At 39.9% G+C, this 62,400-nt stretch overlaps 4 protein-coding genes across 4 annotated transcripts; all 4 read right to left on the bottom strand.

The window, feature by feature from the left end:
* Positions 1 to 4,229: 4,229 nt before the first annotated feature.
* Positions 4,230 to 7,666, bottom strand: LOC121956903 (lymphocyte antigen 75-like). Its single transcript, XM_042505337.1, has 4 exons — positions 7,455 to 7,666; positions 6,439 to 6,737; positions 5,523 to 5,815; positions 4,230 to 4,587 (listed from the first exon to the last, which is right to left on the bottom strand). The coding sequence occupies exons 2-4, from the start codon at positions 6,719 to 6,721 to the stop codon at positions 4,399 to 4,401; spliced, it is 765 nt and encodes a 254-aa protein (XP_042361271.1). The 5' UTR covers positions 6,722 to 6,737; positions 7,455 to 7,666; the 3' UTR covers positions 4,230 to 4,398.
* Positions 7,667 to 11,001: 3,335 nt separating this feature from the next.
* Positions 11,002 to 13,316, bottom strand: LOC121956913 (cytochrome c oxidase assembly factor 3 homolog, mitochondrial). Its single transcript, XM_042505352.1, has 2 exons — positions 13,104 to 13,316; positions 11,002 to 11,283 (listed from the first exon to the last, which is right to left on the bottom strand). Exons 1-2 carry the CDS (start codon positions 13,270 to 13,272, stop codon positions 11,177 to 11,179), a joined length of 276 nt encoding a protein of 91 aa, XP_042361286.1. The 5' UTR covers positions 13,273 to 13,316; the 3' UTR covers positions 11,002 to 11,176.
* A 639-nt stretch (positions 13,317 to 13,955) lies between these two features.
* LOC121956884 (beta-1,4 N-acetylgalactosaminyltransferase 1-like) lies at positions 13,956 to 26,569 on the bottom strand. The gene is made up of 12 exons (XM_042505315.1): positions 26,462 to 26,569; positions 22,333 to 22,469; positions 21,682 to 21,825; positions 20,831 to 20,937; positions 20,519 to 20,556; positions 19,598 to 19,664; positions 18,368 to 18,481; positions 17,862 to 17,948; positions 17,497 to 17,678; positions 16,379 to 16,522; positions 15,063 to 15,291; positions 13,956 to 14,198 (listed from the first exon to the last, which is right to left on the bottom strand). Exons 1-12 carry the CDS (start codon positions 26,513 to 26,515, stop codon positions 14,002 to 14,004), a joined length of 1,500 nt encoding a protein of 499 aa, XP_042361249.1. The 5' UTR covers positions 26,516 to 26,569; the 3' UTR covers positions 13,956 to 14,001.
* A 1,341-nt stretch (positions 26,570 to 27,910) lies between these two features.
* nags (N-acetylglutamate synthase) lies at positions 27,911 to 36,451 on the bottom strand. Its single transcript, XM_042505312.1, has 8 exons — positions 35,827 to 36,451; positions 33,978 to 34,258; positions 33,165 to 33,378; positions 32,380 to 32,560; positions 32,182 to 32,221; positions 31,938 to 32,069; positions 31,591 to 31,773; positions 27,911 to 28,951 (listed from the first exon to the last, which is right to left on the bottom strand). The coding sequence occupies exons 1-8, from the start codon at positions 36,196 to 36,198 to the stop codon at positions 28,798 to 28,800; spliced, it is 1,557 nt and encodes a 518-aa protein (XP_042361246.1). The 5' UTR covers positions 36,199 to 36,451; the 3' UTR covers positions 27,911 to 28,797.
* Between the last annotated feature and the right edge of the window lie 25,949 nt (positions 36,452 to 62,400).

Consider the following 62,400-nt stretch of genomic DNA (forward strand, 5'->3'; position numbering starts at 1 on the left):
AATGTCGGCTAGTGCGGCGGCTGCAATAGAAATAAAGCTGCTAATGTTTTGAACATCCGTTGCCATGGTTACTGGGATGTTATCGCCAGAGGAGAAGTCACATGACATCACTCAGTGGAAACACAGTCAGCTCCATATTGTGTTTTCTCTTCAGTTTTCAGCAAATGTGTAACAGAAACCTGCCTAATCTATCATCTGACTTTGGGTTTTGAGTGTTTGTATTTTCGTACATTAAGTGAGCTCATTTTTTCTGTGCTTCTGTTCCAGGACGTCAACAAACACACATGCCGGCACGGATGGTCGGATAAGGGGGAAGGAGGCATGATAAAGTGGAGGAAAAAAAAGATCATGTTCTGACGGGACGCAAACATCCGACTCCTGCATGAAAGTCCAGGGTTTCAACCTGATGCTGACTGTCCATGTATGTGCCGTCCAGCCGCCTGTTAGCGTTTAAAAACACCAAGAACGGTTCTGTCCGACCCCGCTGATGACATCCAGTGTGTCATCATGCAGATGTGAACAGCGGCTTTTGGTGTCGGGATCTTAACACTGAAATCACTGCAAAAACGGCGATATTTGATGACTTCGGAATGATGCTGGTTCCAGTGTCAATATTAAGAGAATGCGTTGGTATATGACGCTTTTTCTAAAATCTCAATTAATTCATTCATTTACTTACATGCTTTAAGTGTGTCTGTTTATGTGTTTGTAAAGCACTTTGTAACTCTTATGCTATATAAATAAAGCTTTATTTACTTTCTTTTTTATTTGGTCACAAATAATTTAGCATTATTATCCGGAGGACTAATGAGGGTCCTTTAAGATAACGGTCCTGTTTGTGAGATATGAGACTCCTCAGATCAGATTATCTGGAACTGTCCTGCCTTCTGTTCCTGTTTTGGAGCTTCGTGTATTTTTTCTCGTCTGCATCTGCGGAGCAAATATTCGGCGAACTTTTCTTTACAGGAAGTCTGAAACCTTTTGTTCTTTAACGTTGTAATTTCTTCATCTTAATTTCATGTTCCTGCTTCGTGTGAATGTCACAAACTGATTTCTTTTGTAAGCGTGTTAAATTTGTCTCGCTTGTGAACTGCGCTCTATAAATACACTTCATGCTGTACTGACCGACGTGATTACAGGCCTCGTATTGTTTCACGGTTGCGTTTTCTATTGTCCGTGTGCAGTTGTTTGGACCTTGAAAGAGAGGGTGTATCTGCAGCTGGATCTCACTCTGTCAGCGTCAGTGTAAAGCTCCCTCTGCTGGATAATCACTCGGACACACCGAATATACACGTGTCCTCTTTTCTCCGGTCCTGAAACAGAAAGCAGAAGACTTGGCATACTAGCCGTGCATTATGGGAGCTCTTTGCATGGCGTGGGCAACACTCTGACCAATCAGGTCACTCAGCTGCAGCACGACAATGTTTTAACTGGATGTGTTGTTGACCTCAGCTATGAAAACCCGTCCAGCAGCAGACCAGCCTGCTGTAATTCTATGTTGCAGTAATGACACACACGGGGAAGTCTACTTTCAGGACCGTGGTTTTCCGCACATGGCTGAGTTTTAACTCTTAACTTTCGAGCTTTCTTCTACGTCCAAACCAAAGCAGGGAAGTGAAACACACACAAACAGGCTGGGCGTTATTTCTGACTTCTTTTTACAGGATCTCTGTCTTTTCTCTGCGTTTTTCTTGTGCAGTCTTCCCAGTCCTCATCCAGTGTCCTAAAACTTATGTTCAGCATCTTGGTCAAAAATGAAAAACTACTTTGTGATTGCTAGTATTACTGTGTGTGTGTGAGTGACACGCGAAACAACCACAAAGAGAAACAAAACGATGGAAAAGAGTCACCAAACAACTACCAAGGGATGCAAAACAACCACAAAGAGATACTGAATGTCTACAAAAGGATGCAAAATGACTACAAAGAGACTCAAAATGAACAGAGAGAGAAACAAAATGACTATGAAAAGATGCAGAACAGCCACACAGATGTAAATGACTACAGAGATGTGCAAAACGACTTCAAATGGATGCAAAATCACTCCAAAGTGACACCAAACAATCACAAAAAGATGACAAATGACTACAAAGAGACGCAAAATTACTTCAAAGAGAAACAACACAACTACAGAGAGATGCCAAACTACATGCAGAAGTAAAACTACCACAAGGATACACAAAACCACCACAGAGACTACAGTTAGAAAGAAAACCATTACAAGGGGATGTCAAAAGGATGCAAAACAGCCACAAAAATATTTATAATATCTACAAAGGGAACCAAAACCACTGAAAAGAGACACCAAAAAACCACAAAGGGATGCAAAATGACTACAAAAAGACAACAAACAACTAAAAAGAACACAAAATGACATAGGAGACACAAAAACACTACAAAGAGACGCAAAATGACTACAAATGCAACAATGCAAAAAAAACAATGCAAAACCATAAAAAAGAGAGATTAAGTGGCAACAAAGAGACAACAAATGACAACCAAAGGATGCAAAACAAACACAAAAAGATGCAAAATGACTATAAACAGAAACAAAACTTACAGAGACACAGAATGAAGACAAATAGACAGAAAACAACTACAACGGATGCCAAACATCCCCCCAAAAAAGGCAAAACAACCACAAAGAGATGCATAATTAGTACAAAATGAGACAAAACCACTAAAAAGAGACCTCAAACAATCACAAAGGGACAACAAACCACCAAAAGGAGACGCAAAGTGGCTACAAGGAGATGATAAATGACAACAAAAAGACACAATGGAACAATAAATAGAAGCAAAATTACCACAAAGAGACATGAAACCATTAAAAAGAAATGCAAAATTATTAAATATAGGAAGAAAACAACTGCAATGGATGCCAAATGTCTCCAAAAGGACGCAAAACAATCACAAAGAGATGCAAAATAAATACAAAGGAAACTAAAACCAGCAAAAGAATGCAAGACTATCACAAAGAGAAACAAGATCTCTGCAAAGGGACACAAAATGATCAGAAAGAGAAACAAAACAACTACAAAAGGATGCAAAATAACCACAGAGATGCAAAATGGCCTGAAAGAGAATCAAAGAGCAGGAGGATGCCAAATCACTCTGAAAGGAAACAACAGAACTTTGACTACAAAGATGTGCAAAACAACTACATAAAGATGTAAAACTAAAAAAGATGCAAAACAACTACAAAGAGATGTTTTGCATGTCTCTCAGCCTGATTGTCTCGTTCCTGTGAAGAAGGAGCGCGCGGTTCGCTGTCTCCAAATGTCTCCATAGCTGTAGACACTTTGGACTTACAAATACAATATTTATTGGCATGATTTCATATTAGAATAATTAAGCTGTGTTTTTTTTTGGTTTGTTTATTATAAATAAGCAACGGTACTATTAACCCTTTAGGGCCCACTTTAGTATTACACACTCTTACATCGTTCTGCACACAAAATGCACTTTTTCAAAATCAGGCAATAAAAATATTACGGAATAATATGATTTTCTGCTTTTATTGAGCTTATCTTTTAACCAACATCAGTCCTAATCATTACTATCAAATATTCAATAATTTTCAGAATTTTAACCCTTTAAATGCCAGGTTTTTGTCTTGAATGGGTTTCAATGGAGCATTTTTGGACCTGAACAGTCTGAATGTAACTATTTAGTTTCCACAGTGTATTTTAGACTTATTGTAGGAGCTGAGCTGCAAATTCACTGATTACACTCAAATACACAATCTGGACTACATTTAGACCATGAAAAACACCAGACAGTCCTTAACAGATTAACAACTTTGGTTCAGTGTTCATCGGCTTTAAACGTTTACCAAAGGCTCCCCGGCTTTTTAACGGTGCCTCATTCAGGAAACCCGGACCTGCACACACAGAAGACACACACCTCCGTCCACGCGGTGAACAACACACGCTGGTTTAAAGGGAATTCTGCTGTTTTCTGCAGTGATCTGAGAGGATTTTTTTAACCCTGCAGGCACACAGAGAGGAAGAGTGTCCGCGCTGCAGCTGATGAAATCTCCACAGAGGAGACGACTCTGAAGCAGAAGAGTGTCTCGTCCCTCTGATGGACGACTTCCTGCAGCATCATAGCGCCCTCTGGTGGTCAAAAAGTCTTCACACAATGACGCAACGTCAATGCTTTGAGCAGTTATTCTAGTTTATTGACAGCCATAACCTTTCAGCTCACGCTGTACAGATTTTTGGGATATGAGGCATTTGAAGATACTCAGTAATCAAAAGATGTAGACACTGCAGGACCTTTCCTTTTGCAGAGTTCGAAGGGTTACAAAGGTCAAACTACTTTTTGGGAAGCTGACAGTGACCAGAGAACTGAAACATGAGAAGATTTTGTGAAGAATAAGATTCATTGATGTGTTCAAGGTTTCCTGGAGCAGAGGAAGTTTCTTTTATACTTGCAGGCTCGTATGTTGAATAGTTTGGTGCCGTCTCTCTTCAAGTTGCCACAAACCCTTTGAGACGGACAATTTTTAATATCGACGTATTCCACCTCTCCTCCGCCCACCCACACCCACTCACCGGCCAGGTAACGCAGGCCCGTCCACACCTGCACACATTTAACAGAGATGCGTTAACCAGGGGCGTCATTAGGGCTGAGTGTCCGAGGTTCAGCCCAAAATGTTTTAAAATTTGAAAAATCCAACGATAATTTCTGTGTTTACAGTTTCTGGATATAATCAATTTTGTAATTTTGGCTATTTTTATTTTGTAGGCCCACTTGTTTGGAAGGCATATTTTATTCGCCTAAAACATGAAAGAAACAAGCAAACAAACAAAAAAAAACCTGTGAAAATGTTTAGAGAAAAACAAAAACGTTTATTACAGAAAAATCACCAAAAATTTTTTTTACAAAAAAAAAAAAGAAAATCAGCAGAAAAAAACTCACCCAAATTTTTTAAAGAAAAACAAATTGCAGAGAATTGTATGAGAAAAAAATTAGAAAAAAAAATCACCAAAATATTTTAAAAATCACTCCCACCAAACCCCAAACTTTAACAGAAAAAACATTCACAAAAATTGCCTTCCAACCCCACATTTTCTTAAAAAGACTAAAAAAGCGTTTTTTCTTTAAAAATCTGCAGTGAAAATAAACACAAGACACAGCCACTTTAAGCTGTATGCCCCCCCATAAGCCAAAATAAAAAGCATAATACCATCCTCAGAGCTTCAAAATAAATTTGACATGCCTGCCCCTTTTTGCACCACCCCCTCTCCTCTCATAAATGACAAACAGTCCCTAATTATGATTAAAAAAAATCCCTCATCTATTAATCTGTCCATACTTACACTCGGCTAAATGTCCTTTGTTAGATACCTTCGCTTTTAAGAAAAACACAGACTTTTTTTCCAACTCTAGTTTTAACATCACTGTTTAGAGTTAATTCCCCCTGGACCCCCTTACAGAGGACCACGCAGCCCCAAATGTCCTCAAATCCTAGAAACGCCCCCGGTTATGACACAAACAGTGAAAAACGGCCCTACCTCATTCGTGGTGGCGTACTGGGCCTTTTCTTGTGCGTAGACGTGGTCATCTGGAGTGCTCAGGGTGGCGAGGTCAAAGCGGTGGTTCTGGTAATCAGTGGCCGGCCTACTGGAGTCCACGGCCTCCAGAGCCCTGCAGTGCTGTAAGGCCTGCTCCCACGACTTGTTCTCCTTCACCAGAACCAGCCTCTCCTCGAAACACATGAACGAGTGGCCTGCTTCACAGCGATCAGTCTCCCATCTGTCCGTACCTGAATGCTTAAACGCACAGTTCTCACCGTCTGTCGGATCACCTGCAAGAAAGAAGAGAAAGATCTTTTTTATGTCTAATCAGAGTATTTGTACATACATTTCTGTACATTTTAACTTCATTTGGATAGACAGTTTGGCAATGATACGTAACTTACTGCCAAATCTGGCCCCTGATAGGGTGCCGGGTGGCCCCCCCAACCATTTTCTAATTCGTGATAAAAATAAAGTACTTGTCCTTTGAATATCCATGAGGTGTCAGAGAGCATCAAACAGCATCAAAATAGAGCTTGTTGATCAAACAAAGTGCCAGAGGAGGATCCCCCACACCCCCGACAGAGGTCCTAGATAAGACCCTAATGTCCTAAAACCTGGAAATGTCCCAAAATCCTAAAACTGTTGTGGAAACTTCTTATAATCCAAGAAACGTGCTACAATTGAGAAGCATGTTAAAATCCTAGATATGTGCCAAAATCCTAGAAAACAGATAAAAACCTAGACATGCTAAAATGATAGCAACACCCTAAAATCCTAGAAATGTGCTAAAATTTTAGAGAAGATCTAAACTCAAGAAATCAAAGACTTATTAATTGCATAAGCTAAAAATCACGTATAGATTATCTTTAAAATCATTTCTGCCCTTAAAGCAGCGATGTGCTCGGCTCACCGCTCTTCCAGATGGTGAAGTTGGTGATCTCGTCTCTCTTGGACCATTTCCACTCAGAGGCTGAATTCTCTCGGTGCAAACCGATCCACCCTCGGCCGTTCACAAACTCCTGATTCTCTTTTTCACCGGCGATGGTGACCAGGTCGGCGTTGCGATTCCTGCAGTAGGTCTGAGCCCATCCCCACGACCCCGTGATTGCATAATGCTGAAAAGTTTTCGCTCTCAGTTCGTCCCCAAACACTGCAGCAAGCAGCAGCAGGACCAGAGTGCACGTTTTACACATCCTGTTTTAAAGACACCTGCAGTCACATGCACAGCTATAGTCAGCATTTATTTTTAGTTTAAACTGGTTTAATTTCTCAAAAAAAAAAAACATTAGAAAAAAAGCAACTTGACAAGAATTGTCCCACAAATTGCAAGAAATTAGTTTACATAGATTTTTTTTAAAGCTAGGGGAAAATATCCACAGAACTCTATTCAGAATGATAATAAGATATTTGGAGTTATTTTACAGAATTTCTACAATTTTTAGAAGGTTTGTTAGATTATTTCCTTCTTCTTTTTTTTTGCATATTCTCAGGTATTTGAGCAACCTGGTAATACATGTTCTGCAAATTGCAGAAAATTAGTAGATTTAGAAAATTACTTTTAAAACAATATTCATAGTTTCTCCTCATTGCCTTCTTCCTGTGTTTGTGAAAGAAAACAATCTAATAAACCCAGGTTTCAAAGGGTCAACATTTTGAATGCCAGATTTTTACTGGTAAATAAGAAGTTGAACACAGTGCAGTGTACAGTGTTCTTCTATAAATGACAAGTAAAAACAAGTTTCCGGACTGCAGATTGATTTTCTCGCGTCACTGAAATGACCTGAAACCAACCGCTGCCTGGAGGGCAGGAATCCTGCCAAATCTGCGCTTTGGAAAATGATTGGCAGCTATTTAAAGTACAGGGATTATATGTTGTTAACTATAAAAACTGTATTAAGGTTCTTTAGTTTCCGCAGCATCACTCACCTCAGGCGACGGCGGCAGGAAGCAGCTTTGAATCTCCGGGTTTGCATGTGATGTTTCACTGTGAGGTAGTCCTTTCACCGACCGACCGCACCAATCACAGCTCAGACTGACCTACTACACCAATCACAGCTCAGACTGACCTACCGCACCAATCACAGCTCAGACTGACCTACCGCACCAATCACAGCTCAGACTGACCTACTGCACCAATCACAGCTCAGACTGACCTACGCACCAATCACAGCTCAGACTGATGGGCCGCACCAATCACAGCTCAGACGGACCAACCGCACCAATCACAGCTCAGACGGACCAACCGCACCAATCACAGCTCAGACTGACCTACCGCACCAATCACAGCTCAGGACTGATGGGCCGCACCAATCACAGCTCAGACGGACCAACCGCACCAATCACAGCTCAGACGGACCAACCGCACCAATCACAGCTCAGACTGATGGCCGCACCAATCACAGCTCAGACGGACCAACCGCACCAATCACAGCTCAGACGGACCAACCGCACCAATCACAGCTCAGACTGATGGGCCGCACCAATCACAGCTCAGACGGACCAACCGCACCAATCACAGCTCAGACTGACCTACCGCACCAATCACAGCTCAGACTGATGGGCCGCACCAATCACAGCTCAGACGGACCAACCGCACCAATCACAGCTCAGACGGACCAACCGCACCAATCACAGCTCAGACGGACCAACCGCACCAATCACAGCTCAGACGGACCAACCGCACCAATCACAGCTCAGACTGATGGGCCGCACCAATCACAGCTCAGACGGGACCGACTGCAACAATCGCAACTCAGCTTTTTTTGTCTTCGTGTATCTTTTATCTCTGTGAAGCACTTTTAACTGCATTCCATGTATGAAAGGAAGGTGTTATATTATTAAAAATGTTATATAATAATAATAATAATAAATAATAACCTTTACCAAGAATAGGAAGAAAAATTGAAATAATATCCCCCACAATGCCAAGAAAATTGGGTCTTCAATATTGTGAAGCGAATATTAAATCAATGTAACATAATTTTAAGTATATAAGAATTACAAATATAGTTTTCTGGACGTTAGTCTTGATATTAATCAAATAATCCTCCCTAATTTTCAGGATATTGTCCCTTTTTACTAGTTTTGTGCAATTTGCTGGACATTTCTTGCCAGGATGCTTATTGCTTTTTTTTCCATGTTTTTGAAAGCAAACCAACCAATAAAAGAACAATAATAATAATAATAATAACAATGATAATAATCTGATGTTTCAGAGGTTTAAATTCTCGTGTAAAGTGTCTGAATGCAGCGTGAGAAGACTGACGTTGATCCAGGTGTTTAAAAGGTTAAATTTCTTCAGGTTAAATCACAGATTCAGCAGCTTTGAGAACCAGATCGGATCATGACATTGACTCGGCCGGGAGGACATCGGTCCGCCTCTCCGTCTGCGTCTCTTCCTGTCTCCTAAATCATTTTAATCTCTTTGCTGGTGAATCTCAGCAGCCATGCAAAGCAGACTTTACCGTCCCGGTGCTCAGTCCCGAGTCCTTGTCCTTTCAGAGTCCTAAGTCTCCTGAGGTTTCCGTTAACCCTTAAACTGAAGCTGTAAATACGCCTGATGGAAACACGCAGGCTGCTGCTCTGGTTCGGCTGAGTTCACCTCGGCTCAGACGTTAAAGATTAAAGATCGGCCGTCTTTATGTGTAAAGCTTTATTTATTAAAGGCTTTTTCAATTTTTTAATCGAGATCGCTTTAAGATCTTTGAGATGTGTCTGCACACAACACACACACACACACACACACACATTCAAATCCCTCCGCGCCTCAGGAAGAGACAAAACTCTGGATTTGATAAACAAATGTGTGTGTGTGTGTGTGTGTGTGTGTGTGTGTGTGTGTGTGTGAGTGGTGTGAGTGTGTGTGTGAGAGAGAGATCTGTGTGTATGTGTGTGTGTGTGTGTGTGTGTGTGTGATCTGTGTGTGTGTGTGTGTGTGTGTGTATGATCTGTGTGTGGGTGTGTGTGTGTGTGTGTAGAGAGTATGTGTGTGTGTGTGTGTGTGTGCATACACAACAAAGACAACAATAAAGTCATTAACAGTAAATACTAAGTAAGATAAAACTGAATTCACAGGATTAAGGGAGCCTTCTTTAAAAGGTATACTTTGCTTTGGCAAGTATTATTTCTGTAATATTTATTATCACAAAAAATGTTGATATATTGCGAGCAATAAAGTTTACATACCCATTTTTAAAGATTCAAATGAAGTTTTAGTGAAAAAGAAGCACTCAATAGGTGAGAGAACCAGGATAAACCAGTTTGACTGCAGTATATGGATGTCCCCTCTTTGATAGGCAGACGTCGCTCAAGGCTTCAGGTCCCCTCTGGCAATTTCTTTAAAAATTTATAAAAATCACATTTGCAGTAAAATGGGAAAGAAAAGTAAATTTCTCAAAAGTAAATTTTCAATTCTAGTTTTTGTATTTTTTAAAATGACTGCTAATAAAGGTTCCCTCTTTGATAGTAAAGCCAGATAGTCCCCTATTATTCATGTTTGCATGTGTGTGTGTGTGTGTGTGTTTGTGTGTGTGTGTGAGCGTCGCTGAGGAGGCAGAATATTCACAGGATGGTTATTTTTGGTTTGGTTATTGGTGAATTTATAAACTTTTAGGACATGATGTTTTAACCCTTTAGGGGCCCGCTTTAACATCACACACACAAAACGCACTTTTTCAAAATCGAGCTTTAAAAAAATATATTACATTAAGGTGAATTTCTAATTTCATTGAATTTTCAGAATTTGAAAAATATTATACCTTAATATGGTTTTCAAAGCAAAAACTGTGAATACTTGAGTCATTGTGATATTTCAGTTTGGTCTTTTTAATGCATTTAAAGCTGCAACATAAAAACTGAAGGTGTATGAATACTTTAAAAAATAAACTGCAGATTAGGGCGATTAGTGATTATCAGGGCCAATAATATTTGGCATTTTGCTGATTATCTCTGATAGTGTTTTATTCTAATGATCGCCGATAAAATGAATTGGAAAAAAGTGCGTATTAAATTCAAACTAACAGCAGGGAAGGCAGTCTGCAATACATGCAAATAAAGTGTCACCGCGAGAGGAACTTTTACTTCGTGAAACTCAGGGAGCTTTTTTTATTTAATTAATTTTTTAATAAATTTTCACCAAACTGTTTGAAAAAAGTTGCTGTGAACTTGCTGTATATATCGGTGAACAATTCAGTTTTGATTAAATATTTCTTAAAGACATTTAAACAAAGTTTTGCATTGGAGTTTGTTATTTTTTCAAATTCTTAATTTCGACAGAAATATTTTCATTTTTATTGTAAATGCGTATCGGTTCCAAATATGGCTTATCGGTCTCACTGAGTACTAATAATCGGCGTCGTATCGGCCCTGAAAAAACAATGTTGGTCGACCCCGACTGCAGATCTGTAGATTTTGGAAATTTCAGACATGTAAATGTCTTTTTGTAATTTTATATTAATGCAGAAAATAAAAAATCTAAAATTTTAACACCATTTTTAATTTATTTCCAAGCAGAAAAAGTGCAAACAAAAGTTCTGTCCGGATGCAGCGGCAGCTCGTGTGTCACAGCTGTGATGTCACCGTACAGTCTGCAGATGCCGCCCCGCCCCGTGGCGAGGTCTCGGGGGACAGCGCGTCCGGGACGTTCGTGGTCAGGAGTTGGCCCCGGTGCGTGGCCCTCTGATGATGTGGATCTTTGCTTCATCGTCCAGCTCCTCCAGGATCCGCTCCTGTTTGACGGACAGGATGGTGTAACTGACTGGACGCTGCAGGTCAAAGGAAACCACGAGGACACTCAGAGGACATCGTGTCCACCTCGCTGGGTGTTTATGTGTTAATCATCTTTTTTATTTCATGCTTTTAATTATTTTGGGAAACTACTGTTGGTGGCTAGCGTTCGGGATAATACTAAATTACATACTGAATAAAAATCCACGGCCATATAGATTTTCACCAAAACATTTTTCATGTTTTGGCCTTTTTTTCCTGTAATAAATTTTGGCAATAACAAAAAGACAATTTAATTTTATCTTAAAAAATCTTTGGTGATTTTTTTTTTCTTTAAAAATAAAAAAAATATTAGTGATATCTCAAGAAAACATTTTGGCAAAACATTTTTGTGATTTTTTTTTCTTTAAAAATTATTCGAGTTTTTTTTTTTCTTTAAATATTTTGGCCATATTTACAGAAATCTTGGCGATTTATTGTTTTATTTTTTCTTTAAAAAATAATTTTTCTGGGGTCTGCATGGTGGAAGATGTTCTGTGCTGTGCGCTATTATCGTCATTAGCTGTACTTTGGCGCCCTCTAGTGAAACAAAAAAAAGGAAAAGTAAAAAAATATATAAATAAATAACAAGAAAATGACCTCACACTTTTCTGGACATCTTTCCCTCGTTTCTGAAAATATCTAATTGTCCCCCTCAGCTATTTTTTAAAATATTTCCCTGAAAACTTTTTCTAATTTTACCTTTTTTTTTCGTTTTTGCTTATTATGGTTTTCATTTTTGTTTGTTTTGTTTTTTTTTTTTAGTTTTCGGAGGTTTCGGAGTTAAGTGAAATGCAGCCTGAGAAGACTGATGTCGGTCCAGGTGTTAAAGTTAATGTGTAACTGCACCAACTCACACACACACACCAAACACACACACACACACACACACACACACACACACACACAACACACACACACACACACACACACACACTAGAGCCCGGCTGATATTATCAGCTGATCTGAGCCTTTCTACAGACATATCAGAGCATGCCAGCAAAGCATCAGCAGTATTCAGCAGTATAGTACCAGTACTGATCAGCAGTATAGTATCAGCCCTGAGCAGTATTCAGCAGTATAGTATCAAAAGTATTCAGCAGTATAGTATCAGCTCTGATCAGCAGTATTCAGCAGTATAGTATCAGCAGTATCCATCAGTATTGATCAGCAGTATTCATCACTTTTGTAGCAGTACTGCTCAGCATTATTCAGCAGTATAGTATCAGCAGTACAGCAGCAGTATCTATCAGTGTAGCATCAGCAGTATAGTACCAGTACTGATCAGAAGTATAGTATCAGCAGTATTCAGCAGCAGTATTCAGCAGTATAGTATCAGTATAGTATCAGCAGTATCCATCAGTATAGTACCAGTACTGATCAGCAGTATAGTATCAGCCCTGAGCAGTATTCAGCAGTATAGTATCAACAGTATTCAGCAGTATAGTATCAGCTCTGATCAGCAGTATTCGGCAGTATAGTATCAGCAGTATCCATCAGTATAGTAGCAGTACTGATCAGCAGTATAGTATCAGCAGTATTCAGCAGCAGTAGTCAGCAGTATAGTATCAGTATTGATCAGCAGTATCAATCAGTATAGTACCAGTACTGCTCAGCATTATCAGCAGTATAGTATCAGCATACTGATCAGCAATATTGGACGTCAGTGTATCAGTGTAGTATCAGCAGTACTGCAGCAGTATCTATCAGTGTAGTATCAGCAGTACTGCAGCAGTACTGCAGCAGTATCTATCAGTGTAGTATCAGCAGTACTGCAGTACTGCAGCCGTGTGGATCAGGCTCAGAGGATACACATGCAGAGGACGAAGGCTCCGATGCTCAGGCCGGTCAGCAGGTTCCTGCCGCGGAGCCTCGCTGCGTTTCTCCGCCACTGATCGAGCTCCTGCCGGCGGCGCAGCAGCTGCTTCTCCGCCGCTGTCAGAGCAGCTTTCCCGGATCCTTCGGCTCCTTTCTCCGCCATCGCTGTTTGGATAACCGGCTGGCTGAAGGAGCAGGAACCGGAAAGACTTCTCCTCCTCTTCTTCTTCTTTTATTGTTTAATGGCAGTTAACGGCTGACGGCGCATTACCGCCACCTTCTGAGCTGGAGTGGATCCGCTCATGTTCCACTGCAGAGACACGTCCTGTCCCACAAATGTCCTAAAATCTTAGAAATGTTAGAACATCCAACAAATTCCCCAAAATCCAACAAATGCCCTAAAATCTGACAAACATCCTAAAATCTTAGACATGTTATAAAATCCTAGAAACATCCTGAAATCCTAGAAAAAGGTGTAAAATTACTAAATGCACATGATAATATTGTTTGGTTGGTCCAACAAACCCAGACTTTCACCCAGGAACCCAGCGTTTGCTGCCCACATGAATGTATAGACAAACCATGATGTTTTTTCCAAAATCTAACCACCTTCTCCTGTTGCCTAAACCTAACCGGCATGCCCTTGTAGCCTAATCTTACTCTAATTTGGTTGACTATCAGCTAGTTACAGCGTCCCAGAACGTCCCCGGAGCACGCAGGTGGATACCCGGATCAGCACCCTACTTACACTAAAAACTAACTAACAAACAAACAAAGACCCAACAATAACAATAAAAAACAGCAATGAAGAAAGAGAAATATAAAAAACATTTATTTGAACTTGTGCAAGAAAATCTGTGACTCCTCTCCGCCAGTGTCCTCTGGTGGTCTTCTATCCGTACCGGACACACTTGAGGTTGTTTTTGAAGAAGTGAAGCTGCAGTTTGAACTCACTCTCGCTCTTCGCAGGGTGTCTGAAGTGGCTGTAGCGAGACGCGTTCTTGTCGTGGCCTGTTTTCGGCTGATGGCCGATGGACACGTGGCCACATGAGGCGACCAGCAGGGAGCCCAGGCCGTCCATGAAGAACTCTGGAGACGGAGACAAACATTCACCATTTTAACGGACGCCTTTATGAATCCAAAGCTGCGCTAACGTGTGTGAGGTTACTGTGAGGCATTAGTGTTGCAGTTAATCTGGGGCAGTCATACTCTATTTACGGCCCCCAGTGGGGTGCCGCGTGGCCCCTCAGCTATTTTCTAATTCACAGTAAAAATAAAGTGATTCACACTGTGAATTGTTTTTGTCCTTTTAGTATCCATAAGGTGTCAGAGACATAAAACAGCTTCAAAATAGAGCTTGTTGATCAAAAAAAGAGCCAGAGGAGGATCCCCCACACCGCTCAACAGAGGTCCTAGCTAAGACACTAATGTCCTAAAATCATAGAAATGTCCTAAAGTCCTAGAAATGTCTTAAAATCCTATAACATCCTAAAATTGTCCTGAAGTCCTAGCAATGTCCTGAAATTCTCAATTTGCCCAAAATCTTAGAAATGTGCAATGTACATCCTAAAATTCTAAAAATGTCCTAAAATTATAGGAATGTCTTTTATCTGCTAGAAACGTCCTCAAATCCTTGAAATGTCCTCAAATCTGAGAAACATCTTGAAATCTTAGAAATGTACTAAAATCATTGAAACGTCCTGGGAGGAAATTTAAACGAGGTCAACATGTTTGTGCAGCAACATCACCATGGTTACCAACAATAATTGAGAAGCGCCAGCAGCCAGGTTCCCGCTGACCTTCGCGGTACGCGGTGCAGAGTGGCCTTCTGGCGGTAAATCAATCGTTGGGCGCTGCAGCAGCAGCAGCTCGCTCGTGTCGCGAACAACAAAAAACTGAGAGTCAGAACTTTCTGCCGTTCGGGATCCAAACTCTGTCTACGTCTGGACCCACCTGAGTGCGCCACCCTCTGGAGCTTCGGGTCAAATCCCACGCTCCGCACAGCATCTGTACGAGCCAGGAAGAAGTTCACCACGCCATCCGTCAGAGAGCATTGTGGGTAACCGGGTAGGGAGTGGAACTTCCCTTTGGACTTCCTGTACAGGCAGCCGCCGTCCGTTTCCTCTCCTTCCTCATAGAGGAGAGAGAAATGAAACCGGTTTCCTCCGACTGCCCCCCCCACCTGATGAGGACAGACCAGAGGACTGGTTATAAACTGGACGCCGGTCCACTGTGGACCTGCCTGTTTCCCAATGCATGCTGGGTTAGCTTCCAGCTGATAAAGTGCGACCATTGACCGTATATAAAGATGGACGACATGACAGCTCCCCCAAAGTCAGGTTATTCAGTCGGTATCGCCCCCTGGTGTCTGACTGCAGCACCGGCCATAAAGCCCGCCCACCATGTTTGAGTATGGTCATAGGCCGAGCTAAAAACTCGCCAAATACACGTTTCCAAAGACGGTTTCTGACGTCGAAGGTCGTTCTCATCACCCTGATGTTTGTTCAAGTGTTTGTTATCATGATAAGTTCAGTTTCAGTGAGAAATTAACTTATACGAAAGGGGGCTTTTCCGTCATGATTGACAGCTGTGACAGCCAACCCGTGCACTCGCATTCAACGGAGCTGCTCACGATTGGTCGTACGGGTGCTTTGGCGAGAACTCCCCCACCACGGATATCGTTACTGTGCAGATGCGGCTCCCAGTGACATCACCATCTCATGTCCCGGATATTTTAACCAAACTTCAGCATAGCAGGGGGAAGGGGGGGCGTGTCGTCCATCTTTATATATTGTCTATTTTTGAAAGCAAATCCCAAAAAGTTGTGACGCTGTGTGAGACGGAAATAAAAACAGAAAGTGATGATCTGTAAAGACAAAATATTAAGTGAGAAAAATGAAAAACTTTTTTTTTTCTGATTCTGACGGAACAAAGTTTTATTGTATTTGGCTCCGAAACAGTAAAAGTGCAGTAACAAAAAAGAAACACTGCATATAAAAGAAACACTGTATATAAATATAGAATAAGAAATGAAATAGGTGGAAATAGCACATTTTTAAAAAATTGCACATAAATTTATTGCACAGTGGTGAATTCACAGTTTTGAATATGTGCAGCTCCGCAGGAAAAATAAAAAAAAAAATTAAATAATAATAAAGCTGCGGGACTGTCGGTCCTGATGTGGACTTTTGTCCTGAATCAAAAGAAGCACAAAAAATCTAAAAGTCAACGGGAGCAGAAACCTAAAACTCGAGCCGTTTGATTCTCACCACGTCCAGCTCGGGGACGGCCTCCATCACCTCCACCAGCTGCTCGATCTTCGTCTTCTCCGTGAACTCAAAGTCGTCGTCCACCCACAGGAAGTACTTGGTGGTTACCTGGGAGACGGCCAGATTCCTGCCAGCGAACCAGCCCTGTGGGAGGAAACATCGTCCACGTTTGGATGTTTTTTAACCCTTTAAACCTGGAGCAACATCACTTTACTTGTGCTGCTTTCAGACGCCATTCACAAATATTCAAATCTTTAAAATCTGAAGAAAAAAAAGGTTTGTTTTCTTCCAAAAACACGAGGGAAAAGGTCAAGAGCAATTTGATAGAAAATGTATGAATTTTAAGAAATTAGTTAATTTAGGTTTAGTTTGTTTTAAAAGGGGACAGTGCAAACAAATAAATACTCAAGGTATAAAAATGAGCCAGGGGGCTATTTGTTAACTGTAGTCCCTCAGCCGAGGTGTTAAACTAGGCTGCCTAAAAAATAAATAAAAATTTAAAATAAAAAAAGCAAGAAGAAGCAAAGAACTTCTTTAAAAACATCCGCAAGAAAAAGAAAAACAAAACAAAACAAAAAAACAAAATAAAAAAGATTAAAAAAAAGAACAAGGCATGGAATTTAAGTAGGAGTTTTCTTTTAAAAACTGCGAAAACTGTATTTATAGTTATGATTATTACATATTTATTTTTCATTTATAGTCCCTCAGCCGAGGTTGGCTGCCTAAAAGACAACAGAGCAAAAAAAACCCTAAGAAATAAGACATACAGTTTAAAAAACAATTGCTCAAGTTACAAATAATTTGTGTTAATTTCCGGTGATCAAAGTAATGCAACAAAGATTAGTTAAATTTATGAGAGAATAATCTGCAAAGAAGTTTATATGATACCTGCAGCATTTGGATTTTAGCTGTTTCTGAAAGCTGCTCTACTGATTTACAGATTTTCAACACAAATCAAGTCTCTAACGATGATTCACGAGCACAGTTTAACTCCACGCCGCGTTTCTTTTTAAGCTGTATTGTGCTAAAGCAAAAAAAGGGGGTAACATCTGATATTATGATGCGTGCACATGTGTGTGTGTGTGTGTGTGTGTGTGTGTGTGTGTGTGTGTGTTTACCTGTGCCGGAGGCATGAAGTACTGCCGGACGTGTTCTCCGGTGACGTGCTCCGGTTCAAAGCTGTCATCTGCAATGATGACCTCTATGTTGCTATAGAAACGGCGGATGCTACTCAGCAACACCTTGAGCTGAGCGTAGCGCAGGAACGTCTTTGTGACCACGGTGACCTGAGAGCTGATGTCTGAGTTATTTTTTCAAGGAAACAGACAAGAAGATAAAATGTTATAGCTGCATTTTTTTTAGATTACTGAAGATTTTGGAGGAAATATTTGGGAACAGTTTACTTTAATGTTCACAGTACTGGGCAGCACTTTTCTACTGTGGCTTTGATTTTGAGCCTCCGTCATGCTGACCGCTCTCCTACCTGTCCCCATGTCGTACAGGACGGGCAGCTGCGGCCGTCTGATGGAAACAGGAAACACGGCTTCATGGTTCTCAAACTGGAAGGACACTGAATAAAGAAAAGGACAGCAAAGACTTGTGTTACTGGTAATACACAAATTTTGGAAACAACTTGGGCTAAAATTAAGAGTAATTTGCAAACTTTCCGCAGTGATGACGGGTTTAGAGAGCACGATATGTTTGTCCGACCGTCCCTTTGTCAGATCAGGCGATTAAGGCTGCATAAAATCTTTCAGAGATTCGACCAACAGGCCAGATTATACATTCAGACAGGAAGCAAACACTGGACTGTCACATGAAAGTCCACGGTTTGTTAGATTTGCACATTAAACACCCAAAGAAACGGACATTTACACACACATACCTGTTCACAGAACGCATGTCATTCTGTACATTCAGTTCTGCAACAACAGATTTTTTAACATGAATATTCAGTATTTTCACTAAATCCCAGTTTTGGACACATACCGAGGTCTCCGGTGTGTATGTGGTAGACGATGCTGTTGTAGGACACTTTAGCCAGCAGGTTATTGAGGATCGGCAGGCTGCTGGACTCTACAGTCAGTCTGCTCCCACCATCACCTGTCAGGTTTTACCAGAACATAAAAAAGGAGAATTATATGTTATTTTAAGAAATCATGAACATTTGTATGCTTTGTTATGTTTTACAGTGCACGATGTGTGTGTTGCATGTTTCTTTTTGCTTTGCAAAAATGAAAAATAAATCCTGATTATTAAAGCTTGTCTGCGATAATTTCTTGAAGGATTATTTATTATTATCAGTCACACTGTAGTGGTGTACATGCAGGTTGGTGCAGGTCAAAGTGTTGGGGAAAGGGTAAACAGGACGGTGTTCTGGTCCGGTGTTATGGGCGCATTAATAGCCACCTCCGTGCGTATTGGTCGCGTGCAGTGACAGGTGTTTTGTTGGAAATCCTTGCAGGAGTGAGACAGTTTGTTAAACTTCTCCAATCGGAGCGGGCTGTCTGATATTTTGGCGCACTGGAGCGGGCTATTGAACATGTCCATACTGGAGCGCACTGTCGGACATTTCCGTGCTGGAGTGGGCTGTCGGACATGTCCGCAAGCTCGAGCGGACAGTCTGGGATACGTCAGTGTCTGAGTGTAGCTGCTGACAGTCTGGGATATGTCAGTGATCAGCAGCTACATTGACTGTGACAGGTCACCTAGTGGAAATAGCATGTATTTCCTCCAGATGCCAAATATGGTCAAAATGACCTCATCAGGTGGAAAATAGTCAAAATGACAAATTCAGAGTCAAAAGCCCAGAATGACACCCAGAAATAATACAAGTCCTGTTTTTCTGCTCTGATGGCTGTGGGATCAAAAATGTCAGTTTGAATGGGTTTCAATGGAGCATTTTTGGACCTGAACAGTCTGAATGTAACTATTTAGTTTCACAGTGTATTTTAGACTTATTGTAGGAGCTGAGCTGCAAATTCACTGATTACACTCAAATACACAATCTGGACTACATTTAGGACACATGCATCAACAACACACACACAGTTATCACAACAGGAAGAATGAAAAGCACCTTAAAATGCACTAAATGGTTACTAAAGGTTAAGGACAACATCAGTTCTTATTGATGTTTGTTGGCGTATTTGCTCGATTAAATCAGGTTTAGTCACATCTTTATTTTCAGTAACTGTGTGAAGTTAATTCTGATCTTACCTTGGACCTTAACGCCTTCAGTTTCAGTCTCTGTGGTGAGGACGCCCTTGGACACTTTCAGGGACACCTGGAGTGGACACACCTGAGTGAACTACAGAGCTCTCACACAACCTAATTTACTAGTTTTACTGTTTACTATGGAGGTGAGGCTTTGTTTGTTTTTATAAAGTATTTCTTTGTTTCTTTGTTAGCTGAGAAAAGGACGCCCCCACACCACACCCCCACCTCAGCTTAGAGAATCAGAGAGAGGAAGGACAGGCCCTGCTGCCTGCGCAGAAAAGAGCAAATGGGTCACTGATACGTGCAGCGAGCAGCAGCTGCAGAGCGGCGGCGAGCAGCTGCACCATCACCTCCACCTGCAAAAAACTGCCGCCGCTGTGAACAAGCCAACGCTGCCTGTGTAGCTGTATTTTGATTTTATAGGAAAAAAATGTGTCTGCCTGATGTAAAGAATATATATATACAATTATTAGGGAAAACTGTTATTATTGGGGAAAAAATTTAATATTTTTTTCTTTCCAAATTCAAAATTCACAAAGCGGCTCTTAAAATCAAACCCAGGTGCATCTTTGCAGCAGATTCAGGGCCTGAACTCCAAACTTTCAGTGAGATTTCTGCCCCGACACCAAAGTTAACACCAAGATGGCTGCTGCACAATGAAAACAAATTTGCCATTTTTTTCTTTTAAAAAAATATAAAATTTTCCATGGAATAAAATTGCCAAAAGATATGGAAAACTAAATCAACTACAAGAAAAGAAAAAAGTACCGACTTTTTTTTTTCCAAAAGACATTTTGATTACTTTTATATTTCCAATATGATGTATCATCAATTTTCAAACACTTCGTCAGCCATCCTGTGACACCCAGCTTTTCCTCAAGAGTGACGCGAGAGCGGATCGTCTGCCGAGATCTCACCAACCTTGTAGCTGCTTCTGCGTCCTGCATGCAGCGCTAAACCTGAAATCAAAACCACGCCACGCGTTTATGCTCTCACACACACTCATATCGGGATTTTTTTCAAAGCGGGAAACGTTTTCCTGAGATGTGTCTGAACTTTGGTCACCGTACCTGGATCTCGCCGCCAGCAGGAACACGCTGTTCAAACCGCCGTCTCGCAGGCGCCATTTACAGCTCATAATATTCTCATCTATTGTACTTTTTTATTGCAAGATAAACTTTTGCAGAGTGTGTTTGCCGAGCTTAAAAAAACTGCTCACTGAGCGGAGCATACCTGGGATGAGAGTGGAGGTCAAAGGTCGCACTGTGAACCCCTGGATGGGATACTGCAGGGGAGAGTTGGACGGAGCAAACAGCAGTTTGGACAACACGGACGTCGTCCTGTTGAAGACGAGAGAGAATCCGAACAGGATTCACTGACAAGGAATTAGCTTTGGTTTTTGGTGCAAGCATTTAATAAATAAATAAATTAATAATAATAATAATGGTTATAATAATAATTATAATTATTATAATATTATATTATTATTTATTATTATTATTATTATTATTATTATTCCAAAAATAATACTAAACATAAGGAATATAGACCAATATAGACCAGAAAAAATGTGTCACTGTGCAGTTGAGAGGAGTTAACCCTTTGAAAACTGAGATGACGTTTTTTTGTTTTTTTTTTGCTGTGTTTAAGTGTGTAATCATTTGAAACCTGAGCAAATGTTTTGATTTCTTCTTTGAAATTATGACGGGAAAAAAAAAAATGAGTATCGACAAAAAAAAAAAAATTTGCAGCATTTTTTTTTTTTTGTAGATTTAGATTTAAAAAAAAAAAAAAAAGCTAGGATAAAATATGTAGGGGAAAGAAGTCCTGCTCTCTGGTTTGTTTGGTTTTGTTTTGCTTATTTCAGGTCGTTTTTGTCATTTCTTCTTTCCTTGCTCATTGCCTCCCTTCCAGTTTCTGACAGAAATTAAACTTGGTGTTTCAGTTTCAAAAGGTTAACCCTTTCAAAAACCTGGAGCGACATCACTTTTCTTGTGCTGTTTTCAGATGTCTTTCACAAGTGTTTAACCCTTTAACTGTGAGCACATCGGTGGGACTTTCTCCTAAAACATGAGGAAATCTACCTGTTTTTGTGGTTTTGGAGCTCCTTCGCTCGGCGTTTCACCAGCTCCTCATACTGATCCTTGGGGATGTGGTCTTTGAGAGTGTACGAGCCGCTGGGACAGGTGCATGGACCCGGAGAAGGGGGAGGACTCGGGGCCGCCAACCTGGAGGCGCGTGTGTGTGTGTTGGGGGGGGGGGGGTTACATGTAAGAGCACACAATCACTGAAAGACTTTTATACTGTAAAGCTCCTTTTAGGTTGCAGTACAGCTGTGATACTCAACTGACGGCCCGCGGGCCAATTCTGGCCTCTAATAGGGCCCCTAGTGGCCCCTCAACCATTTTCTAATTCACAATAAAAACACAGTGACTCACACTGGGAATTATTCCATAAGGTGCCAGAGTGCATACTATATATACAGTACTATATATATGTGTTTGTTTGTTTGTTTTTAAATTATTGTTTATTTATTTTCATACTATTATTGTTTGGTTAATTTAGTAATGAGCCCCAAACTTAACATTTTGTCAGGAGTGCTGTACAAGTTTTCAAGATTTCAGACAATTCAATGGAAATAGCATGTAAGAGCGCACACACACACACACACACACACACACACACACACACACACACACACACACACACACACGCACACACAGAGTCAGCGTTACCTCTGTTTTTGTGGCGTGGGAGCCTCATGGGTCAGCGGTCCAGCAGTGTTATGGAAAATCATTAAATATAATGAGAGCAGAACGATCACACACACAACAGCAGCCATCTGACGAAGTGCTCTGCTAAACACAGCCATCTGTAAACACACACACAGACTTTAATGTTTAGGCAGCAGACAACATGCTGACGTGAAAAACAGATGAACGATCAGATGCTTTTTGTTTGTTTTTTTTTTGTAGTTGTTGTGTGTTTGCCAAGTTCAAGAAGTTCAAGGTCATTGCATTCGTGTCCCTTCGAAGAAAATTGTCTTCAAAAAGGGAAACTGTAACAGAGGACTGTCTGTCTGCTGAGTCTCTCCTGAGGCAGTGAGGCATTTTCAGATCCTAAAGCAACATTTATTCTGCTGTTAGTAGCCCTGCAGCTGTTATTTAGTGTTAAATTATGTAGTTGGATTAATTTTCATTTATTTGATGAATTTGTTAATAACACTTTGTATTCATCCATATTTACACTGTATATTTATTACACTTTAAACAGTTAACTACACTGTAACAATTTTAAGTTTAAATTTGCCTTTGCAAAAAAAAAAAAAAAAAGAAGTATTGTTTTAGCCGAAATGATTTCCAACCCTATTGCGCAGTGTGTTTGTGCTGGCTGAGTTTGAGTTGCTGTGACTGGAAAACATGAAAAAACAAAACTTCCCAGACATTTGTTTGAAGGGTTTGCTTGTGCTGTTCGCTCGGATGACTGAACCAGCGAGGGCTGATGACATCTGACTGCCAGCCAAAGCAACAGGTGGAATTATATTTTATTGCTGAGAGCTTCTAATAACCATAAAATATGATTAGAAACTAATTTTGTTAGATAATTTTGACACAACGTGCATGTAGAACAATGCTGTGGAGGTAATTTGAATGTCTGCTATCTCCCCTTCAAGAATATCAGATGGTTGATTATTGGCATTTCTGCAACGTGGTATTAGCTCACCAATGAGCTGTGTGAGTGAGATGCTAAATTAGTACATTAAACTGAATCTTTTATCTTTAGCAATGTAAACTTGTTGAGTGGTCATGCATGAAGGAGGGGTTTTGTGGGGCTGCAGCACCAGCTGTCGAGCATGTAAGTGCTGTAACGGATGTTCACAGAGAAACTGACACCATATTTTCTAAAAGAATTAAAATTTGATGCATTTTTTTACATGTATCAACTCAAAGGAACAAATACTATGAAGAGAATCAGTCTGCCCGCCCACATCAAGCTGCACAGAGCACCAGCCGAAGATCCCCCACCGGTCAACTGCCACCGCAAATAAAACCGAAATGAGTGGTTTTAGTACGTTTTCAGTATGATTGTTTCGACCACAGATATCAGCACCGGGCTACCCCACGATTGTTAGCTCCGGTGGCTGTAGGGCTTTTTTTTTGGATAACTACTAATAACTACAATAACTACAACCAACTGTAACTTTTACCTTTAACTTGTGGGTCATTTCTTATTGAGGGTTAAACTTAACATTAAATAATGTTAATAATCTGATGACATTAAAAATATAAGATGGAAATACTACAGCTCTCACCATGTGCAGTGGTGAGGGCTCTTGTCCTGTTCATGCAACAAAAATCGATAATCCTCTGACGAGACGCGAAATGTGACCAGCTCTGAGAATACTGACTTGTCCAAAAACGAAGGGTGAGGCGGGCATCGCTTCCAAGGATGCAGTGTTGTCTTTGCCTCACCCAAAAGGCAAACAGTCCTAAATAATCAGCATGGAGCGAAGAAAATGTTGATCAAAAAAAGAGACAGTGGAGGATCCCCCACACCCCCGGCAGAGGTCCTAGATAAGACACTAATGTCCTAAAATCCAAGAAATGTCCTAAAATCCAATAATGTCCTGTAAACCAAGAAACATCCTGAAATACTACAGATGTCCTAAAATCCAAGGATTTGTTAAATCCCCAAATTGTCCTTAAATCCTAAAAACATCCTAAGAACCAAGACATGTCCTAAAATCCTAAAATTGTCCTGAAATCCAAGAAATGGCTTAAAATCAAAGAATCATGCTCATGTCCTAAAATCCTAGAAATGATGTAAAGTACTAGAAATGTTGTGAAATCTTGTCCGAAAATCTTAGAAATGTCCTAAAATCCCGAAAACGCCCTAAAATTATAGACATGTCCTAAAATTCTACAAATACATACGGGGCTGCTGTGACGGGCCCCTGTCCTCCTGTCACTTTAAACAAGTGTCCACCAAACGAAGCGCGTCGAGTGTCCCTGCATTACAGCAGCATTTTCAGAGCTGCAGTTTACTGTAAATGTACGTTTGTGGTCATGTGACGGCGTTAAATGATTAACAGTTTAACAACAGAGGAAAGACGCGCGTCTGAGTCACTCTCTTTGTTTAAGCCTTTCCTCAACATGCTTCACCGAGCTGACAGTTTTAATTCCACATTTCCCTTTGTGACATCCTGCCTGTTTTAAATGTGTTAACTCTGATCACAAAACACTTAAAGTGTGATCATAATGACGATAATAATAATTATTAATGTTATTATTATTAACATGGGAGGATATAAATAGACATTTGACATTTTTAAGCCACAAACTGTTGTTTAACCCTTTGAAACCAGAGCTTGATTTCATTGAAAGAGACTATGAGTAATTTAAAAGAAAATGACTCGCAGAGAATTACCTGAAAATTACACAAACAAGCACAAACAAATCAAAAGGCGAGGCATAAGAAATAAATACAACCAAGAAAAGAAAAGAAAAAAGAAAAAAAAAACTGAAAAAAAAACCCACATAATTTTACATATAGTTCTCTGGATTTGTTCCAAGCTTTTTATAAGGATATTTTTTAAAATATATACATTTTACTATATAAATCTATAACAGAATAACATTTTAAACATAACAGCCTTAACTTTTAACATTTGTATTTCCAAAACCTCGTGACTCAGAGTTATTGCCATTTATTATATGAGACAGCCAGTTAAAGAGTGCAAGGGTCATTAAGATTTTCGAGTATGCACAGGTTTAAATATTAATCTGCGAGCGTGCAGGAGGTATAATTCAGGATTGTTTTTCTGCAGGAGGAGATGGACAATAAAGAGCATCTGAACCTCCACAGACTTAAAAAACCAGCTGAACATTTCTCCTCGTCCAGAAAAACTTTACATTAAGATGCAAAAACTATAATAAAAAGGCTGGGACAACAGACTGCAGAGGAAATGGAGATAAAAAAGGAGATAAATAAAATCATAAAGTCATAAACACAGGTGAGTCCAAACCAAAACACACACTCTGAATGTGTGTACAGCTTCATTTTGCTGTTTTAGGACAGAAGAACCCAAACGTCTCTGCACAGACACATCACCAGGTTTAACCCTTTAAGGTCCCCTTTAATATCAAACACACATTCGTATCACTCTGTGCAAACAATGAGCTTTTCAAAATCAGGCTTTAAAAAAAATATACATTAATATTACTTTCTACTTTCATTGACTTTGTTTTTTAACCAAAATCAGTCCTAATCATAACTATAAAATATTCATTAGTTTCCTGAATTTTAGCCCTTTAAATGCCAGGTTTTTGTCATGATGCCACTGTGTTTTTAGATGAAAAAAAGATTTTTTTTTTTTATAATAAACTACATGCTGAGTATATTATTTTGCTGCTGACAGTCTGGGATCTGTCAGTGATCAGCAGCTACATTGACTGTGACAGGTCACCTAGTGGAAATAGCATGTATTTCCTCCATATGCCAAATATGGTCAAAATGACCTCATCAGGTGGAAAATAGTCAAATTCAGAGTCAAAAGCCCAGAATGACACCCAGAAATAATACAAGTCCTGTTTTTCTGCTCTGATGGCTGTGGGATCAAAAATGTCAGTTTGAATGGGTTTCAATGGAGCATTTTTGGACCTGAACAGTCTGAATGTAACTATTTAGTTTCCACAGTGTATTTTAGACTTATTGTAGGAGCTGAGCTGCAAATTCACTGATTACACTCAGATACACAATCTGGACTACATTTAGGACACATGCATCAACACACACACAGTTATCACAACATGGAGAGTGAAACAAAAATGAGACAAACAGTCCTTAAGGGTTAATGTCACCTACCTTTGAGTCCATGGCCGAAAATCTGACACCACCTCGGAGACCCAAACGCTGCATGTTGGAGCTCCAGAGACCCAAAGGAAGCCTCACACAAACACACACACACACAGCTAACACACAGCTGGAGCCCATCAGCAGGTGATCACCTGCACAGGTGTCCCAGCAGGCAGCAGCGACCTGACAGCCAACCAGAGTTAAAGAGACACAGCAGACAGCCGACAGCAGGAGGCTTCACATCAACGAGGCAGGACGTCACATTTTATACAACAGAGCGAATCAAAGTGCTTTACTGAGCAACACAACATAAAAACATCACAAAGACACGGATTTACAATAAAAGAGAAAAGAGATATAAAGAGTAACATTAATAACCAAACAGTTAATAAACAATGATAAAATAATATAAAATTTTAAAAAATCACTTTTTAAAAATACAATAAACTAGTAAAGAAACAAGACAAAAAAAACCTCAAATTAATTTAATTTTAAAAAAACCCTAGACATTCACACAAATTCAACTTTGTTCATGTTCCTCCCGAAAATCCATGTTCACTGACTTCTCCCCATGAAACAAACTTGTGTTGTTTTATTTCAATAATCTCTGTGACACGTTTCCTGTCTGTAAAAAAAATTATTAATACAAATTGCTTTCTTCTGAAATGTGGGAAAATTAAAAAATGTCTTCAATACATCTTTCAAAATTCTTAAAAATGCCAAGACATAGAAAATATTAAAATTCTAATTATTAATAAAGATATGCATGTTTTGATGTGCAGTTAAAACTTTAACTTTATTGGGCTTTTATTTGAAGTTTTACGCTGCGTAGGAAGAGACAAGAAGTCCTGCCGAGTCTGTGACAACCCGTCTTTTCTCCATCACTGGACACCAGAGGTCAAACATCGTGACCTGGAGGCCTCTTTCAGGCCGGCTGCTGACCTGCAGCATACCTGTGTCACATTACCACGCACACACACTCACACACACACACTCACACACACACAGAGACGTGGAGCGTTTGGTCTGAAGTGCTTTAATGACGGCAGAATATCACACACAAATATCCTGTTTAATAAGTGCATAGAAAGCAGCGCTTCGCTTTCTGCCACCAGAGCTGCAGGATTCGAACCTCTAAAGGGAACGCCACCAAAAGTCAGATTAACATGTTTCTCCTGTGCCCTAAAATTTAGTCAGTGTTCGTGAACACGAGCTACTCTCTCTCTAAAAACCAGAAAACAGAGAATCAAGTCACAAACGTGGGAACCTGATGCTCTCGAACCACCGAATAAAGTTACAGACCAAGAAAAAAAAGCCTCCCAAACCTAAAATCATTTTTTCTTTGAAAGATTTTGGCCTTTTTTTTTCTTTAAAAATCTTTGGCAATTTTTGAAGTAAACATTTTGGAATTTTTTTCTTCAAAAATGTTGATTTTTAAGAAAGCATGCATTTGTTTGTTTTTTTTAATGATGATGATAATGTTTTTTAAGGAAAAACATCACTTCACTCACTCAAAATCACTTTATTCTGCATCTCTTCTAAAACTGGTCAGAAAAATAACCATCTGCATGAACTAACCAGCATTTAAAAATTTTGGCAGTTTTATTTTTCTCTATTTTTTTACCACTTTAAAGAAAACAGGTAGCTTTGAATGGCATGTTTTTCTTATTTGTTTTTCCTTCAAATGTCACCCAAAAAAAAGACAATACTTCATCACAGCCACACACTGTATAATATAGCTTATCGTTGGATTTCCAGATTTCGGAAAGTCCTTGAAGACATCCTGTGTTATTATTAAAGTTGAACCACATTTCTGTGACTCTTCCAAATCTTTCAGGGTTTATTTAGTTTCCCAAAACTTTTGCAGGCCTGGAACTTGTTATTTGCAAATGCCAAGACTTTTCAGGGTTTTTCAAGATTGTACAAACCCTGTGGTCAAACGTTACGGGGGCGCGTTGGTTATTGTGACAGTTTTGACAGCATTTTTGGTGCAGATTCAGCGGGCTGCTTATCCCCTGCAAATGCACCAAAAACCAGACGCATAGGTCCCCCGTTTATACTGGTCCTCTGTGAATACGTGTGAGCGGGCCTAAAGACCGGAGGTTTTGGGATTCATCCTGTTGGAAAGAATAAAAAACTTTTGCCTCAGAAATAGAGAGAAAATATTCAAGTTTCAACTTTAGCACCCTCGGCGTAAACAAAGTGGAATCACTGCAACACGTATGAAATTCACACTGCAGCTTTCAAGCTTCCCTGAAGAGAAAAAACGTCCAGTCAGATAAAAAAAAAAAAAACTAGATCCACGGCAGAGTGAGGGAGTTTCGCCGGGAGGTGGCGGCGGCGGCTCAGGATGCCGAGGAGGAGGAGGAGGCGTGGAAAGAGTCGGGGAGGTTCTTGGCGTACTCCACCAGCTCGTAGGAATCTCTGATGTCCGTCAGACCGAACCAGAAGACGGTCCAGGCGCCGTTAACAAAGCTGCCGTCACAGTGTTTAAAGTACCTGCACAGACAGACACAGGAAATCAGGTTTTACTGTTTATTTTGATTTATTTTTGTAAGTTTAATATCAAACGACGAATGCAAAGCGTTGGCTTGTGGTGTGGAGCGTCCTCGAGTGCACGTGAGACACAGGTAGTGGTGGAGGCGGATGTAGATCGGAGGGTGTGGTGAGGCTGTCACATATCGATGCTCTGTTCGCTCGAAAACAGCTGAGCCAATCACAGGGAAGCATGACGTCATCAGTCAGTTACACAGCAAACCTGTTAATACGCCGACAACGGAGCTCAACAATAAAATGTTTGGTGGAGTCATTTTTTAATATTCCCTCTTAACTGCAGCGTGTCATCATGCGGTCAGCGTCAAACAGGGCGGGGCCAGCGCAAACATTTCTAATCTGCTCTGATATCAAGCCAAACACCCGACCCATCGCTACAGGTCACCAGGTGTCACCGCTGCTGCCCCGTGCGTCATAATGCCACCGCGTCCCAACGGCAAACAGCTGTCCGATTATCAAACTCTGTGCACACACTGATGCAATTAACCCCGCGCAAACCCAGGGACTGTCCTGACATCTAAGTAAATGGGCAGAGAATCAAAAATGGGTGTTACCCTCCATCCAACTCTTAGCTTTAAAAGTCATATTAAAAAGCTGGTTAACACAGAAATTTAACCTCACAAACTTTAGACACATAAGAAATTCTCTAACATTTGGTTAAATGCAACGATTTTTCCACCTCTGTTGTGCTGCACAAGTTGCTCTCAGGCGTATAAAACAGCCTTAAGCCACCTGAATCATTATATAAAAGTGCCCTTAAGGCCGTTTTCAAACCTGATAGTCCGGGACTCAATCAAGGGGTGGAATTGCAGCACTGTTGCAATTCAAGTTGGTTTGGTGCTTTCACACTGCAGAGGAGCAAACATGAGGCTCTGCTGACGGACAGCTGACTGCTGATTGGACAGTTTTTGCATTTGTCATCAAGCATCATCAGGATCCAGGAGGAGAAATCAACAGATGTGACTGACAGCAGTTTATGCAGCACGTGTCGCAAAGAGCTGGTAAAGAAATGGTTAAACTGATAGTGAGCATTATTAGGCGGCTATTTTTAGTCTGCACATCGATCACGATCACGTGGCGGTGGGTGGGGGGGCGGGGGAATGACTGTGCCCTGATATTTTCATAATTATATTAGCTGCAATTTTGAAGGTTGATGTTTTATTACGCGCTGTCCCTGTCTAAATAAAGTACATTTCATTACATCACATTAGGGGACTGTTTAGCTTTTCAGTCTTCATTTGTTGATAGTTTTGGCTGCGTTCATGCATATGGCATACATTTTTGCCAGGACTGTGCACTTGACACTTGATGTGAAATGCAGGGGAGCTTCCTCAGAGCACAGCACGGTTTTTAATCATTGTTGTCGCAGTCGTTCATGTTCATTTAACAGTGGGAAGCTAAAACTTCCTGCTGTTTAAGGAGGAAGTTTTAGCTTCCCCTTTTAACACCAATAATATACAATGATATAATAAATTTGCTGGATCACAAAAAAAAAAGGTATAGCCCTCTTTGATGACCTTTCTAAGGCCTTTAACACGGTGGACCGCTCCATTTTGAAGCAACGACTGCTTGATATTGGTTTATCTGAGCGGGCCGTTGGCTGGTTTGGTAATTATCTGTCTGACAGAAAGCGATGTGCTCATTTTGAAGACAGCTCATCCACATTGCTAAATGTTTGTACTGGCGTGCCCCTGGGCTCAGTTCTGGGCCCAATTCTGTTCAGTATTCATGTGGAGGCATTGGGCAGAAATGTCCCTAATGCCAAACTTTATTTTTATGCTGATGATACAGTCAGTTATTGCTGTGGCTCCGCCCTTGTCGAGGCCACTGGCAATTTACAGATCGCCTTTAACCTTGTGGAACGTCAGCTCATCGAACTAAAACTTGCTTTAAATGCTGCCAAAACTAAACTGATCATTTTTTGCAGTGGCAGGAAAGTACCTGAGCCCCCTGCCAGCATTTTGTCACTACAAGGGTGTGAGATTGAACTTGTATCTTGGCATTTTAACTGATGATCAGCTTTCTTTTAAATCACACGTAGAAAACCTGGTAAAAATATTAGGGTTGAAGCTGGGATTCTTTAGTCACAGGTCTTGTTTTTCTTCTGCTGCTGGAAAGAAGTTGGTTGCTGCCACCTTTCTCCCTGTGCTTGATTATGGCGACCTTTGATACATGAATGGCCCTGCGAATTGTCTGCGATCTCTGGATTCTGTGTATCACGGTGCCTGAGTCTCAATCCTGTTGCCTTTAACGAGTATGTATCTGATTTGTTTTGTTGTGTGAGTTTCTTGTTTGTCTTTAATTGTTGCAACTTTTATATTTCTTAGGCTGCTGTTTTGGCCAGGCTTCCCTTGAAAAAGAGTTCACTGTGTCTCAACAGGACCGACCTGGTTATATAAAGGCTAAATTAAAGAAAAAAAACAAAATAATTAAAAATATTATAGAATATTATTCTGATTAATACTGAGTTTATTGTGTCGCTTTACTTGAACATACTTCTTGTAAGCTGCTTTGGACAAAAAGTGTGAACCAAATGAACGGACTAAATTACAACATGAGATTCTTAAAGTGTGTGTGTGTCTCACCAGGGGTTGATCCTGTTGGTGGCTCGAGACCTCCAGAACAGTTTGCCCAGGTCCTGGCGGATACACTCCCACAGGATGTGGCTGGTGCCCTGGCCCTGCTTACTGCTGCTCACCACAAACTTGTCGAGGTAAGGGGTGCCGCTGTTCACCGGCTCCATGGTGACGATGGCCGCCGCGCTGTAGCTGTGGATACACGGTCACGGACACACACACACACACACACACACACACACACACACACACACACACATTTCACTAACATACTTACCCCAAAGGACTGTTTTACTGACACTGATCTGGATTTATTTGTCTCGTGGTCATTTTATTCCTGGAATAGTTGCACGCACCCTTCGGACAGGTAGACGGAGTGCAGTCGTCCTTTCAGGGAGTCGATGTAGTCCCGCCTCAGAGTTTTATCAAACGACTTGTTGATGAGAGCCAGCAGACGCTCCAAATCGATCTCATCCAGAGAGCTGTACCTGCACGCACACACAATAATTTACTCTTGCCACTACAACTGTTAAGGAGGTAATTCTGGATTATGACTCACAAGCACGATTATTTACTCGTGTTTGTAAGACAGGTACTAACCGGTGTATCGGGTCTCCGTTTTTGAAGAGCGTCCCGGACCCTGAGGCACAAACACAGACGGAGAGAACAAGAAACGCCACGTAAACTCATGTTAGTCATCCTAACAGACACACGGACCTCTCTGGTTACACCTCAAAATAGATGGCGCTGCGTGCACATGTGTCTACGTGTGACTGAAGATCAGTGAGCGAGTCTCGCCTCTGTGGCTGAACAGCTCTGTCAGCAGCGTGTCGGCCGACGTGATCACCGCCGACGACTCTGTCAGCAGCTGGTTGAGCAGTCTGGCGATGGCGCTCACTCTGCGCCGCTCTGTAGCGCTCAGCCACGCCGCCGTCGACAGACTGGGCAGGTCGCTCGGCAATGACACCGTGTCCAGCACCTGGGACACAAAAACAAAATAAAATAAAGATTTATCAGTGCCACAATGGGGAAATTTGCATTATTTCAGCAAAGGGATATTAAAACAAGGTATGCACAAGATTAATAAAGCAGAGAGAACAATATACACGAAACGCAAAAGTCAACAGTTAAGATTTTACACCAACTGCACATGAATAACTGCACATTGTGATAAATTGCACGTTACGATAATAAAATTGCATGTTGTGATAGTGAAATTGCACAGATCTGGGTGCATCTGGGTGTGTGTGGTCTGCTGGGAGCAGCGCTGGCTGTGCAGCCTGACAGCAGCAGGAAGGACAGACCTGCAGAATCGCTCCTTCACACACCTGAAGCAGCTCTGCAGTGCAGTCAGAGTGAGCTTCAATAAACATTTCTATACATTTCATTTTTTCTGAATTTTACTCTCCCTAGTATAAAACTGCAGACGTGACACTGAGTTCAGCACCAAACCCTACATCAGACTGGACTCGGATTACGATCTGCCTGACAAACCTGAGTGTGGAAACAAACTCTCTACATCAGTGCTGTCATATCTACGATGTCTGCGGAGTCACAGTCGGAGCCGGAGACGATGGTCTTGCCTTGTTCTCGTGGCTGCGGAGACCTCCGCAGTTGTTCAGGAACATGACTTTGAGGGGTTGCAGAGCTCTGGAGATCGCTGCCGTCACCTCTGTGGGGTCCAACATCACCGAGCAGCCTCGCCCGTCCCTCCCCACCGGACACACCAATGGGATTGTCCCACAGTTCAGACTCCACTGGAGGAGGCTGGTGTCCACAGCAACGAAGGGTGGAGCACTGCAGGGACAGGACAAAGACAGGAGGATGTTAGAGGAGAGAAGCTCAGGGTGAGGAGAGAGGTCCCTGTTAAACCTCTAACGTCCTAAAATGTTCTAAACATCCTACAATCACAGAAATGCCCAAAACCCCTGGAAAAGTCCTTAAATCCTAGAAAAGTCCTAAAATCCTGGAAAAGTCCTAAAATGATAGAAATGTCCTAAAACCAAGAAATGCCCTAAAGTCTTCGAAACTTTCTAAAATCCTAGATAAGTCCTAAAACCCTTGAACTGTCCTTAAATCCGAGAATAGTCCTAAAATCCTGGAAACGTCCTTACATCTTAGAAATGTCCCAAAATCCTGGAAGCACCCTTTAATTCTAGAAATGTCCTGAAAACCATATAAATGTCCTAAAATCCTGAAAATGTCCTAAAATCTTAAAAATCTTCCAAAATCCTGAAAACGTCCTTAAATCCTTGCACCATCCTGAAATCCCACAGACATGTATGGGGCTGCTGCAACTGGCCCCTGGCATCCTATCATTTCGCAGAAGTGGCCCCAAAGCAGAGCCGGCACCCTGGTCTCAGGTATTCAGGACCCCGGGGCCCGGTCTGTCTCACCTGCTCCCTCGGGGGGCTTCGTGCAGCAGCAGGAAGGACTCAGCGGAGAAGAGCGGCAGGACGGTGGCAGAGTGCCGCTGCAGAGCCTCCGTCAGCTGCTGGCTCCGCTCCACCAGACCGCGGGTGCACTGAGGCCCGGCCACCGGCCCTGCGGGCCCCGTCCACTCGTCCTCGGATCGGCCCATCACCACAACGGGCTTCATGTCCATCCGCTGCAGGAAGGAGAGCCCGAAGGCCAGGCTCTGGACCATTTCTCTGCTGGCAAACACCGAGCTGTCCACCTGGGAGGGACGGACGGGGACACAGAGGGACAAAGACAGGAAGTGTTTATTAACAGCACTGTCTCAAACTAAGTCGCTCTCTGAAAGGAGTTTTCAGGTGGATTTGGCCCCAGCACATCAGTCCGTCCTGCTTTAGTTACTCCTCTTCTGTAAAACTGTCAGCTTTCTTGTGTTTAATAAAGTTAATGTTAGCAGTTAAATGTGGTTTTATTTTCTTTGTGTTTTCTAAAGTTATATCTGTACAAAGGTGAAAAAGTATAGAAATTAGAAATATAATTTTAGAATACAGAAATTATTACAAGTATACTTTTACTTTTTGTGCTTAATTTAAAGTACATTTAACTTGCATTCTTAAAAAGTATACTTCAAAACAGATGTCATTATGTTCAGTTTTGGTTTACTTAACATGAATACAAACTCTGTTTGTTTATTGTAAATTGTACATCCTTATACTTTTACAAAGTATACTAGATTGCAAAATGTAATAGTGGTAATTTTAGTGTACTTACAGAAATTATTTTTATTTTTCAATCTTTTGTAACACATTATTTGAACTTACTTAGTATATTTTGTTAACGTGTGCTTTAATTTCCCATCATTAGAAGTGTATTTGAGTCTGCTAACTAAAAAGTGCACTTTAACCTAAGTTTATTTTAAGCTGAAATAAAATTATACTAAATTGCAAATACTTATAAACCCATTTGAAAAATCGCCAAAAGATTTTCAAAATCTTATTTTCTAGGATTTTAGGACTTTTCTAGGATTTTCGGACATTTCCAGGATTTAAGGACATTACTAGGATTTTAAGTCTTTTCTAGGATTTTGTGACATTTTAAGGCTCTTAACACATATTTAGGATTTTTGGAACATTTCTTGGATTTTAGGACGTTGAGGATTTCATGATATTTCTCAGATTTTAGGACATTTGTAGGATTTTTAGATGTTTCTTGGGTTTGGGCATATTTCAAGAATTTCTGGACATTTCCAAGATTTTAGGACATGAGGATCTTAGCTTGGACCTCTGTCAGGTTTTGGGGATCCTCCACTGGCACTTTAATACAAAAAGCTCTATTTTGATGCTGTTTTATTCACTGTGGAGCCTTATGGATACTAGAAGTACATCAAGTACTGTGAATCACTTTATTTTTATTGTACATACGTAAATGGCTTGGGGGCCACAGGGCACCCTATCAGGGGCCAGATTTGGCCCGTAAATTGAGCATCCCTGCAGCAAGCCATTTGGTACCTGCTGGCTTCCACATATTTTTTTTTTACCTTTTCGATGATTTCCTGACTTCCTGATTTTGTTTTTTACCTGTTCATCTCAGAGAAAGTCTATTTTTACTCCCAGTGAAAACGTTTTGAAACCAAAACACACAGTTTATTTTCATGTGATTTTTTCCCTTAAAATAATCATATTTATAAATTAGTTTGATGATATTTGGTGGCAGAGAGGGGCTTCCATAACATATCCCACAACGTCAACAGCATATTTACCACTTTAAACTTACATTAGTGAAGTTTCAACATGTTTGATGAAGTACTTTTACACGTAATAAAAGTTTTACCTCCAGGACGGCGAAGGCAGGAGACTGAGCCGAGGTAGACCTCTGAAACTGGGTCAGCCAGTACCGAGCCTCCCGGGGGTTTCCACCGACTTCATTCAGAAAAGCTTTCACGTCCCGGTAGATCAGGTTCAGGTTGGCCAGCACGTTTCTGTCCGCGGAGACCGACCCGAGCTGCTCCTGCTGGGCCAAAGCCGCGGTCTTTCCTCCCGAGCCGGCCGCGTCACCGCTCATGGTTCTCCGCTGAGGCCCGAACATCTTCCGCTGACGCTGCCCGGAGCTCCGGGTCAGCGCCGTGGGAGCCGGACTCGACAGATACTTCCCCGCCTTCACCATGGCCCGACAGCCGGAGGCTCCGCTGTGCACTTTGGCCATGACGGCTGCTGACGGAGGTCTGGGTCCCGGGGCTGACGGTTGGAGTTAGCCGCAGGAGGTGCCCGTCGGCCGGCTGCTGACAGCTCTCTGTGGGCGTGAGTACAGTTCATTCAGCGCGCTGCTGCGTCGGCACTTCTCCGGTTTCATCAGCCGGGACACCGGCTGGGCTCGGGTAGGGAGGGGGCTCAGCAGGTACCCCCTCTGACGGTCCAGGACTTGTACCATACCTCATGCATGGACGGATCATGAAACAAAGGACTGCCCAACCCCCCACACAGGCGCAAGACGCAAACTTTGTGCCGCTTTTGCATCTCTTTTCGATTCTGTCTGTCGTTTTGTCTCTTTGTGGTCATGTTGTGTCTCTTTGTGGTCATTTTGTGTGTCTTTGTGGTTGCTTAATTTATCCTATTAATTTTGTGACTCTTTGTAGTCATTTTGTGTCTCTTTGTGGTTGTTTTGTATATCCTAGTCATTTTGTGTTTTTTTTTCTATTTTGTCTCTCTTTGTAGTCATTTTGTGTCTCCTTGTGTTCATTTTGTGTCTCTTAGTGCTTTTGTTTTTTTTTCTGTTTGTCATTGTAGTCATTCTGTGTCTTCTTGTTATTGTTTTGTGTCTCTTTGTGGTAATTTTATATCACCTTGTGGTCTTTTGTGTGTCTTTGTAATCATTTTGTGTCTCCTTGAGGTTGTTTTATGTGTCTTTGTGGTTGTTTTGTAGCCTGTCTCCGAGTCATTTTGTCCCTCTTTGTAGTCATTTTGTGTCTCCCTCTAGATGTTTTTTGTCTCTTTCTGGTCATTTTGTATGTCTTTGTAGTCATTTTGTGTCTCTTGTAATCATTCTTTGTCTCCTTGTGTTTTTTTGTGTCTCCTTGTCATTGTTTTGTGTATATTTGTGGTCCTTTATGTCTCGTCCTTGTTATGTCTTGATAATTTTTTCAGGGTTTTTATTATTATTATTATTTATTTTTTTGCTGTTGTTGCTTTGTAGTCATTTTGTGTTTCCTTGTGGTTGTTCAACCCTTTTTGTTATTTTTTAAAATTTGTTTCTATTTGTAGTTTTTTGCATCTCTTTGTGGTCATTTTTGAGTCCTCTACTTGTGTATGAACCTTTGTTTCCATGTCCACTGTGCTATAAATTTATGTAAACACCCTGAAACATATACATTAACAGACAAGCTCTACCCAGGAAATGATGCTTTACTTTTACATTAAGTATAAAAAGAGTTAAAAAGTCAGTAGTATACATGTACGGTATTATGGCTTATTGGGCTAAATGCATCCTAATATCTGGACATTGTTTTTTTTTCATTTAATAACAAGCTTATAATCATGTGCAACCACAGTTAAATCTATATGATGTTTGTGTAATAATAACAACACTTAGTGTTCAGTGTTTAAGCTGTGTGGCCTCTGTCTACCCCTGGAGGAGAGGAAGGGTTAATACAGTGATGGGGACCTGCCGGGAATAAAGTTTATGTAAAAAGTGCTTTTGTAAAAATGTTTCATTAATTTACTTTCATTTGTTATATGACATTTTTAAAGCATTCTGAAATGTATTTGTTAATTAACTTCTTTATTTATTTATGTATTTTATGTATGTATTTATTTATAAAAAACATTTACAGATTTGTTATATAGTTGGTGAAGAATTGGTCAGATTTGGAAAAATATATTTAAGAAATGCAGGTGTGAAGTTCAGTATCAAAGAGGTTATTGATTTTTATGGCATGCTTAAATTTGCTAAATCATGTGTCCTGTGTCTCCACCGTGTCTCTGCCGGTGTCTCCATCAGTGTCTGCTCCACTCTCATTTTCCGCCTGTGTCTCCACCGGTGTCTCTGTCGGTGTCTCCATCAGTGTCTGCTCCACTCTCATTCTCTGCCGGTGTCGTTCTCATTCTCCGCGGGTGTCTCCATCAGTGTCTGCTCCACTCTCATTTTCAGCCAGTGTCTCCATCTGTGTCTCTGCCAGTGTCTTCTCCGCTCTCATTCAACACCAGTGTCTCTGCCGATGTCCACTCCGCTCTCATTCTCCGTCGGTATCTCGCCTATAGGGCACCAAAATGTCTAGATCCAGCTCTCCATGTAGCTACTTAAAAAAATGTGGCGTGACAAAGTGGTGAAAAATCAATAAATACTGTGTCCACTAAGATATTGATATTGATTTTTTTGTTGCGCTTTTTTTGAAATGTACAGACTGTCCATCAGTGTCTCACAGCCCCACTTCAAAAACACACAACTGTCCTTTTAATGAGACAGTCTGACTGCAGCTCCATCAGAAGCGGAAGTTGGTCGTAACTCTAAAGTCTCTTTACAGCAGCTGTTCGTCAGCGTGTTCACTCTGATACCTGAGACATGTCTGAGGTCTTCTCACCTGTCGGCTCCTAAACGCTGAGCGCCAGTCTTCTAGCTGCGCGCATGCGCGAAGCCGCAGTAAAGTTAAACCACAGGAAATGAGAAAATAAATAATTTTTAAAAAGAACAACGTAAAACTGACTAGTTATTTTGTTTTCTTGTTTATTTGATTTTTACTTTCAAGCAAACATCGAGAAAAACAGACGTCTTTTTCAATATTTGGTCCTGTGACGTCTGAATTATTCCGTATTTTCAATAAAGTTGAATAAAAAAAAACGTTAACGACAACTAAAAAAATAACAATATGGCGTCGACAGGGAACAAACGGCCTCGGGCTACAGTGAAACGGTAAACAAAAACATGTTTCTGGAAACATTTTAGGCGACTCAGCATGGCTGGCTAACACGAAAACTCACTACTAATTTATAAATATTATTTGCGTGTTTTTTTATGTCGATATATAATAACCGTTTTAAAGTTTGCGACGTTTAGCTCACCTGCGTCACTTAACAGTAGCGTGCTAAAGCTAAAGCTAAAGCTAGCTGTAAAAGCTCAACAGGTACCACGTTTGTGTCTCCGGTGGGGACAGGGACATGAGAGGAAATGGACAACTTGGGGAGGCGTTTGTTAAGACAGGCGGGACTCAGGAAAGTTAGTTTTTATTTTCATTTTCAGGAAGGACCAGCCCTCGCGCTAACGCCTGCGCTGAGATGGAGGCTTTGGCTAGCGGTGCTAACATGCTAGTGGATGGCTAACAACAACAACAACAACAACAACAACAACAACAACAACAACAACAACTCCTGTTTTCAACCTGGAACAATGAATTAAGAACCACAGAAGACATTTGGTCTCATCTCTCTGGATGTATTTTACACAGGTGAGTCTCAAAATGTTTACCTTTGGGGCCCGCTTTTATATTACACACAGTCAAAACGCGCACAAAATGCACTTTCCAAAATATAGCTTTAAAAGACATTTTACATTATATAATAAAAAAGACACAAAAATGAACTATGTTCAATATATTATGTGCTAACCAGGTAGATTTTGTTCAATATAACAGCCTGGGATATGCAAATGATACGCAGTAAAATTTAATTTTAATTTATTTATTTATATTTTGTGCAGTGTCAAATATTATATACTTGTTTCTCTCTGCACACAAATGCACTTTTCAAAATCAGGCTTAAAAATTGTGATATTGATATTTTAGTAGGATTTTCTACCATCACTAAGTTTATTTTTTAAAGTAACATGAGCCATAATCATGAATATCAAATATTCATTAACTTTCAGAATTTGAATCCTTTAAATGCCACATTATGATGCCACTATGTTCTCTTAGATTCAAAATACAATTATTTTCAATATATTATTTGATAAATAGATTTTTTTTTTAATTACCAGAGCCTTGGATGTGTCATGGATTTGCAGCTACTTTGACTTTTATACATTATTATATTTTATAAAAAATATTACACATTAATATTATTCTCTTCTTTCATTGAATATATTTCTTCTTAACCAATATCAGTCTTAATCATAAATATCAAATATTCATTAGTTTACAGAATTTTAACCCTATTAAATGCCAGGTTTTTGTCACATTGCCACTATGCTTTTAAATTTAAAAAGATGTTTTTATTTGAATTATTTTCAATATAACACATGCTAAGTAGATTTTTTTGGATGCTGACAGTCTGGGACATGTCAATGATCGGCAGCAACATTGATTGTGACAGTACACCTAGTGGAAGTAGCATGTCTTTCCTCTATATGCCAAATATGGTAAAACTGATATGGTCAGTTGGAAAATAGAAAAAAAAATGTGCACATTTTTTTTTACATGTCACAGAATAAATGTCACATTTTTTCTCTTCCACTGTGTCTTTTAGACTTATTGTAGGTGCTGAGCTGGAAATATCAAGGTTAAAAAAACCAAAGCAGCTCATAAGACAAATAAAATAGTAAAAAACAAAATAATGAAACATTGACTAATTCAAGAGTTTGTCAGAAAAACAGATATATAACATTTTTGTATGATAGAAATTGAGTTAATGGTTGGAAAAAAAGATTAAATCTATTTATTTTGTATGGAAAATATTTCATTTCTAAATGTAAAGGGAAAGGAAACCAAAATTACAAGAATACAAAAAATAGTACATTATATCCCAAACATTACACAGGCTGCAAGATGGCGAAACTGAGAAAACTGGACATTTATAAAAATTTAAATATTTTTGTGTGGTACCTTTTTTTTCAGTATTTTTATTGAAGTTTCAACTGCACATCAAATCATGTACATCAATGTACAAATATACATCCCCTCATACAGCCCCACAATCACACAGAGTACGAAAATAAAATGAACAATGACGATAACAATAATGATTATAATAATAACAGATTACAAATTAGCCAAAATACATAAATAGTCAGAGAAAGAGAAATAAATAGATAAAATAAAATAAAAACAAGAAAAAAAATAGAATGGCAACTAATATAACAAACATCAAATTTATAATAATAATAATAATTTAAAAAAAAGAATAAAATAAAAAGGGCAGGATCAGTACTTGGTTTGATACCCCTTATATTTATATATGGACATAGTTGTATATAGTCTATCCTGCATGGTTTATTGTTTGTATTAGTTGCTATTTTTTTTTTTTTCTTGTGTCTTATTTGTAATATCTTAAAAAAAAAAAAAAAGCGGCTCATCTTCCAGGCTAAAAGCTTGGCTCAATCCTTCATCTCCCGCTCTGCGAGCCGAACAGATTACTGCCCCCAAAAACCATAATAACACCGAGAGCTGCCAAAGTCAGACTGACAACCAGCTCAATGACTTTACCAGCACTTCAGTCTGTTTATTTCGGAGTAAAAATGTGCCGACTCTCGTGGTCAGTTTATACTCTTTATTCACTTCAGCGTGACGGCCAGAACTATTTATAACTCCTCTTGGTTGTCACTGTTTGATGACATCATATGTCTGTCTCTGTTTCTTCCCTATCTCTGTCTGTCATCAGGCAGGACACAGGGGGGACTACATCTGCCCCAGCTGCCCTCAGGCAAGCACTCACTCACTCACACTCACACACACACACACACACACACACTCACTCACACACACACACACACACACAGAGAGGGCAGTGCGGAGGTGCACGTACTGTATAATCTTCAGGAAGTGATTAGGGGGTGTGAGATCAAAGGTTTTTGTGCGACGGGAAAACATTCCTCCCTCCGTTCCCCTCAGGGCGCGACGGACCGACAGCTTCCTCAAGTTTAACTTAGACAGATTTTAAGCAACGATCCGAAACCTTTAACGGCATAAAATCAGTATATTTCTTGGGAAAGATTTTTAGATATGTGATTTTTATTTTCTAACTAATTTCAGCTCTTCCTGCATTTTCAGCAGCAGGAACGATTCGTTAGCCCTTTGAAAACTGAGCAAATTGGCTTGATTTTATTGCGGTGAGCAACAGACCATAAAAAATGGCCCAAAAGTTTGCTGGAAAAAAAGTAAAACATTACAGGGAAATTACCTGAAGATAAATTAAAAAGTGAAAAAAAACCATCAGCAAGAAATAATGGAAAGTTCAATTAAATTACCTGAAAAAAGCAACACAACAATTAGCAAGAAAGTAGTAATTTGTTACAATAAAATTACTTGAAAATATGCACACAAAAAAGCAAGAAATTAGTAAAACATAATCAGGAAAATATCTGCAAATAGGCAAAAAAAGACAGGAAAAGAAAGTGAGCTAAAGAATGTGCTAAAAAATAGATATTCAGGGAACTCTCTTCTTCCAGCACCAGGAACGATTTGTTAACCCCTGAGCAAATTGGCTTTGTTTTTTTTTTTTTTTTTTTTTTAGGTATGGGAAGAAAGCGATGAGCAGCTTAACAAGAAAAGGCCCCAAAAATTGCAATTACATTACAAAACCAGTTATTTATAAGTTTTTATACTTTTCAACAGAATATTTTTTGTAAAGGTATCAGCTTTTGTCACAATATATATTTAAGTAATTTTGTAGAGTGTGCGTTAACGGAATTAGTGGCACAATAATAATAAGAATAAGAATAATATTAATGACAATAATAATGATAAGACATATAAAGAAATGGACATTATGGTGGTGTTGTTGCTGTGCTCCTCCTCAAAGGGAGCCCATCAGACTAGTTTACAGTTACAGTTAATTCATTGAAACTCTCATTAAATGTGTTCAGTTTTAAAGAGTGATGTAAATTCTCTAACTTGGAAACTGATGCTGATTTCCACCCTGCTCAAATTCTCAAATATGTTTCACTAAAAATGCAACGCATTTCACCTGAACAAGGACTCTTCTGGAGTGTGAGCTCGAGAAAAACATGACAATAACCAGTCATGTTTAATCTTCCCCTCTTCGTTCACTTGAAATGTGAAATATGAGTACAGTTAAATACAGCAGAGGGCAGTAGAGACCAGAGGCTGTGTGTGTGTGTGTGTGTGTGTGTGTGTGTGTGTGTGTGTGTTTCTCAGTCATAATGACCACAGTGTGCAGCAGGTTAACTGTCAACACAAACAAACTGAGAATAAGAAATAAATATAATTTGGCTCAGAGAGTAATCAAACAGCTTTTTGTACTTTTGAACCGTCGTGAGCTTCAGGTGGAGTTTCAACCCTCATCATGACGTGATGTTTACCGTACAGTCACTCCTGTCAGGGCAATCTTCACATAATCTTGAAGTGATTTTTATAAACGTGCAGGAATATGATTATTTATTTTCCTGTGCAAAGAATAAAATTACTCTGATTGTGAGCAGAGGACAAATGAAATGTGAAACGTGTGACAGCAGATCAGGTCTCAGCATGGATTGAGATTTACGTGTTTGAGATTTACATGTTTTATATGAGAGTTCATAGTGTTAACCTCCAGTGTCCTCTGAAGGCAGCGCCTCATTTAACTTTCGTCAGATTTATACTCAGGATGGGCAATAAGTCAGATATACTGGATGCATCGCGACTTGTTCCACTGGTGATGAGCTCCACACTGCGACTGTTTAGTCACGTTTTGCGACCACAGAGCGCTGCTGTGATGTGCAGATATTAATATCTGAAGTGGAGAGCTGTTAGTTTATTTCCAGTTGAGGCTGCTACAGACGAGGATCTTCAAATCTTAACCGATTGTTTAAACGTGGGAGACCGTCTACATAATGACAGATTTAAACGATTTTTAATGTTATGATCGTCTGAACACACACACTAGACGATTCGGCCAGATCTTGAAACCACACACTCGCCGTTTGTAGTTAAGATGGCGATCCCATGGCGAAGAAGGCGAAGTGAGCGTGGATTATACATTTATTACAGTTTATATTATACATTGTACATTTGGCATTGTGATTTGGGAGACAGACGTCCTGTTGTTGCCCGCCGTGTTTTTGAGCTGTACGTGTGCGCAGTATCCGTTTGGTGACGCTTCCCAGTCTCCTCTCTCTAATTGGCTGTTGCGGGTTGCCGGAGCCTACAATCGTAAATATCAAACGTGTTTGATATTGAGATCGGAGAGGCTCTGACATATCCCAGACTGTCAGCAGCAAAAAATAATCTACTTAGTATTTAGTATATTGAAAATGATTCATTTTTGTGTTTTTTTCTTTTTCATTTTAAAACATAGCGGCATCATGATAAAAACCTGCATTTAAAGGAATAAAATTTTTGAAAATGAATGAATATTTGATATTTATGATTAGGACTGATGATCACTGGAGGCCAGTGAGTCAGCAGAATGATCTCAGAGTAGCTGCACGCCATATTGACACAGAGTGGACACTGCGCTGCTGTTTTACTTCAAAGTCCTGGTTTCAGACCTCACTGTTGCGACAAGGCGGCACCGATTTAAAAGAAATAAATCTAAAAGTTAAGTTCATAAAGTAAATTTCGTCTCATTCATTTGATTCGCAATCAAGACACTGAGAAGAACTGCTTTACCTTGTTAATATGTTTTTAAAATAAAAGCAAAATAATAGAATTTTAAGTGTTCGATAAAACATGCGATTCATCACAACAGTCTATGGAAATTCAGGGACTGATCAGAATTTAAAAAACAGTCGTTTGACAGCCGTAGTTTCAACTCAAGCTTTCGTAGGATAGAACTTCTTAAAGGAGAAGTTCACCAGATCACTGAAAAGAATAAAAAATAAACTGAAAGTAAACATTTTAAACAATAAAAACTAAACTCAAACTAGAAAACAAAAAAACTAAAAAAAACTGAATTGAAAACAACAAAAAACAACTCATGAAAAATGTGTTGTGAGTGTGATTTTTTTCTTGTCCTTCTTGAAACCCGTCTGTTCTCCGCTCTGCCCACCTGTGTCCTACCTGTCTGTCCATCTGTCTGTCCGTCCATGCGCCTGTCTGTGTGGGTGGTCATTAAATCACAGACTGTATGTGGTCCTCTGTGGTTCTGAGGGCGAGAGGGCAGATTGAATTAGAGCTTCGGAGCATCTCTGATTACACAGGCAGCAGTGTGTGTGTGTACAAATCCATCAACACGGGGTGTTAAAGTGATATTTCTCTTTTTTCAAACACACGATAAGACTCCGCTGGGCTGTAAACACGGGAGATTTGTTGGTGCATGACATATGGTTTCAATGCTGGAGTCTTTTTTTAATCCAGTTTTACTTGAAAACAAGGTGAAATGTGTTTGCAGCAACGTGCCTGTAGTTCACCCACAACACAATCACACAGTGAGCATATTTATGTTATTTATACGCAGGGCATCTGGAGAAATATAACAGCTGGGAAAATAATAAAGAAAAGTTTTAAATAAAAATAAATAAGATGTAGTGATAGTAATATGATGCAGAGAGATGGGTTTTTAACTTGCATTAGAAGTTTGGCAATGATTGCTGAAATTACATACTTCATTGTGAAACGAGAAGAGGAAGCAATTTTATTTTAGCCAAAAACAGACGTGAGTACAATACCTTTTTATTGCAATGTCACTGTAACACAAGAGTTATGAGGCTTTATAATACCTGGTATTTTAAAGGATAAATTTGCCCAAATTATATGTGAGTGGTCTTGAGAACTGAGATTTCTACTTACTTATAAAATTGAATTTGTGGTTCTCACCACATTGACAAGTTACTTTTAAAATGATTTTGCTTTAACTGATATTGGTCTATCAGCAAATCCCACTAAAATTACCAAAACCAACTCTGACTGTATTCTACTGACAGTATTGTGTGTCCATCACAGTCTGATATGTCTCCATCCTCTAGACCAGTGATCCCCAACCTTCTCCTTAAAGGAGCCCTTTCCTATAGCTGAGTAAACTGCTGAACCCAAATAAGTGACATATTATATGTATATTTCATATTATAATTCATACGTAACAATAACTGCACAGAGCAAGTGAAAAACTGAACAATCAGCCTGAAAACTGATGCAATAACTGCAGCAAGTTTGTGTAAAATGAGAAAACTGGATACATTTTCAGCCTTTTTTTTCCCTTTGAATATTATGTTATTGTTGACTTTTTCTTATAGTTTTACAAAACATTGCATACAATTTACTGTTTGTATTATACCAATATTTTTAAACAACTATACATATTTAACCCTTTTAAAAGCGTACCAATTTGGCTTGATTTATTACAAAAACACGTGAAGAGGATGACGAAGACCACAATAAGAAATGATCTGAAAATAAGCATAAATTATTAAAACGTTACAAGAAAATTGTCTGAAAATAACCACACACTGTAACTCTATGATTACAAAAATATTAAAATAATTTTCTGGATTTTTTTAATATATGTACAAATAATAATAATAAACTTTTTTTGTGTAGCACCTTTCATACAAGAAATGCATCTCAATGTGCTTCACAACAAAGAAATTACATGCACCAAGTGCTTCACATGAGAAGACATAGAAGACAAAAAGACATAATAAAACCTGCATGTAAAAATAAGATAAGTTCAGAATAGAATACACAGAATGCATCCTTACTTGAATAAAAACGCACATAATACTCATAAAGTAAGACAAATATAAAGATAAAAATAGAATGCATAAAAGAAGATGGAAAATAAATGAGAAATAATATGTGTGAATATATAAACGTATATGTGCCAGCATCCATGCACACGACCCTCTCCTGCTGGCACAAACTAGAGGGTTAAAAATCAACTTCACTGCAGAAACTCTCAAAGAGCAGAAGTGACAGTGTATAAAATGAAGCATTTTTCACTAAACAAAATGAGAGGCTGCTTTGAAGCCTGGCAGACAGCTTGTGGGCACATGCCCCCCCCCCGCAGTGTAGACACCCACAATCCCCTGCAGTGCCACCCTGCCACCCGGGTGCCACACAGAGACTTGAAACGGTAAATTAGAGTCAGTCAGGACGGCGGATTTGGATGCAGAGTGCGGGTGGGCTCATTGGTGTGGTTGGATGTGTTGGCGAGTTGTGGTTATGTGTGGGTATAAAGCATTTATTTTGGTGATAGCTGTGTGTGTGTGTGTGTGTGTGTGTGTGTGTGTGTGTGTGTGTGTGTGTGTGTGTGTGTGTGTGTGTGTGTTGAAAGCAGGTCTGTATGTCAGACCATGTGATCTCCTGATTAAAAATGTCGCAGCACAGCAGATTGTGAAGTAAACAGGCCATCAGATCCACTCACAGTATATTTTACTGCAGAGTAAACAAACACCCAAATCTACACACTCTGGTTTACGTGTCGCACTTGACTGAAATACAGAGAAAATATGCTTCGTAATTTCACCTTTTCATATCTGTTGTGGCCTTCTTTTCAACCTTTTGTTACATTCTCGTAGTGCAAAAATATCCCCTCAGATTACATATCTCAAATTATAAAACCTCCCCTTGTTTTCTGTCCTCTTGCTTTGTTAATTGAAATATTAAACACTAAAACACGACTCGTGGGCCGAGGTTTGGCTTCAGACTGGGGGCACAATGAGGTAACATAAGGCCCGTCTCCCCTGCAGGAACGCAGGGGTAGTTAAACGGGGTCTCGCCTGTTGCTGCGTGTCCCCACCACAGGGAACGCCCCTGTAGGACAATTTTCGAGAACTTCTTTTTGAATTACCGACTTGACGTCAAAAATGCTTAATCATGGCGGCCCAAAATCAGTGTTTTGTCAATGGTAAGAGACTTTTTTTATTAATTCGTGTCCAAATATTGCACACTCTACCAAATGATGGACACATCAGTCAAAAAGGTCCAATACTCACAGTCCATTAAAGACTATCAAAATGTTTTTGAAATCAAATTTGATTTTTTTTCTTTGAAATTTGAAATAATTCTAGATCCTAGACATCGTTTTCAAAAGTAATGTTACACAGAAAATAAGGTAAAAGTAGAAAATTGTACACTTCTCAGCACCGCAGTAATGACGACTTGTTTACTTCCGGTACTTTCCCGGATTTGTGTATAGGTACGCTGAAGTGACGAACGATAAGCTGACCTCGGAATAGCGCCACCTTCTGGCCACTTTTGCTTTGACGAGTCTAAATCGAATAGTGTTTCCATCGTTGAAGCCTGGACTTCACCGTTTGTCCGTGTTTTCTTCAGTGTATTTGTTTATTTTTTGTTAGGACCTGTATTTGTGTTTTGACATGACAGTTGTCCACACGGCTAAGTTTTTTTATTTTTTTGGTATTTCTCATTTATAGGACAGATTAAGTGTGAAAGGGGAGAGAGAGTAGATGACGTGCAGCTAAGAGCCACAAGTTGGAGTCGAACTTGCGACGGCTGCGGCGAGGACACCGCCTCTGTGTAACAGGTGAGCTACAGGGATAATACACACTTACGTTACTCAGCGCTCTGACATGGAAGCCTCTCAAAACGGCGTTCTCAAATCTGCAATCGCTCCTCGTTCTTACCATGTGGACTCACCAAAAAGGGGGCCTCGTAGAACGATGAAAAGTTTCTCCGGTCCGAAAAATCCTAATATACGTAAAAAAAACAAAAAAAAAAAACACCTTTTCTGCACAGAACTGGCAGGCGTGTGTTGCAGTACTTCGCCTTATTTTTATTTTCTTGCAAAATGTTTGAAAATTGTGTATTTAATCTGTGCATGAAAAACCACGGCAGATCTCTCAAAATTAAAAAAACTTAGTTGTAAAAGAACATATTCAGATTTAGTCTTTTTAAAGTCTTTTCAAAGTCTTCTCGTGTTTGGTAGACTTTAGACAGCGCAAAAAATCAGAATCAACATCAAAATCAGCATTTTTCAGTAGTATTGATATGTCCAATTTAATTTTTTTCATTGAAGTTAACCCTTTAAGACCTGAGCAATTTGGTTTGATTTCTCAGAAAAACATGAAGTGAAGGCATTGAGCAACTTGACATGGCCTGAAAGAAAGAAAAAACAACAACAACAAAAAACAACTGACCCCCCCCAACAGAGCTGAAAATTAGGCTATTTTTTTATTATTATTTTAATATATTTTTTTTATATTCAATTACATTTTCACAAATATAGTTTTATGGTAATTGTTTCTATTATAAGTTACACCTTTTTTTTTAATTCCCCCTTTTTTTAAAATGTAATAATATTTTTCAGGCCTTTTGTCACCTTTTACTAATTTATTGCAATTTGGAAAGTTTTTATGACCTTTGCTGACGATCATATGAAGTAACTTATCAAGTTTCCTCAAACCTTTGCAGAAATCATAACAAAATTACAAAAAGGCTGCTGGAACATTATTCACAGAAAATTAATTAGATATTATCAGACATCTTCTTTAATATTTTATTTGTCAGAAATAATGCACATCTTTTTTTCCTTTTTTTTTTTAATACGTTAAGATACAAAGCAAAACACTGTGAGACTTCCTCGCACAGAGGTTGAATGACAGGTGATGTCTGGCACCTGAAGCGCAGAAACACCACAGAAGTGTCGGCTTATCACAGAAAAATGCAGCCAGAAGACAAAAAGACATGCAGCCTGTGGAGCTCCACTTTCCACTCACTTAGTGCTGTATGTCTTCTGGTAGGAGCAGTGATTACTACCAAAGAAATCGGTGCCCATTTAATTCTCCTCACGACTTAACTTTGGATCCCTGCACGGCCATTAGAAAACACCTTTCTCACACACACACACACACACACACACACGCCATAAGCAGGCTCCGAAAACGCCCTCCTTGTATTTCGTCCAAGTGCTTCTCTTTTTTTCTTTCTTACACTCAGAACACCCGTCTCTTTTGTTTTTGCCTAAACTCTGGTGAAATTCCAACACGAGGCGAACGGGGCAGGAGAAGGGACGAAGGAAAAACATGTTGGAATTTTCTTCTCCTCTCAGATCTTCAGGGTTTCTCAGCAGCAATTACACAGAAGTGTTACCAGATGCTTCTCGCCATTGTCGGACCAAAAACCACGTATCTGCACAAACTCAGTCTGTCTTAAGCATTGGGAAAAGGAAATGCTTTTTTTTTTCTTTTTTTTTAAATTTACGCCAATGCATTTCGAAATTTCATTTTGGAGAAAATACCTCGGGGGTGATGAGGCTCATCCTGCGCACGAACCGGCAGCAAAACAATCGGAGAAAAAAAAAACAACAAAGAAATTGCAGTTACATGGTTGTTCCCCGACAGCAGCGGTTGGTTTCTGCAATCTTATCTTATCCTTGAGCCTTGACTCCTCACTCCCTCCAATTAGTTTAAGAAAAACACACTTACACGCACACACACACACACACACACATACACACACACACAGATGTCTTCACGTACAGTTCTTAACACACATGCATGCATGGACTAGTTGTATATTTTATTTTCATCTCAAGTGTGCTCACATGCTTTAATGTACAGCAGAAATATCTGCACTCATATCCGCATTCTTGCATAAATCCACATTATTAATGTCGCTATGAACAATTAATAACTCATAATTTACCACAAACGCAGCTTTAAAATCACTGAGTGGTAACTGTTATTCTCTCAGAATATCGTGTCTTTAAAAGTACAAAAATGTTTTAGGCCGTTCATGTAAACCAGCAGCACAAGCGGTACTTCAGCAGAAGTGTCATGCAAATCTTTTTTTTTTTTTAATTTGAAAATACTCTAGATACTGGTATCTGCATGCCAGTTTTTACACGCTACCTTGAAGCTTTCAACACACACAGAGAAGTTTAAAATTTCAACAGGCTTGTCGTGTGTGTGTGTGTGTCTGTGTGGAGTCATACATGTAATTAATTACATCCACACCTGAACTCCAGTACATCCCAGCAGGGAGAGCCAGCATTTCCAGCAGAAATATTATTAAGAAATACATGAAAAAATTAATCAGATGCAACAAAGAGGTGTGGCAATAATAATAAAAACAACGCTTTTACCGGAGTGCTGTCCTACTCTGACTGCTTTGATTTCCATTTTGAGGATTTAGCACCCAGCCTCAATAAGTTATGTACTAATATAATAATATTGTGAGTGAGCAGGTTGTGTTTAATTTTCATTATTCTTTTTTGGAAAAATCTCCAAACATTATAAAATATCAAGTTCATTTTTTATAGATATCTACAAACAAGAAGATGTTTAAAATTAAACAGATGGAACATGCAGGATAATCATCTTCTTCTGAAATATATGATGAATAGCTGTAATGGACAATACAAAAATATGATGAGCAAAGTGTAGGAAATACAAGGAAAACAGGAGAAAACTGTTAACAAAAAACATCTGCATCAACTTTACTTTTCTTCTTTTTGTTTTCTTTCTTTCTTTTTTGATTTTTTTCAGTGGCAGATATTTTTTTTAAAAAGAATTTGTATTGCAAACTGAAAAACTGTTTGAAAATGGAATAGACAAAAAACAAGGTATAAAAAAAAAGAATTTTAACAGCCAGAGTTGAGACAAAAGCAGAGCCAATGGCTGATCTCTTCTACGGGTAATTTAGCCAGAATCCACCAATCACAGGGCTCGCTCAGCCCAGCAGGTCGGCCCCGCCCACAGAGCGAGCCTAATGGAGGAGACGGAGATAATGACAAAATAATGACAAATCCGATATTTCTGACACCGCTCGCCTTCTGACTGGCTTAACCTCCGGGTGCGTCGACTTTCACGTAGCGGCGAGCTGGGGGCCGTTTGTAAAAGGGGAAACTGAATACCTCATGTGGGCACACGGAGGGATTATGGGTATTTTCGGTTATGTGGGTAGGCTCAATTTTCTAACACGGTCGCTTTGGGGTTTTGATTCAGAGCAGAAACACGTTTGATATGCACACACACACACACACACACACACACACACACACACACACTGTGCTCTCAGTTTCTCCCAGAGTCTCCAGGGAGAGGGTAATTGCTGCGGAAGCTGAGCTACTGAGCGCCAGCCGTCTGTTTGGTTGATAGGGATCAGCGGGCGAAGAAGTGTGGAGTCTAAAGCACGACGATCTCAACTTTAGAGCAAAACACACAGCAGCTTTTCACCGTCACTTTCTCTTTTTTTACCTGTATGATCTCCGCTGGCTGACAGATTCAGAATCCACGATGGTGCTGAGATACAGGACATGTTAACCCTTAAGCTTTAATATCACACACTGCACTTTTCAGAATCAAGCTTTAAAAAATACTCTGCATCAATATGATTTTCTGCTTTCATTGAGGTAATTTGTTAACCAACATCAGTCGTGATCATAAATATTAAATGTTCATTCAGTGGTTTGTCGTGTAGCAGCAGGAGCGGTCAGGTGGTCGGACAGGTTGGAGCCACCAGTTTTTCCAGATGATCTGAACCACTGACGTCTGCGTTAGTCATGATCACTCATTGAATATCGAGGAATGTGCGCACTGACGGTTTGTTCACGACCTGTCAGACCGTCTACGTGCTGGACTCTTTGGCCAAATTTCATCTGAGCAAATCATGTTATGATTAACGTTTCCTCTAACCCTTTAGAGCCCGCTTTACTATTACACACTCGAATCGCTCTGTGCACAAAATGTGCTTTTCAGGATCAGGTGATTTCATACATTAATATTATTTAGTACTTTCACTGAGTTTATTTTTTAACCAACATCAGTCCTAATCAGAAATAACAAATATTCATTAATTTTTTAGAATTTTAACCCTTTTCAATGCCACAAACAAAATATTAACTACTTTCAGCTGATTGATTATCAGCCTGGGATATGTCAGTGATCAGCAGCAACATTGATTTTTATACAGGATTATTTTTTGTGCAGTCAAATACTCACATTCAAAATCAGACTATAAAAATATTTTACATCAATATTATTTTATACTTTCATTGAGTTTGTTTTAACCAACATCAGTCCTAATCATAAATATCAAATATTCATGAATTGTTTTGGGATTTTAACCCTCTAAATTCCAGGTTTTTGTCATGATGCCACTGTGATTTTAGATGAAAATTAGTTTATTTTCAATATACTACATGTTGAGTAGATTTTTGTTTGTTTGTTTTTGTTTGTTTTTAGCTGCTGACAGTCTGGGATATGTCAGTGATCAGCAGCTACATTGACTGTGACAGGTCACCGAGTGGAAATAGCATGTATTTCCTCCATATGCCAAATATGGTCAAAATGACCTCATCAGGTGGAAAATAGTCAAAATGACAAAACATGACTAACACAAGTCCTGTTTTTCTGCTCTGATGGCTGTGGGATCAAAAATGTCAGTTTGAATGGGTTTCAATGGAGCATTTTTTCACCTGAACAGTCTGAATGTAACTATTTAGTTTCCACAGTGTATTTTAGACTTATTGTAGGAGCTGAGCTGCAAATTCACTGATTACACTCAAATACACCAACATTTACGACATATGCATGAACACACACACAATTATCACAACATGAAGAATGAAAAGTGTTAAAAATGCACCAAACAGTCCCTAAAGGGTTAAAGGTGTGCTCCGGCTGTGTGAAGAAGTGGACGTTGTTTCAAAGTCATATTCGGCTTCCTCTTCACACAGTTTCAGTCTATTAATGAGATACGAGAGTCTGACTTTCTTTCCACATCTTTGCTTTGTGATTGAACTCTCTGTTGATTCATTTCTAGAGCCGAGCGCGACTTCTGAAGCTCTGAGAGTCACCACAAATGCGCTGAGCACCAGTGGAGCGAAGAGTGAAACACAGAAACAAGAAGCCAAAGGTAGGAAAGATCCCTCAAAGACAGTCAGACAGAGAGACAACAGAGAGAGACGCATGAAACAAGCGGACGACTAAAGTGAAACTGGGGATTTATTCATGCAACTAGTTGTGGTATTGTAGGGAGTTTTGTGTGACGGTGTGGGTGTTCACTGGGTGTTTTCCGTTGTTTAGGTTGTTTGATTAATGCAGTTAAGCAAAAAAAAACATTAATGCATAAAAACCAACACAATGAGCGTGTGCTCTTAGTCGCCCATCATCTGAACACTGAAGTTTGATCAGTCAGTAACATCCGCCGCCGCATCACGACAGAGCCGAGCAGAAGAACACCGCCGTCGTCTTTTCCTAAACCCTCATGAACCCTCCTTCACATCTTTTGACCTTGTGACGTTTTCTGGAGAGGTTAAGGACAAGTGGATAGGAAAGGAGATGCGGACTTTTGGACCGCAGCCGTGGTGTCCGCTGTTTCTTATTTAGCTCCGTGATCAAACTCCGCCGACTGTTTTGCAATATTTAATTAATATGAGTTTTCACTGGGACGTTAAACGCTCAATAAAACACATATTTGTAGCGTCCATGTCGTTTCCACTTTTAAGATTTAAAGCTCATAAACACGCCGAAGTGGGAAGAACGACTTTCTGAGTCTGGAAATGTGAACTTTGGAGGAGCACGTGAACGCAGCATGACACGCTGGAGTTCTCCTCTTTCATGGTGTCAGACTCGTTCACACTGGAGGACGTTTGTCTTTTTCTCCACACGACCTCGCTGTAACACGCTGTAACACGCTGTCATCGTCAGCGCAGCATCTGGGTGGTTTGAGAGGGCGCGGCGTAAACAACGTTTCAGAGAGATTTCAGTTTGATTCCCTCCACGCCGGGACGCCGGCTGCACGAGGGTGGACAGCATGTTTTGAATTTTGGAGGCAAATTGAAGAGAGGGTTCGCTGAAGCCGCACTAACAACAGAGCAACTTACAGACACTAACATTTATGCAGAGAAACCACACACACACACACACACACACACACACACACACACACGATGCACATGTTAAAGGAAACGGCTCCACACATCCACCAGAAGATATGAGCTGTTTCCAACACAGGAAAGGAAAGATGCCAACATTTAGGCAGCAGAGAATTAATGCAGACACACACACACACACACACACACACACACACACACACACAGATGGCGGCGGCGGCGGGGCAGACCCCCTAGTCTGTCCACATATGGCTGCAATTGACCGGTAGGGTGGGTGGATAAATGGCAGCCGACCAACCGGTGCTATAATTATCTGACCAGCCTCTTTATGGAGCCTTAAATAGCAGACTTGTTTGCACTAAAAATAAACTGTCATTTCAGCCTGCTGACATTTGACCCCTGACCCCTGACACCCGACCCCGGGGCAGAGAGGACAAAGGTCGGCCATCTTGGACTTGGTGCTATAAATAGCACCCTTGAACCTGAGTCAGAAAAGCCCAAAATGAGCATCTGCCATTTCAAACAAGTTTCCCTTCCTCTCAAAAATCAACTGAAGACACAATATTAACCCCTGAGGGACTGTTTGTCGCATTTTACACACATTTTCACCCTTCATTTTTTGATAACTGTGTGTGTGTTGATGCATATGTGATCCTAAATGTAGTCCAGATTGTGTATTTGAGTGTAATCAGTGAATTTGCAGCTCAGCTCCTACAATAAGTCTAAAATACACTGTGGAAACTAAATAGTTACATTCAGACTGTTCAGGTCCAAAAATGCTCCATTGAAACCCATTCAAACTGACATTTTTGATCCCACAGCCATCAGAGCAGAAAAACAGGACTTGTATTATTTCTGGGTGTCATTCTGGGCTTTTGACTCTGAATTTTGTCATTTTGACTATTTTCCACCTGATGAGGTCATTTTTTTAAAATCGACAAACACTAAAATCGAAAAATAATTGAATAGATTTAATTAAATTTAAAAAAAAAATTCTATAAATTTTTTTTTCTAGCAAAAACAAAAGGGTACATTTTTTCTTTAAAATGGACAAAAGTCAAAACTATACCAAGAAATTTTGCAAAACTTAATGCTCTCCTCCTCTAAAAAAAAAGTCACATTTTCATATTTTTTTTCCCATCTAAAATATAGTGGCATCATGAAAAAAAACCTGGCATTTAAAGGCTTACAATTCTGAAAAATTAATGAATATTTGATATTTATGATTAGGACAGACGTTGGTTAAAAAATTAACTCAAACAAGGTGTAAAATTATATTTATGTGCAGTATTTTTGAAGCTTGATTCGAAAAGTGTGTAATATTAAAGCCTTAAGGTTTTAAACAAAACCATTTATGTGCTCCGAGCAGATCATTTAAAGGAAGGCGCAGCGGACACAGCAAAACTCAGTTTATTGAAATGATCGTTGAAAACCTTCTGAACACCAGATCACCACCTGTTCACCCTCCTTTCTTACACACACACACACACACACACACACACACACACACACACACACACACACACACACACAGAAAAGAGTCGGTGACCCTGACCTGTGATGATGATGATAGCCTGTGGCATTCACCTGCAGCTCCACTCCAGACACACACACACACACACACACACACACACACACACACACACACACACAGCACAGACCCTGCTGACCTCTGACCTCTGCAACAACACACAGGGCCAGATGTGGGGGCAAAACTCTCTCTCTCTCTCTCTCACACACACACACACACACACACACACACACAGAAACTGAATGCATTGGATGATGCATTGTTGTTCAGACGTTGTAAAGTCTCGAGGAGCCGCACGGCAGAGCGGTGAAATCATGAGTCCTAAAACGCGGAAGTCTTTCAGCGTTTTTGCACTTCTGGTTCCCTCGTCTCAGAGTCTCTGGGTTTTTTAAATTGTTTTGGGTAAAATGCCTTAAATAAGGTCTGTGGTTAACGCAGGCTAAAGATATTTAGAATGTTTTGTTCTGCAGCATGAAATTCCGTCCGTTTAAACACAATTTTTGAACTTTTAAGGTTTTCCGCATCTTAAAAAAGGCGGCTAACAAGCATGACGTAGCCATGATCATTAGATCAGGTCACGCTAACAGGAGAGAGTTTCGCAGAAAATGATGCGCTAAAATCTAATCAGACTCGTGTTCGTGAGCTTATTTTTGACGCTAATCGAAAATCCCAGAAGGTTGCGATGCTAACTTCCTGGTTGGCCTAAAAAATACGTCATCTCTTCACCGCTCATCAAATGTTTAATCAACACTGAGACTTTCAGCATCGTCATAGTTAGTTTAATTAAGTCAAGTGAAAATTTAAATAAAAAAGGAATAAATAAGAATAGCTCCCTGAAGATGTACAAAGTAAAAGTTCCTCCCATGCTGGCACTTTTTAATTAATTGATTTTATCAATAAAACGCTGATACAGATAATCTGCAAAATGCCAAATATCAGCCCCAAAAATTCGTCCAGGCCGATAATCTGTCGACGCCTTCTTCTTTGGCTGTGATTCGCTGGTAAAATTTCACCAAAGATGACGTTCCCAAATGTTTTATTCGCAGTGAATGAAAGTTAACGGAAGGCGAATGTTTTTTTTCTGCTCGTGTGATTGTTTTTTTGTGGTCACATCGAAAGGAGAACGATTGGTAAATTATGATAAGATATTAGCGCTTTTCTAAACCAGAGTCACAAAGTGCATCACAATACCTATTAATAGTACTATAATAGTACTATTAATAGTAATTAAGATGCATATACTGTACAAACACACAGACGAAACACAAACTGAAAACTTTCGGACTCAGCTCCGCCTCCACCACAGCGCTCCAGTTTAGCTCCAACATCACCGCTGGGATTATCCTGTAAACGTATAGATATGATATCCAGACTGGTTTCATTTGTCCAAACTGAACTTTTCAGTCCAAACAGACATCAAATGTGAGTCCAGCATGTGACGCAGAAATGTTGCATGTTTCCAGCTCTGAAAAAACTATCCTGTACGTGGGGAGTTTTGGCCGGTTTTTACTGGCACGTCCTCTGTGTAGTAATCGAAACACCCGTTTTTTTTACGGATTCGTTCCTCACGTTGATATGTTTGGCATGTGCCTGATCTGTTTGATTGTCTTTGGGGGGAGCTGCAGCGCGGACTGTAACGCGGCGCAGACACTGGAGAAGGCGGCGCGGGCTCAAGTGCTCCTTCAGCAGCGTCACATTTGATCACATATGACATGGAAATTGCTCTTTACAAAATCGCCGCCCGGGCAAAGAGTTCATTACAGTACCGCAGCTCTGTTAAGGTTAAATATTTCTCTTCTGCCTTCTTTGCTCCTCTTCACAAACCCATCTCCCGTATCCCAAAACCACACACACACACACACACACACACACACACACACACACACACACACACACACACACACACACACACACACGTTCAGCAGAGTGAGCCCATTAATGTGGAACTAACGCACCGTCACACCTTTTAATTTACACGAAACCACTCCTTTTTCACAGTTTTTGTTTGCATATGAAGGTTGAACGTTTGTATTTTCACCACAGAGGAAAAAGTCCACTTACTGGCTTTTTTCCGGAGCTTTCAAACACATAAAGCGACGTTCGCGGCACCCTGAAGCTGCAACTTTATCGAATGTTACGACTGCAGATGGACAAAAGAGACAGCTCATTGTCGGTCATTATATTATTATTATTAGTATTTGGGATTTAGGAGAAAACAAATCTTATGCAAAGAGTGCATAAAAGACTTGTCTGCGTCGTAAAGTTACAAAACTAACTTGTTAAAACACCTAAAAAAGAACCAACACCATAATCTGCAGTGTAATAAATGCACAAAGGCCGAGAAGAATAAATGAAATCATGAACAAAAACATGATCTTTTTCAAACATAACAAAGTGTTTTTGTGCTGAACACATTCAACCAGTGGACACAAAAAGTTTTCAGCGTATCCGTGGCATGGTAACGTAAACGTATTCTTCATAAAAGCATTAGCATAAAAAAAACAGAATAGAACAACCAAACTAAAAACAATTAAAGCAGCCCAGATGTGTTTGTTTTTATTGTTTTATTTGCTGAAAAGTGTTTCCATTGCATCTTTGCCAAATAATGCTTTCTCAAATCGCCTGAAACACCACCTCTTGCCAGCATAAAAACTTTTGGTGATAAACAGAGAGTTGTTTTTTAACTGACATGTTTCCATTAGGCAGATTTTATATTAATTTGCATAATTTGGGGTTGAATGGAAACCCGGCTGCTGTCGGGTGTCTTTGTCTTTGTTTTTCTGAAGTAATGTTGCGTAATATTTGATATCTGATAGAAAATGTTAAGAACTACATTTTAGGTTATGTATTCAGTACTTTGTAGTGTTATATGTTTTTAACATTAACCTTCCAAAATTTAGCCCAAAGCACCACGTCCCTCAGTGCAGCTCCACATGGCCGCTAACATGCCAGACTATTTTTTACAGTTTCAGTTGTAACACTGATGAATAAAATAAGCAGATACACAAACAAAAAGCTGCCTCTCTTTTAACTTCCCATATTTCCGACCCCTCACGTTCACACTTCTTCCTCTTCCTCCTCTTCCTCCTTTTCCAAAACGCTCTCTGACACCTGCAGCCGCGCTCAGACATCTAACGCTCCCATCTGACTTCATTTCGGGGTCACCTCCAGAGTCCAACTCCCTGCAGCGAGCAGACAGTCAGGAGGCCCAGAGTCCAGGGACACAAGTCTGACACACTAAAGGACAGATGTCCACACGCACACACACTGACACACACACACACACACACACACACACACACACACACACACACACACACAGGGGAGGAAGCAGAGAAACTAAAGGAAGCTATGGTGACAAACCATTTCCCCTGTTCAGCAATTACCAACCATTCAACTCTGCACTGAGGCTCATTACATCCAGGCCTGGAATGACATTTGGAAACGGTTGAAGGGGCCCTCTCTCCTCCTCCTTTCTCCTCCTCTCCGCTCCTCTCTCCTCTCCCCTCTTCTCCTCTCCTCTCCTCTCCTCCTCTTCCCTCCTCCTCTCTCTTCTCTCCTCCTATCCCTTCCTCTCCTCCTCTCTCTTCTCTCCTCCTCTCCCTTCCTCTCTCCTCTCTCCTCTCCTCCTCTCACTTCCTCTCCTCTCCTCCCTTCCTTTCCTCCTCTCTCCTCTCTTCTCTCCTCCTCTCCTCCTCTCTCCTCACCTCGCCTACTTTATAATTATAAATAAAAACACAGATATAAAACAGGATATCAAATGAACCCCAATTTGCTTTTCTTTTCCTCTTCAAGAAAGTTCATTCTAACTTTGCCTTTTTGGACGTTTTTTGTGTAAAAACTAAACTGTAAAACAGGTCTCTGTGTAATCGTTCAGGTAAATTAACATTACATTTAAACACAAAGGAAGATTAGCTATAAACTGGTTTACTCTTTCTCCCTAAAGACAAAAAATCAAACCTAATGCTTTATTGCTCGTTATATGATGTTAAAGAGATTTTAGTAAAATGTCCTTTAGGAGGGAAACCGTTCTTTCACAGATTTTCTTTTGTTGATTTTGCGACATTTTTTTTATTTGCAGTTTAATATAATGTAGAAAGAGTTCTGTATTTTTGCTGTTTTTTAAGTCCGTGAAATCTTGCATTTTAATGACACAATAAATAACAATTAACTCAAAATCTGTGCAGAAACCAGAAATGTGTGTCCTGTACATCTCAACATAGATGCTGATTTTTAAAAAAAAAAAAGTACAAAAATTTAAAAAAATACATATTTTTAAAAGGACTGAAAAACATTATCTGCACAAAGTTATTCTTCATTATAACATATGAAAAAATAAAGAATTCCAAATATGCAATCCAGTAAAACTTAGGAAATAAACATCGTTTACGCTGCACGTTTCCCTCAGACACTCGACAGCACTGAGAGACGGCAGCTTCCTGTCGTCTGTCTCGGTAGACACAGGAGACACGTTACTGCACGGTGCTGCTGTTTAATCTTCGAAAACTCTTAAAAATATCTAAAAATCTAAATAAAACAAAGTCTGTGTCGACTCTGTTGATATTCATTTATTTGTTTATGTTTGACTTGATGGAAAGAAAATGTCAGCGGGTGTTTCACCTCATCCAGCAAGAAATTAATCTGGTTTTAAGCTGCGTTGGAAAAAGATTCTTTACTTAAATAAAAGTACAAATAATTCAAAATCCCACTTAAGCAAAAATATATACGTTTTATCAACAAATTGTGCTCACAGCCTCAACAGTAAAAGTTCTGCGAGAGGTAACTAATGTGAGAGGAAAGAAGAAAAAACAAAGTTATGCAACACAGATTTATATTTTTGGGACTTTTCTCGAATGTATGTTTATGATATAAATTCAACCGTTTTAAAGTGATTTAAATTAAAGCATCTGAGAAGATGATGATATCATCAACTTGCTTATTTTCAAAACCCAGAAATAAGAAATAAGATTTAAAAAAAATGGCAAATCCATTGAATTGAGAAGCTGATTTTTTAAAACGTAAATGTTCATTTTAATTACAGAGCTTAAGTAAATGTTTTTTGTGTTTTTTTGTTTTTGGGGGGTTTTTTTGCACCGCTGGTTTTGAGAAAAAAGCATTCCAAACACGACGGTGTTTGTGTTGCTGCAGCGTGTGCTCGCAGCCCTGCAGCTCTGCAGCCCTGCAGCTCTGCAGCTCTGCAGCTCTGCAGCCCTGCAGCCCTGCAGCTCTGCAGCCCTGCAGCTCTGCAGCCCTGCAGCTCTGCAGCCCTGCAGCTCTGCAGCTCTGCAGCTCTGCAGCCTGCAGCCCTGCAGCCCTGCAGCCCTGCAGCCCTGCAGCTGCTCTGTGAGTCGGCGTCGTTCCCCAGCTGCTGAACTGTTGACTCTCAGGGTGATAATAGATCTGTGTGCACAGCTTCTTGTTGCCTCTGTGCCGATGAAAAGTTTTTTTTATATCACATGTAAATGATTTTAACGGCCTCATCATAAACTTTGTCTGTGCACCAAACCTCAATAATATATTTGTGGGAGTAGAAAATATATTTTACACTTTCACAGTCATAAAGTCTGAGAAAGAATCGAGGTCATCGAGGGTAACTGCTGCAACACCAGCTCATGTATTAAAAAATAATTTGCAACAGAATTTAAGTTTGTTGCTTGAGTTTAAAAAACGTTTTTTTTTTTTTTTTAATTCGATGGTCTCATTTAAATCAGGCTCTCCTTAGATATTATCAAAAAAAACAGGGAAAATGTCCAGAAAACTATATTTAAAATTATCTTCATCAAATATTTAAAATGTATGTAGTTTTCATGTAACTTCTTACTTGTTAATTTTCTCAGGTATTAAAGGGTAAAAAATGAAGTATGCAAAGCAGAGTTTAACTAAAAATAAAAAGGTCTCTGTGTTTACATGTTCAGGTACATTAAAATGATGTTTAAACACAAAAGAAAGACTTGTAACGGAGTATTTTAAGATTGCTGTCTTGGTCCTTTTACAGATCTGAATACTTCTTCCGCTGCAAAAAAAACGTCCCAAATGAGGTGGAAGGCAGGCTGTCCAGGTTCAGCACGGACCCGGGGGTATGGAGGGTTTGCGAGTCCTGCACTTCACTGGAGGTAAGTGTGAATTTTTGGGTGAAATGACCCTTTAACAGGCAGACAGACTCAGTGCGACCTGAGGAGGGAGGCAGAGGCTTCCAGCTTTCACAGCCGCTTTTAT

The sequence above is a fragment of the Plectropomus leopardus genome, chromosome 17 (assembly GCF_008729295.1).
Source record: "Plectropomus leopardus isolate mb chromosome 17, YSFRI_Pleo_2.0, whole genome shotgun sequence".
Taxonomy (NCBI): Eukaryota; Metazoa; Chordata; class Actinopteri; order Perciformes; family Serranidae; genus Plectropomus; species Plectropomus leopardus.

Bases quoted from the DNA above. Each gene is read 5' to 3' on its own strand.
- LOC121956903 (XM_042505337.1), bottom strand. From the start codon at position 6,721: ATGTGTAAAACGTGCACTCTGGTCCTGCTGCTGCTTGCTGCAGTGTTT. The intron at 5,816-6,438 runs GTGAGCCGAGCA...TCTTTCTTGCAG, and splicing joins CTTCACCATCTGGAAGAGCG to GTGATCCGACAGACGGTGAG. The intron at 4,588-5,522 runs GTAGGGCCGTTT...AAATGTGTGCAG, and splicing joins AGTACGCCACCACGAATGAG to GTGTGGACGGGCCTGCGTTA.
- LOC121956913 (XM_042505352.1), bottom strand. From the start codon at position 13,272: ATGGCGGAGAAAGGAGCCGAAGGATCCGGGAAAGCTGCTCTGACAGCG. The intron at 11,284-13,103 runs GTATCCTCTGAG...TGCAGCGTCCAG, and splicing joins AGCCTTCGTCCTCTGCATGT to TCAGTTACACCATCCTGTCC.
- LOC121956884 (XM_042505315.1), bottom strand. From the start codon at position 26,515: ATGCAGCGTTTGGGTCTCCGAGGTGGTGTCAGATTTTCGGCCATGGAC. The intron at 20,938-21,681 runs GTAGATTTCCTC...CGTCTTCAACAG, and splicing joins CTCCAAAACCACAAAAACAG to GACGACGTCCGTGTTGTCCA. The intron at 18,482-19,597 runs GTAAGATCAGAA...AAAACCTGACAG, and splicing joins TGAAGGCGTTAAGGTCCAAG to GTGATGGTGGGAGCAGACTG.
- nags (XM_042505312.1), bottom strand. From the start codon at position 36,198: ATGGCCAAAGTGCACAGCGGAGCCTCCGGCTGTCGGGCCATGGTGAAG. The intron at 32,222-32,379 runs GCGAGACTCGCT...TTTGTGCCTCAG, and splicing joins AGAGCTGTTCAGCCACAGAG to GGTCCGGGACGCTCTTCAAA. The intron at 28,952-31,590 runs GTGAGACACACA...CTGTCTGTGCAG, and splicing joins ACCAACAGGATCAACCCCTG to GTACTTTAAACACTGTGACG.